This window comes from Asterias rubens, chromosome 1 (assembly GCF_902459465.1).
Source record: "Asterias rubens chromosome 1, eAstRub1.3, whole genome shotgun sequence".
In the NCBI taxonomy this organism is placed as follows: domain Eukaryota; kingdom Metazoa; phylum Echinodermata; class Asteroidea; order Forcipulatida; family Asteriidae; genus Asterias; species Asterias rubens.
In genome coordinates, this window is record NC_047062.1 from 3,638,306 (window position 1) to 3,710,394 (window position 72,089).

The 72,089-nt window shown below is 38.7% G+C and overlaps 3 protein-coding genes across 6 annotated transcripts; 2 read left to right on the plus strand and 1 right to left on the minus strand.

Annotated features, from left to right (window-relative positions):
* Window positions 1-856: 856 nt before the first annotated feature.
* On the plus strand, window positions 857-31,446 carry LOC117289320 (N-acetylated-alpha-linked acidic dipeptidase 2-like). 3 transcript variants are annotated; one of them, XM_033770404.1, is made up of 18 exons: window positions 857-874; window positions 7,660-8,174; window positions 9,895-10,051; window positions 18,377-18,508; window positions 19,077-19,202; window positions 20,048-20,177; window positions 20,290-20,349; window positions 21,025-21,115; window positions 21,745-21,834; window positions 22,957-23,042; window positions 24,488-24,607; window positions 25,924-26,009; window positions 27,173-27,396; window positions 28,117-28,207; window positions 28,982-29,234; window positions 29,502-29,583; window positions 30,275-30,367; window positions 31,088-31,446. In XM_033770404.1, the coding sequence occupies exons 2-18, from the start codon at window positions 7,771-7,773 to the stop codon at window positions 31,296-31,298; spliced, it is 2,436 nt and encodes an 811-aa protein (XP_033626295.1). In that variant the 5' UTR covers window positions 857-874; window positions 7,660-7,770; the 3' UTR covers window positions 31,299-31,446. The 3 variants fall into 3 exon arrangements, with proteins under 3 accessions (XP_033626295.1, XP_033626287.1, XP_033626302.1); XM_033770396.1 differs by lacking the exon at window positions 857-874 and adding an exon at window positions 883-1,079; XM_033770411.1 differs by lacking the exons at window positions 857-874; window positions 20,290-20,349 and adding an exon at window positions 883-1,079 and having other exon boundaries at window positions 20,048-20,237.
* A 1,985-nt stretch (window positions 31,447-33,431) lies between these two features.
* LOC117289339 (tubulin--tyrosine ligase-like) lies at window positions 33,432-44,276 on the minus strand. 2 transcript variants are annotated; one of them, XR_004518933.1, is made up of 9 exons: window positions 43,772-44,276; window positions 41,908-42,234; window positions 41,094-41,226; window positions 39,749-39,881; window positions 38,077-38,144; window positions 37,562-37,655; window positions 36,348-36,466; window positions 34,955-35,192; window positions 33,432-34,612 (listed from the first exon to the last, which is right to left on the minus strand). XR_004518933.1 is itself a non-coding variant. In XM_033770423.1 (8 exons), the coding sequence occupies exons 1-8, from the start codon at window positions 43,986-43,988 to the stop codon at window positions 35,066-35,068; spliced, it is 1,218 nt and encodes a 405-aa protein (XP_033626314.1). In that variant the 5' UTR covers window positions 43,989-44,276; the 3' UTR covers window positions 33,432-35,065. The 2 variants fall into 2 exon arrangements, 1 of the variants encoding a protein (XP_033626314.1); XM_033770423.1 differs by having other exon boundaries at window positions 33,432-35,192.
* Window positions 44,277-51,619: 7,343 nt separating this feature from the next.
* On the plus strand, window positions 51,620-55,757 carry LOC117292117 (mRNA decay activator protein ZFP36L1-like). Its single transcript, XM_033774045.1, has 2 exons — window positions 51,620-51,948; window positions 52,241-55,757. Exons 1-2 carry the CDS (start codon window positions 51,874-51,876, stop codon window positions 53,372-53,374), a joined length of 1,209 nt encoding a protein of 402 aa, XP_033629936.1. The 5' UTR covers window positions 51,620-51,873; the 3' UTR covers window positions 53,375-55,757.
* Window positions 55,758-72,089: the final 16,332 nt, after the last annotated feature.

Consider the following 72,089-nt stretch of genomic DNA (forward strand, 5'->3'; position numbering starts at 1 on the left):
TTTACTCTAGTAGCTTGCATGTGAGCCCGAATTCCATCTGTAATTTTCCGGTGTGCCCTGCCCGCTCTTCGCCTCTTTGCTATACACGTTTTATAAGATAATCTGGACTTTGGGTGAACAAAATGTACGAATTGTCTGCGTGTAGATAGGAAAAATAGCCAAAATGTTGAAGTTTTTTTTTTTTTTTTTTTTTTTTTGGGGGGGGGGCACTTTTACCAGAAGAGCAGGAGCAAGGTGAAAGGTAAATCATTGTTTTGGCGAGCTCATAAATCCCGGTCAGCAATAAGCATTTTACCGAATGGTCTGAGTTTACCTTAGTACAGTCTTTTTGAGGACTAACTTCGTTCACATTAGTTGCTTTTCATTAATCACAGTGACACGATTATAGCCTGTGAAAATATTAAATAAAATTAAATAAATAAAATTTGCACATTTTCGCATGCAGTTTTTAGATTGCCGCAAATGTAACGGTAATTCGAATGTCTTTAAATGATAATTCAATGTATTTAACATGTAGGCCATTTGAGACCGAAATAACCCGTGATTCAAATGGCGTTTTACATTCTGGCATGAATTTAGGATAACCTAAAGTTCTCTGGTTAAAACCTTTCTTTTTTTCTACCGGATGATATTGCAAATACTTAAGGCCTACTTTAGTTTAAATTAAGACAAATTAACTGAACAAATGTAGGACGATTTTGGATGACTAGAAAGACTTATGTCTAATTTACTTGGCGTTGTGTAAACCAAGAATAGTCCTGGCGCTCGCGTGGTATAGCGCCCTCGTTTGAATTTTGTTGCAACCTTTTGTTATTGCAAGCACCCCCTCTCTTGTTGTGTCTGTCATCCTTTTCAGATTGAAGACGTCCGCGCCGTAAGTAAACTTTAAAGTGAAAGAAAGTGATGAAGTTGTATTGTAGGCCCTAATTTGTCATCAATTTTTCCTATTGTGGAAACTACACGTACGTATGTACGTAGGGACGTAGTGCCAGTTAGTTTAAAGTCAGGGTTATACAAGTGGACAATAACAAAAACATACACTTCTCAGTTGTTTGACTACATGCGTATGAAGAAACCAGGTAAGCCGAAATCATGAATAGCCCAGAGTCCTAGACATGAGTCGAGAGGTAGAAATACTGGGGCACTGTACTCCTTTTTCGAAATTTTGACCGATAATGTCAAAATTTCGAAAAAGGAATACCATGCGCCCCAGCTTCTGGGTCTTACTAGAAATAGCTATTAGGCTACTTCTAGAAACTATGGCTCCCCTGTGAGCAGGGGAGCCTTAGGCCTATAGTTTCTAGAAGTAGTATTACTGTTTAGGCCTACTTAGTAATATTGGTTGGGTTCTTTGCCAACTGAACTATCCAAACTATTTTTGATGATTAACAAACAAGCCCATGGAGCTACGTCTAAGTTGCTAGATATGGTGTGAAGTTTTTGTATTTGATGAGGCTCATCAGTTATGTTGTTAACATGTTAACCACATTACAATGATAAATAACAAAAAACGGCATACCCATATCATATGACCGGGGGTACTCCTAGAACTATGAGGTTCGTTCGGCTATCGTATCGTCTCCGTGACGGGAGACTATAGCCGAACGAACCTCAGTGAGTCATGACATAGTTCTAGGAGTAGACCGGGGGGTTACTGGTGTCCGACATGGCCAAAGAAGAAGGGAAATCTGTCCCCCGGAGCATGGGAGGGAATAGTTGCAATATAACGTAACCCTCCTCCCGACGGCAGGAGGAGGGTTACGTTGTCACAACTATTAGCCTAGGGAGGGAAATCATATTTGAAAGCCAATAATTATTTGCACTTTTTATTTAATTTTGTGTGTGTGCAAATTACCATGGTAATTTATAAAATGTCATAAAACATATTTTGAATAAAATGAAGACAGCTGCTGGCTATAGAGTCATACACAAAGTCTCACAGAATACTTGTAGTCACTGCAGATGTTTCTTCCACGTATGGCTTCATCAGTATTGTCAGGAAAAACTATAAACAAATGGGATGTATCAAAGTCGTTGAAGATCGGGGTGTGGTGTGAAAATTTCAATGTCCATCAAGTTTTAATATGTTTGCATACTTCTTGTAAACAAATGAAGGTAATTAGCCCTAGGGCATCAGTTGATATGGCATCATTATTTGTTTTCTCCAAATTCAAAGAAAAAGGCGTAATAAAAATACCTTGAAAACAGGACAGGGGAGGATACCCACTCACTATCAGGGTATTCATTATGGGAAATTAATGTGGGCTGGAGGACACTCAGGAGGATAATTCAAAGAGGGCGCTATCACTCGGAAGTTTTGTACACAGTTCACCCACTGATCTATATCTGACTCTGAGGAGAGAGAGAGAGAGGGGGGGGGAAACGGTTGAAAAATGTATTGTGTCATATTGACCCCTTGCACAAGCGTCACACGCGGCGACTGATCCGCGCTCACCATGTTAGTGGACAAGTTAGGTTTACGTGTATTAATGCCGCGTTGCCTAAAATGCCAGTGAAATTGCCCACCAGTATGGCGCATTCAAGATTTTTTTGATGATAATGTCAGGTGAAATGGGTCAATATTGACATATATACTAAGCTTGGGCGATATCACGGTATTTTCGAATATCGCGATATTATGGATTTGGTTTTAATCGAAATATCGATATATCGCGATAATCGCGATATATCGCGATATCGATTAAATATCGCGATGTATTTGCTAGCTGAGAAATCTTGCACCCCATAGGTTTGGAGTAAAACCAGACAAATAGGTCATTAGAACACCTCTCTTATGCTATGACTGTCTCTTCTCCAACTTTCACTTGGAGTTTGAAGACTGATGATGTCAAATTTAATTAATCGCGACTATATCGAATATCGCGACATATTGTCGGCGAATAAAATAAATCGATATCGCCCAAGCTTAACATATACAGGGTCAGATGGGCATAGTTTGTTGACTACAAAACAAAGATGCTACAATCCTATGGTAGTATGGTCACTTCTCCTAGACACCACTCCACATCTTGCTGTGCTCAGCAGATGGTGGTGTACTTGGGTTAGGTAAAATCACAGCTGTTAAAGACACTGGACACTATTGGTAATTGTCAAAGACCAATTTACTCACTTACGTTTCTCAATGTCTAAAATAACCTGTGAAAATTTGAGCTGGATTGATCGTCGGAGTTGTGAGATAACTATGAAAGAAAAAAACACCCTTGTCACACGAAGTTGTGTGCTTTCAGATGCTTGATTTCGAGACCTCAAATTCTAAATCTGAGGTCTCAAAATCAAATTCGTTAAAAATTACTTCTTTCTCGAAAACTCTGTTACTTCAGAGGGAGCCGTTTCTCACAATGTTTTATACTATCAACCTCTCCCCATTACTTGTTACCAAGTGAGGTTTTATGCTGATAATTATTTTGAGTAATTACCAATAATGTCCACTGCCTTTAAAACTAACAAAAGTTTGTTCTTTAAACTGGAAACATGTAGTGTTAAGACGCTCGCAGGACGTTTGTTGGAGAAGTCCACATCCGTGCTGTTAGCTTACCGTGCTAACACCTTTTACAGAAGACAGTTTTATGATTGGGAATAGAATCAACCAACCCCAGAATTGGCGAAATGGGCGGGTGAAGATACTTTTCTCAAAGCTTAATTCTTCATAAGTTAGTTTTTGTTTTTTGTCAATGGATATTTGGTAAGGTTTATGATGACACATTAAAGGCGGTGGACACTATTGGTTATTACTCAAAACAATTATTAGCATAAAACTTTACTAGGTAACAAGTAATTGGGAGATGTTGATAACATGTACTATGAAATAGACAATATGTTTTTTTTTTTTTTTTTTTTTTTGCAAGTCCAACATGCATTCAACCATTTTGGCATGATTAGTGAAGTCTCATTTACATAGCCTTAAAGGCAGTGGACACTATTGGAAATTACTCAAAATAGTTATTAGCATAAAATCTAACTTGGCAAAGAGCAATGAGGAGCTGCAGATAGTTTAAAACAATGTGAGAAACGGCTCCTGCTGAAGTAGTGTAGTTTTCGAGACAATGGGGGTTGCAACAAGAGGAGGTAACCCTCCTGTGTTTGAATACCCAAACTGCTGTGAAATAAATGCTTCACTGGCAATGACAAAGTAAGTTGAAGTATTCCTAAAACGCACATTTTTAGAGAATAATGCATATTAAATAATAATTAAAATATGAATTTTGAAGTTATTTGCTGTTAAGAGTTGGTCTGTAAGTAGTGATACATTATCAGCGTACACACCAGCACCAAAGGATACAAATTGGCCAGAAATTCACAGTGTGCCCCAATTTAGGTGTTTTCAGCGGTTTTAGGCTGATTTAGCCAATATCCTAGCCAGTGTGATTCTCGTTTGAGTTTCTTCTGAAATCACCTCGAAGTCTGCACTATGTCGTAATTTAATTCTTTTGGGTTGAACAAAGAAAAATTTACTTGAGCAGGATTTGAACTTATGACTTCTGGATTGACACCTGACCAACTGACTGTGGCTAGACTGCTCAGCTGAGCAATCCAGAGGATGCAGGTTTAAATCCTGCTCTAGTCAATTTGTCTTCGTTCAACCCAAAATTATTTAAAATATACCAAGTCGGTTTCCATAATATTCAATTCTTGTAAAAAATAAGATGTTGACTAACGGCTGATTTACGCAGATTGTTTACAGCACACAGCACACATTTAAGTTAACAAAGCAATCATTCCAATGCTGACAAATATCTTATCCTTGGAACAGTGGTACTTGTGGTTGGCCTATTTATTCATGTTTATTGTAAAGTCAGATGGATATATAAAATTAGTCCATTGTATTTACAGTCCATTGTAATTTCTCTGCTCTGGGCACAGAAAAATTGCTTCAAAAGACGATGCCACCTCTGTTTACATTCAAATTGCCCTCTGTTGACAAAACACTGTCCAATCCATGTTTCGCCAGGCAAAACGACCATAACGTAGTCATTGTAAGATTGCGTACACGTACTTTCTTGCTGGCTGCCAAAACACAAAGGTTTTGCACGGCAGCATGCGCGCGAATTATGTTATGGTTTTTGAGTGACGTCAGAGGTCACATCGTCTAAAAGAATATTATATATATGAAAACATTAGCTCTCACAATGAAGAGTGCGATTGCTTTCTTCGTAGGATCAGTTGATGTGTAAACATGCCCAAGGCATCTGAGAAATAGTTAACACTTGGCTGGAAGAAAACAAAGGAAGCTCCAATAGTCTCCACAGATTGGTTGCCTTGGCTTAGGTCTGACTATAAATGCATACCGACATTTACCCCAAAAAACTGTGATTACCCGCAGGCCGTTTCCCACCTGACTGTTACCAAGCAGTGTCTGTCTCTAGGGCAACCCTAATCACGTTATATTATCCAACGCTCATTTTAGCTTTCAAAGGTGCTGATTTTAGGTCACTAAGTACAACATTCCAAGGCATAATCAACACTGTTTTGAAAAGAGGGGATGACATGGTGTCTTGATCTATTGATCCCAATCACACAAAATCTTGAAAGATGGTTTGCCACTCACAGGCTTTTGACTTGTGGCAGGTACCTCGGAGGTCCCCACTGTTGAAAATAGTTTTGATTTGAGTAAATTTTGGTTTTTGACTGCAAAACCTTCTCTTTGTTTTGATTCAATTTGATGGATTTGGTGTTGTATCTCTCAAGCCATTGACATGTTATGACCAGGATCCTATTTCATAAAGTTGTTAATGGCAGTGGACACTATTGGTAATTACTCAAAAAGAATTAAGCATAAAACCTCACTTGGTAATGAGTTATGGGGAGAGGTTGATAGTATAAAACATTGTGAGAAGCAGCTCCCTCTGAAGTTACGTAGTTTTTGAGAATGAAGTAATTTTCCACAAATTTGATTTTGAGACCTCAGATTTAGAATAAGAGGTCTCGGAATCAACCACCTAACTGTCTAAAAGCACACAACTTCGTGTGACAAGGGTGTTTTTTCTTTCATAGTCATCTCCCAAACCCCATGACCAATTGAGCTCAAATTGTCACAGGTTTATTATTTTATGCATATGTTGAGATACACCAAGTGAGAAGACTTGTCTTTGACAATTACCAATAGTCATAATAGTGTCCAGGGTCTAGCAGAAAATACTGCTTACAAAATGTATTTGCTAGCAAAAAAAGAATAAATGAGTAGGGCACCAGTCACAACAAGGTAAACCTTAATGAATGTTTGCTGGTAACTTGTTCCTGCTAAGCAATACTTTTCTGTGCTTAGCAAGTAAGTTTTTACGCTTTATGCCTTATGAAATTGGGACCAGGCATAAGGTCCTACCTATGTGTAGGACTCTAAACATTCGGGTGTTGAATTACTTTTAAAGTAGGGTAATTTGACAGATTTAGGGCAGCTCTTGTACAGAATCACTAAGGGAGAACTAGGGTTGCAGGAAGATTCAGAAGGAAGATTACCTTATTATGTATATGAAGGAGAACTTAATACATTAAACATGGTGCATGATGTGAGTAAACATGGACTTGCCTGCAAATCAATAAACGGACTACAAAGAAGTTAAAATACAAAAAGGAATATCTTCTGGCAAACTTAAATCCTTGATTCTGATTGGTTGATCAACACATCGCAACATGAGCAACGCGTCAAGTTTGCTTGAAGATAAGTCTGTTAGTGTTAACACATGCGCACTCTTGGAATACAGACAAATATAGCGCGTCTCCATTTAATATGCTGCCCTCAGCCTTCTGCCTCGTGATAGAAACAAATGTTATTTACAGTGTGGAGTAATAGTATTAGTATGCAATTAATAATGACAAAAACTGTTCCTTTTTATGCCATACTCATATTTCTTACCACTGAGACTCAAGAGACCCAAGGTGCACACAAGAAGAAAAACCATGGAAGAAGATGCATCAGAAGCAGTCAACAGAAGACGTTTCACTTCTAACAAGATAGATGGGAACAGTTACAACAATGCGTGTTATCCCCATGATAGCCCAACAAAAGATGATAGTATTATTCTTCTGCATTTTCTGGAGGTTTTCTGGCAGCTCCATTGTCAGAAAGGATTAACAAGAAATGGGGGGTTAATTGTGTAATTTCATTGTTGGAAAGAGTCAAAAAAGTGTAGAACTTGTACAGACACTTATTTAAATCTTCCCAAATTCTCAGAAGTACAAGAAAGTGTTATGGTTTACTGTACTTTCTTCAGTTTAAACGAATTTGAAAGCAAAAAAGATTTGTTAACAAGCTCAAGATTGGTGGATTTGGCTGCATGGTTGTCAGTGTTCCTATATATATCTATCCCTACCCACCATTCTCAGCACAGAAGAACATCAGACAAGCTTTTCTTCCCCCTGAAGCTTTGACCAGGTGGTTTTCTCTGCAATTTATTCCCATGACGTATTGAAAGCAGATAAAGTGGTGGGAACTGCTGGGCCGGATTAACACTTTGACTTCCTCAAACAGAAACCTTTCATCACTTTACAATGGGACACAGTGAGCTGAGGGATCCAGATTTACCCCCGAACTACAGGTTTTTGCCTGAACTACTGACTTCTTACTCTGAACTATTTACCTTACAAAGCTCTAGGTCTCTGTTAACAAACTTATCATGGTTTTTCTATTATTTGATCAAACAGGCACTTGGCTTTGTGCTATGCTTATGATGGTATTTAACACTCGATCCTACTACCCTCACCATCCACTCCCAGCCAATCACAGCTCTCCATGCAAATGAGCCTGAGTAAATAATGAATCCATTTAGGGCTGGCGGTAATCACTATGATTACCTGGAGTCAGAGAGTGGTACAGCCATGCCAGGAGAGGAGGGTAATTCATCCATTGCCTACCAGCCTGTGGCCAACGCACCCAGCAACCCACGACCGTCTCGTCTGGAGTTCCACCCGGAGGAGTACAATACAGCCAGAAGGAGCAGTTCCTCTCCAAGTATGCATCTGAGTAACAAGACGATCGTGTTTATTGCCGCAGTGATCGCAGCCTGTGTTGGTATCGCTCTCGGCGTGATCATAGGATGGTTCTCATCGCAAGCTCGAATGCAAGGGATGCAGAGTGATGTTTTGAAAGAAGGTGACGCCAGCGTTGGGAAGCTGCTGATGGATGAGATGAAAGCTGACAACATCAAGGAATATCTTAGGTAGGTTTTAATTAGTTTGATTGAGTGAAAGACCGTATCCGAATTAGCGGCTATGGCTGGATTGCCATGTCATCATGCGTTGAAGTATAGGACCTCCTTGACTACAACCTTAGCAACAGTCGTAGCCAAAGCTGTAGCCGCCTATCTGTTCAGGTATGGCTTAATCATGGCTTGGTCAAGAAATAAAATGATTTGGCTTTGTCGAGGGAATATGCTCTTTCTTTCTGCACTTTTTTGAAGTTTCATGACAAAATGAACGAACAGCTGTTTTCTGTTTCTAACAAACATGTATAATGCATGATCTATGTTTACGCAGGGAGAGAAACATTTAATTTGCAATTCCTTGGTAATAAAACATTGCTTCTGTATTGTCACAAAATATACATTTGTTGTCCTTGTATCAAGATGACCCACAACTATTGCTCTGTAGGAGTTTGCCTCAATGTATATTTCTATCAGTTACTACATGCTGTACACAATGTTTACTGTCATACCCGTCAGGGTCATGTCAATATTTATTATCTCTTCCATATCGCGAACCATCTCCTATAGACGGTCAGTACAATCGGTACTTTGTACTCGCTCAGTTGAAGAAAAAAAATTAAATAAATAACCACATATAAACGATGCCCAATCTGCCGTGATATGTACAAAATATTTGTAGGTCAAGTTAACACATTGGGTACAATTGGATAGCCTTGAGTGGCAGACTTTATTCCCTCTGAGGTTAATTAAGAATTACCCAAAGAACATGTCATCCAGGCCTGTATGCTTCGTTTTTGAAAGGTTAAGGGCACCAAAGCATGTTCTCCTTGATAAAGGGCACCCTATGAGGAATTTGCAAGTTTCTACTTGGGCATTTCAAGGGCACCACCAAGGCAATGATCAGTGGGCATGGAGGCCATCGCCTGTATTGTCTCCATGAAGTATCAGGCCTGGCATGTAATCCAAGATGATGGTGCTTGCATTATGGCCTACAGCTACGGGCAACTCATACATCAAACTGCTCAGTAGTAATTGCACAGGTGTCCTGCAAATGTCAAACTGTTCATGGCAAAAAACCTTTCTCGCCTGTTTTGTGACTTGTTCTCATTGTTAACATTGAGACTGCCAGTTGCATGCCAGTTAGAGTTGGGTTACATAGCAATCATGATTTCCATATAAAATGGCAATTGAATGCCAGTTTGGCACTCGCTTTCAGACGAGCTTATGGGAAATGTAATGTACAGTCGGGGAAAAAAGTTCAAGAAGTCTTGTGGTAATGTAATAGTTTCAAAACCTGAGTTTAATCCAAGCTTTCAATTGATTGTGGTTCATTTCATGTCAGAGTCACGTACCCGATTCTTCAAATAAAGCAAACTGTGATTTGAGCCCTCCCTGCCAAAACCCCCCTGAAAACTTCAACAAGGTTTTAACAAATAGATTGTGCGTTAACCTTTTTGGAGGTAAAAAATAATTGTTGTCAACCCTTGGCCTGATTGAATAAAGCTTTTAAAAAAATTATGCTCCGCAATCTAAGCGCAAATTAGCAGGGAGCTGGTCACCATACGTTGCCTTGTAATCTGGCTGGTAACCTTTTTCTGCTTAGCAGGAATATTTCTTTGCTAAGCAGATGTGTTTGTTTGGTTCTATGAAATTTGAAACAGCTTTATGAAATATGGCCCATTTTTCTGCCAAAGTTCTTAATATTTCTTCCTTTCTGTTTGTGTTTTTTCTCCAGATTATTTACCTCCACCCCCCACTTAGCCGGGACAGCGGCTGACAAAAAGAACGCTGACTACGTTCGAGATGAGTGGATAAAGTATGGCTTGAAACCGGTCCGTCAGAATGCCTACAATGTCCTTCTTTCTTATCCTGATAGCGTGAAACCCAATCGGGTGAGTTGATTCATGTAGGAGAAAAGTGATTAACGTAATTACAATTTTTACAGATGTAACTTTGCTTATGTGTGTGGGGGGTTGGGGGGGGGGGATTTCAACAAAAACAAAAAACCTGTTTTGATGAATGCTATTTATAGAAAGGAATCAAGTGATATCAAAGGTATACCAAAATGTAATCTCTGGGCAATTTCTGCTTTTCAGGGCAATAGGCTGCCTACTTATAGATTGGGGTGGGTGGGGGGGTGTGTTCTGAGCTAAATTGACCATGCTGTTTTGTTTTCAAACTTTGACTTCTTCTTAAACAAAAATAATACCCTGCAACATTATAAAAACTCTCTGTTCGTGTTTTTTTTTTCTTTTTTTTTCTGGAACCCGGTCTGGAACTAGCTGTGAACAGTTGTGATACAGGCATGCAATTACATGCAGGTATTGGCCTTGCCCCCTTCAAAAGTTTCCCATTGACCTTAAAGATTTTCCAATGGAAGTGCCCTTTGAAAAAGGAAAATGGCATTGCCCTTTTATAGAGGAAAATGGCCTTGCCCTTTTATAGAGGAAAATGGCATTGCCCTTTTATAGAGGAAAATGGCATTGCCCTTTTATAGAGGAAAATGGCATTGCCCTTTTATAGAGGGAAATGGCCTTGCCCTTTTATAGAGGAAAATGGCATTGCCCTTTTATAGAGGAAAATGGCATTGCCCTTTTATAGAGGAAAACGGCATTGCCCTTTTATAGAGGAAAATGGCCTTGCCCTTTTATAGAGGAAAATGGCATTGCCCTTTTATAGAGGAAATTCCAGGCCTGTTGATAGATGGTGGGCTGGGTGGTGCCTGAACATTTTTCAGCACAGCTGCTGATATGGGTATGACCTTTCAGCAGATGTTTATATCAGTTTTATTCCCGTAGATCCTACTAAGGCCATTGCTAATGCCGAGGTGACCCCGATCCTTTTTAGGTTTGATCTCTAGATATCCGCGAGCCCGTCATATATTTTGCAGGGAAAAAAAACCTTGTCCATAAAGTAGTGGAAACCAATCTCAGGATTTTTAATTGGGAGATGAATTTGATATAAAGACTTGTGATATAGACCTGTAATACAGCTGCATTACAGGTGTATTACATAAGATTCCATTACATTATTGTATAAGCTGTAATACAGCTAAATTATCTTAGAAAGATGTACAGTTACACAGTAAGATGTGTTTTGTGAGATGTGCTTTCCGACTCTCAAGAATTGAAAATTAATCGTTAACTATGAAGTTACTTCACCAGATTCAAATATAACTTGCAAGTGGTTTATTATTCAGCAGATAAGCTGATTTCCACTTTTTTGTTTGCAGTAAAAAAAAATACTAACATTACTTACACTTATACAATTGTTGTTCAGTCATCTTTTTGGAACTACGAAGTTGCAGGTCCCAGTTTGGTACTTTTCTTTGTTTTTTATTCCCTGCTTGATCTCTGAATTCTTCTCACTCAAAATTTAGATTCCCAATTTATTTTTTAACAAGGAATATAATGCAGGTTCTTATATCACCCCAAGCCGGCCTTGAAATAAGCCATGACACCCACAGCAATTGCCTTGATGCCCTATGCTTCTTACCAGAGACAAATTGATGTGCCCCTTCATGTATGAAATTCAAGGCCTGACTTAAATGATGTTAACCTTGCTAAGAAATCCTAAGTTAAACAAATAATTAATTTAACATTTCAATTTCAATTGTTTCTGCGTGGGTTTGTGTCAAATGTATTCATTTAGTAATCTACTTCAGAACCCTCAAATTTATCAAATCCCAAATTGCTCGTTTGATAGTCATTTGGAAGTAATAGACTGGCCCCTTGCATTAAGATGACATCATAAGCTCACACAGCGCTCTCTCAGAGGTCAAAGTCTGACCTAGCATTACCTAAAGACCATGTCACACACAGGGGCAGGGGCATACAGGCAGTCAATTCCAGGAAATCTCAAGTGAAGAAAAGCCATTCACAGCTCACTGTTCACATATTTTTCTTGGGGACTGGAATACATTATTCAAAGAATAATTCATTTGGTCCTGACCCTGTAGCATGCACTACCTGCCACAAAGTTGCCTGTGGGTGCAGTGGTTGGACGACAGTAACTACCTCAACAAAGCAATAACATTTATCTACATATTTTTTTTACTGGTAGTCTCTGTATTTCTCCATATGTTTGGCTAATTAACATTCAAAAGTAATTTGGGATGCAATTATAAAACGATCACCTATTTATGGTTTATTGGCGAGCTGTAGAGCAGTGCGAGCCTATTGTAATAACAATTTCCGTCCATCCGGCAGTACGCGTTAAATTTTTTGGAAATGTTTTTTGTTTAAGTTTAAATCTTTGAGTTGAGTTGTTTTGGTATGAACGAGCCCAAGTGAGATTGATATAAATACAATTGCCAGTCATTTTGGGGTAATTTTCAAATATATTTCCAAATAATGTTGAAGTTTTTGGAATAAAAAAAATGTTAAAGTTTTTTGGGATGTACACAAAATGTTTAACAATTTTGTTCAGGCTCAAACTTGGACATCTGGATCTAAAAGAAACAAACTCACGTTAAAATCTTAAAGTTTTGAAAACCAAAATCAAACTCTCTGTCATTGGTTCCAGTTGAATCACTGAAACAATGAAACACATAAATGATCATAACTCCTGATTGCAATGATGAACTGACTTCAAACTATTGCTTTTTGCATATTTAGATTCATATGATAAGATAAACCTCTCTTTGCGCATCACTGGTTCCAGTTGAATGAGCTAAAACAATAAAAACCTTGAATGTTCATAACTCCTGATTGCAATGAGATAAAACTCAAAGAATTAATCACTGGTTTCAGTCGAATGAGCTAAAACAATGAACAAATTTAATAGGCATAACTCCTTTCCTCCTGACTTGAAACCTAGATCAAATATTACTTTTTACATAAAGATGCATATGAAACAATAAAACTGAAGAGTGCAAACGTTGCTACTTACATGTATATAATATGAAAAGATGAAACTCAAAGATCACTAGTTCCAGTTGAATGAGCTAAAGCAATGAAAATCTTAAATGTCATAACTTCATACTTGTCAATGTCCCCACCCCTTTGCCCATCAGTTGATCAAATGATTGGTTTTTCTGTCAGTCATTGGTTCTATCTGGTGATCGGCAGCTTGCCATGGCAGCTTTGCTGTTCTAGTTTGTGTATTTTTTTTATTGCAGTTGTGTAAAAGACACTGGACACGTTTGGTACTTGTCAAAGACCACCAGATTTGTTACATGGTGTATCTCAACATAATATGCATAAAATAACAAATCTGTAAAAATTTGGGCTCAATTGGTCAATGAATTTGTAAAGAAAATGAAAGAAAGAAAAAACACTCATATAGCATTACTTTGTGTGCTTTCAGATGCATAATAAAAAGGCTTTAGCTGACTTTTACTATTTGAGTGAGAAATTACCTCTTTCTCCAAAACTATGTTACTTCAGAGAGATCAACAGCTCTCAGTTATTTTTTATGCTAAAAAATATTATTTTCAGTAATTACTGATAGTGTCCAGTGTAATTGTCAAAGACCAGTGTTCTCACTGGGTTTATCCCATCATAAGCATAAAATAACAAGCCTGTGAAAATTTGGGCTCAATCGGTCATCGAAGTTGCGAGAAAATGATGACAGAAAAACACCCTTGTTGGACGAATTTGTGTGCTTTCAGATGGGAATAAAAGACTTAACTAGCTAGAAGTATTTTATTATTTTATTGAGAAAATACCTCTTTCTCAAAAACTATGTTACTTCAGAAGGAGTCGTTTCTCACAATGTTTTATACTACAAACAGCTCTCCAATGCTCGATACCAAGTCAGTTTTTAAGTTAATATTTATTTTGAGTACTTACCAAACTAGTACCTTCCCTTAAAGCCATTGGACACTTTTGGTACAGGAAAAAAAAAAAAGGGTAATGGTGAAAGACTTCTCTTGAAATATTGTTCCATGAAATGCTTTACTTTTTGAGAAAACATTAAAGCAATATCAATTCTCATCGAGAATTACGGATTTATTTTTAAAAACACATGTCATGACACGGCGAAACGTGCAGAAACAAGGGTGGGTTTTCCCATTATTTTCTCCAGACTGATTGAGCCTAAATTTTCACAGGATTGTTATTTTATGTAGAAGTTGTGATACACAAAGTGTGGGCCTTGGACAATACTGTTTTAATACCGAAAGTGTCCAATGGGTTTAAGACACTGTAGCCTTATAATAGCATTTCACCTGCCATCTCGAGGGCCCTATAGGCACACAGTGGATAGTAAAACCATGGTAAAACAAAATTTAAAATAGTAAAATTCAGAACAGCTTAAAAAATCATTGAACCAAAAACAGAAGTCTTTCAGGGTTACAGAAACATAAATTTAAAACAATGAAACACGTCACTAAAGCATGGTGCATGATAGAAGTGAAAATATACCTACATAAAGGATTGATTGGTCGAGGCCCAATCAGGTGTCGTGCAACAAATACGCATGTATCATTGCTAAAGATGCCCGCTACGCCTGCGTGCTGGGTAACATGAACAGTGACATTGATCGTTCCCACCGTTGGTCGATTTCCAGCGCTGCTGGTGAAGGATTGTTGCTTATTTGAACTGTTCGTCTGCTTTATTAAACCATGATTAAACTATGCATTGCTCCGTCTTAACATGACGATGACAACAGAACTTCGAGAAAAGGAATTACAATAATACCAAGGTATAACAAAACAATTGTTGCACGCTGTGACTGGGGTCCATGGGTTTAGTATACCCTCAGTGGCTTCGCCTCGGGTGACATTTTCTGCCTTGGGTGTACAAAACGCCATGGATCCTGTCACAGCGTGCAGCAACAATTGTATAATGTACCATGACCTTTAAAATTAAAAATTAAATGTTTTAAGACACTTGACACTATTGGTTATTGTCAAAGTATCTCAACATATGCATAACATAACAAACCTGTGAAAATTTGAGCTCAGTTGGTCATCGAACTTGCGAGATAATAATGAAAGAAAAAGCACCCTTGTCACCTGAAGTTGTGTGCTTTCAGATAGTTGATTTCGAGACCTCAAAATCTAATTCTGAGGTCTCGAAGTCAAATTTGTGGAAAATTGTTTCTTTCTTGAAAGCTATGTTACTTCAAAGGGAGCCGTTTCTCACAGTGTTTCATACTATCAACCTCCCCCCATTACTTGTTACAAAGTAAGGTTTTATTTATTATAACAATTATTTTGAGTAACTACCAATAGTGTTCACTGCATGCAAGTTAAAATTATAAGGCCATCGAAACCGTTCACAACCAAACAAACACACAAATAATATTGAAACTAAATAATTTGAACAGACAGGCATCCCATTACAGTAACAAGGACAAAACCCAACCATTTAACAGTAACAGAGACTAACTCAATTCATGCCCACCAGCAAAGAAAAGAGGTTTTTATTATAATTTAAAAATAACAATAATAAGGGAATAAAAGGGTAGTGACGAGTTCTTCAACGTACCTTTAAAGCCAGCAGGGTCGGCAGCCGTGTGATAGGCTTGGGCCTTTAAGAACGAGTCACTACTCTTTTATTCCCATTCATTAATGCCCTTTTGTTAAAAAGCGTAAACAAATACAGTAATAATAAAATAATAATAATAATGAGAACTTATAAAGCGCACAAATCCATCAAAGTGCTCATGGCGCTAAATACAAAGAATAATATTTACATGTACAATAACCAAAATTGAAACGTAAGCCTAAGCTAAGAAGAAATCCAGAACATGTTGAAGAGAAATACAGTACAAATGCAATATCAAAGAAAACATCGAAGGGTAGAAGTCAAACCATTTTCTCAAATATTTGGTTGAAAAGATGTGTCTTAAGGTTTTTCTTAAATTGTGTTAAAGAAACAGATGATTTTACTAGTGCTGGCAATTTGTTCCATAGGCGTGGGGCAGCATGTGAGAAAGATCGGTCTCCCCATGAATGATTGGATATGGGCTCAATAAGGAGACTAGAATTGTAAGACCGGAGTTTGCGAGGAGGATTGTATGGTTTGAGTAGATCATCAATATATGCAGGGGCATTGTTGGCGAGTGATTTATACACAAAAAGCAGAAGTTTATACTTAACTCTACTGCTTACGGGTAACCAGTGTAATTCTTTCAAAATCGGAGTTATATGACAGGACTTTTTATTTAAGGTGATAACACGAGCAGCATAGTTCTGAATACGCTGAAGTCGTTCAATTTGAGTATTAGGAAGACCATATAGAAGTGAGTTACACATGTCAAGTCTGGAAACGACGACGGAGTGGACTATTTGCTCAGTTGCTTTTTGTGTTAAATATTTCCTCACTTTGCCTATATTATGAATGTGAAATGTTGTAGAACGTGCAATACTAGAAATATGTGAATTAAGTGTCATGGAAGAGTCGAAGATCACACCAAGATTACGAGCTTTGGTAACAGCGGTAACTTCGGAGTCACCTATATTAATATGGGGAATAGTAACTTTAGAGAGTTGTTGGCGTGAACCAAGTATCATAAATTTAGTCTTGTTATCATTAAGTTTAAGGAAATTGTCTTGCATCCAAACACGAATTTCACCAACACACGTTTCAATACGACTGATGCTCTCATCAGCAAAATGTTTGGATGGTTTAAAAGAGAAATACAACTGAGTGTCATCAGCATATACATGATAGTTCAGTTTGTGTTTCAGGATGATGCTATGAACTGGGTAGGTGTACACCGTGAACCACAGCGGTCCAAGAACCGACCCCTGAGGGGCTGAAAAATCATGAACAACTGGGTCCGATGTGGAATTGCCAATGCGTACATGTTGTGGTCTGTTTTGCAAATAGGATTGGCACCATTTAAGGGCATTGCCCTGTAAACCAATAATATCACGTAGTCTCTTGAGCAAAATAGTGTGATCCACAGTGTCAAAAGCCGCACTTAAATCAAGCAGAATCAGGGCAGTCACATGGCCTTCATCCATAGCACATAAAATGTCATTTTGCACCCTTAATAGTGCCGATTCAGTGCTATGCTTGGACCTGTATGCTGATTGAAATTTATCAGCAAGGCCAGAGTCAGAGATAACAGTATTCAATCTGGAGGCGACTATGCGCTCAATGGTCTTGCCAACAAACTTCAAATTAGCCACCGGTCTGTAGTTAGAAAAAGTCTCAATATCTAAACCTGACTTCTTGATTAGGGGACAAATGTAAGCAGTCTTAAGACTGTCTGGAAAATTACCTTGCTCAAAGGACTTGTTCACAATAGTAGTAATAAGAGGTGCTAGAACATTAATACACCTTTTAAGAAGATGTGTAGGTATGGGGTCCAGTTCACATGATTTAGAAGGAGACACTTTAACAATTGAAATTCGAGGTTGGAAATTTTTTTTTCTCCAAAACTTTGTGAAGAATCTGTTTGACGTGCGTGGGTTGTGTGTACGCGCGCGCGCTTAGATTATGCTCTGGTAGCTATGATTTGCGCGTTCCGCGTGATAATCTTGTGCATAAACAGAGCTCCAGTGTGCATTAACAAAAGGCTTATGCACACCCACGTGACGCGCTCTCCACCAATAGGAGTAGAGAAACTGTCTGGGGTACTTATGAATGAAAAATTATGATGGTGAATAGAAAGGTTAATTTATTTTCACTGAATAAGACATCATAATCATTATATTGTATTGTGTCAAAATTGACATAGTGTCAATTTAAAACCAACAGGCACATTTTGAAAATGCAGAAATTTACTTATATAAGTAAGGTATTCTGTGTCCCTTCCTTGTACATATTATAATAATCTCCTTCCTCTATGGTTCAAAGGATTTTATTTAGTCATCAAGCTTTTGAGTCAAAACAAAATGACATCACAGAGCACTGTTTTCAGGAGAGTCACTTTTGTCAAATTGTTTAACTCATTCCTCAAAAACTACAGCACCCCAGCAATTTTAGGGGAAGCTTTCTACCATCATTGGTTGAGGTAGTGCTTTCTGCTCTTCCGGCTAGGCTTTGAATTAAAGATACCCAAGCCTACATTCGTATGAACTGTATAAGGGATAACCCTGTTTCAGCCCTAGGAGTAGGTGGCAATGGCCTCTGGAAAAAATAATTGTAGCCCACACCTTGAAGTGGCCTTCATTAAAAAAAAAAAAATTGGCTTTGAACCGTGTAAGGTGAATTAAAAAATCTATGGATGTTTGTGTTTTTTGTTGTTCAACAAGTACCCAACCATGTAACTAAACTTTCAAGAAAACATAATCTCTATGGTTTTTTTCTCATTTGTAGGTGACAGTGCTGAACAGCAACGGAACCACTTTCTCTGAGTCTAAAACCGAGGAACCACCCTTGGATGGTGAGACGATTAGAGACGATGTAGTCAAACCATTCAATGCCTACGCTGCTGCTGGTACAATTGAGGTAGGTCATAAAAACAAAACTAGTAGCTCCTTCCTACTGTCTGCCACATTCGCCATTTTGGGGAATCAAATTGTACACAAACATCTTATCATTTTCAACTGTTTTACTTGTTCACCTTTTTTTTCATTTCAAATGTTTACCTTTGCACCTCTTTTCATCGCCAACTGTTTCCTTTTTCACCCTTTTCATTTCAAAATTTTAACTTTCCACGTCTATTCAAGTTCAACTGTATACTTATTCACCTCTTTTCTTTTTCCAAATGTTTACATTTAAACCTTTGTGTATTTCCAACAGTCTTCTTTTCACCTTCAAGTTAAATTTCCATTCCAACTGCTTTGTTTTTCACCTCTTTTCTTTTCAAAATGTTTACTTTTACACCTTTGTTTATTTCTAACAGTTTTCAGTTCACCTCTAAATTTCCAACTGCTTACTTTTTCACCTCTTTTCATTTTCAAACTGTTTACTTTTTTACCACTTTTTTCCCTAACTGTTTACTTTTGAACTACTCTCCATTGCCAACTCAAATTGTATATCATTTTTACTGTAATTTGAACACTGTCCGTTACAGAATGAACTGGTGTATGTCAACTATGGAAGAGTGGAAGATTTCCAGCGTCTTGAGAGAACGCTTGGGGTGAATGTGACGGGAAAGATCGCCATCGCTAGATATGGGAAGATTTTCAGAGGAGACAAGGTGACTTGTGTAATAATAACAATAATTAATAACTTAAGAATAATAATAATAACTTAAGAAAAATAATAATAATAATAACAACAATAATAGCAGGCATTTATGGAGCACTCTTACACAAGGTACCACGGCACTTAACAAGAAACAGTACAATAAGCAAATGAATAATGGTACTAATAATGGGAAAACCGTATGTCTTTAGCAATCAACCATTGAACAGGGAAAAAAATGAGATGTTTCTTGAAAACTTCAAGTGACTCGATCAGCTGAACAAATTTGATGAGTTAGAAATCTAGATTGAGGTCATATGGAAGTGGGTCAATTAATAGGGGTCATCATGGTCCTGCAGGAGGTCAGAGGCTCCGTGAGGTCAGATAGATTTTAATAATTGTGATACCATCTTGAAGGGCTTTACTGTGACTGCTGTTAGTCACTCATAAATTAGCCCAAGGTTTGTAGTGAACTGCACTTTGACTGTTGGTCGAGTGGATATGTTATGACAATTTGTGTGCTTATGAGATAGTCTAACTGATATGTCTAGTCATTTTAAGAATATAGGTCTGTTCCTGATGGTGCTAGAAAAACAGGTTTTGGTAGAGACAAGTTTCGGAAGTCTTCATTACCATGTTGGACCCACGCTTGTTGGAGCTACACCTTGCATACCATACCAGGTTTCAATCCCATACAATATGTATGTCATTGGTATCCAAATTGTCCCTGCTCAGACCATCTCTCTGGTGGTGTTATTTTCAAGTACCACATTCAGCTCCTTTAAATTTTCATTAGCATAATTTGCATATCATTAACATAAATTATAATAACCTCACTGTGTCTACGTATATTTACAGGTGAAGCAAGCTCAAATCTTTGGTGCTATTGGTTTAATCCTGTACTCTGATCCTGCGGATTATGCAGTGGGTGGTATCAGCAGCGTGTACCCAGATTCCTGGTGGCTCCCTGGGTATGGGGTACAGCGGGGTTCCTTGTATATCACAGGGGTAGGAGGAGACCCCCTCACCCCAGGGTATCCATCTTTAGGTAAGGTTGTACCCAGATTCCTGGTGGCTCCCTGGGTATGGGGTACAACGGGGTTCCTTGTATATCACAGGGGTAGGAGGAGACCCCCTCACCCCAGGGTATCCATCTTTAGGTAAGGTTGTACCCAGATTCCTGGTGGCTCCCTGGGTATGGGGTACAACGGGGTTCCTTGTATATCACAGGGGTAGGAGGAGACCCCCTAACCCCAGGGTATCCATCTTTAGGTAAGGTTGTACCTGGATTCCTTGTGGCTCCCTGGGTATGCTATAAAACGGGGTTCCTTGTATATCACAGGGGTAGGAGGTGACCCCCTCACCCCAGGGTACCCATCATTAGGTAAGGTTGTACCCAGATTCCTGGTGGCTCCCTGGGTATGGGGTACAGCGGGGTTCCTTGTATATACCTTTGCATTTAAGAGCTCATCTGTAGATGACAGAGGGCCCAATCAGTAGACGACAGACGGCACTGTTGAGATCACTGTTATTTGTCCACACTGTCAATTATGGACCCTTTCTAAACCTTGGTCTTGGCTCCGTGAGTTACATGGACTTTGACCTTTCTATGCTACACCTGGTGAGGGTTGCAAGGGGCTGGGACCATACCAGAAACACCCAGGCAACCTCCTTCTCTAAGCGTTAAGTGCACTAGGTTCTTTTTGTGCATTACACAACACACTGGACCTACCACTTCCAATCTAAAATGATGAGGTTTGACCATCATATTAGGAGAGACAACATTTTGTGATTGGTATTTTGAATTCTTTGATTGATTATTTCTCTCATTGTAGATGGTGCGTTCAGAGAGGAAGAATCCTCAGTTGGTCTTCCTGAGATTCCTGTACAGCCCATCGGATATGACGATGCTAAGATCATTCTTGGGTAAGATTAGGAAGGGTTTGACATTTGGTTGTTGATATGAGGTGTGGTGTCTTCTCCGGTGGCGACACCCAGTGAATTAAAAGGCAGTGCATTCTCCTCTACCAGCCAGGCTCCTAGTGGATGATACCCATGCCTACATCCTTGCAGACTGTGAAGAGGGTAACCCTGTTTCAGCCCTAGGAGTAGGTGGCAACATGACAGTTGAGCTGGTTTGACAGCCAAAATTAGCTAAGTCTAGCCCTCACTTTGAAGTTGGTGTCCAGCCTTATGGGCTGTGCGATGTATCATAAAAAGAATGTGTTTGAATAGGGGCCGATTTCACAAAGAGTTGAGATTGATCTTATAGATGGATTGCACATGACGACATACGCCACCAAAAGAGCTGTAGCTGTTTTACAGAACACTCTCCAAAAAGAGATTTTAATATGTTTGCCCAATAGGTATTTTCTGAGAGCAAAACTCAAAATTCTTGAATGTGTAATAGCAAACCAATCCCATCAGACCGACAGGTTCTGCAGTTGATGCATGCCCTTCAAGTTTGCCGGATAACTGTTTCCTAAGAAGGAGCAAGCCCTCGACAAAAAGGAAAACAACTAAAACATTTCACTCTTTGATTAATTTGTCTACAGTGAGCTTGAGGGCGACACTGCACCGAGTGAATGGCAGGGAGGGCTGAGTGGACTGACCTACAAGCTGGGCCCAACATTGCGAGACAATAAGTATGTTTACAATTAAAATAATCATCAGTTAAAGGCAGTGGACACTATTGGTAATTACTCAAAATAATTATTAGCATAAAACCTCACTTGGTAACAAGTAATGGGGAGAGGTTGATGGTATAAAACATTGTGAGAAACGGCTCCCTCTGAAGTGAGGAAAGCAGTAATTTTCGAGACCTCATAATTAGAATTTGAGGTCTCGAAATCAAGCATCTGAAAGCACACAACTTCGTGTGACAATGGTGTTTTTTCTTTCATAGTTATCTCGCAACTTCGACGACCAATTGAGCTCAAATTTTCACAGGTTTGTTATTTTATGCATATGTTGAGATACACTAAGTGAGAAGACTGGTCAGTGACAATTACCAATAGTGTCTAGTGTCTTTAAAGGGAAGCATCAGGAGGCATGGTTCATACTTCACGCTAAGGCTTGTGATGCGAATTATGTGATGCAAACCAATCTTGTTCGCGCTGTTTTCTATTTTTTTTATGCAGGGAAGTTCGCTTAGTTTATTTGATGAGCGATTCCCAGGATTATAAAGCAGTGTAACACTAATGAGCCAAACTTAGAAAGTGCAATAACTGAAGGAAATCTAGGTGTACTGTGCAAAAATGAAGACGGAAAAAACACCTAAAACACACTTTTTATAACAAACGTAGAACAAAACTGTGGAAAGGTGGAGCATATAGATGCATAGTTTAGTCATTAGCGAGTTGAAATAAGTAAGATTTGAGTGTGAGATTAAAGGCAAGTTATACCTTCGTTTTTTGGTTTGTTTTTTTGAACGGTTTACTTGGTTTAATAAATGTTGAAATGCTCAATAGCTAACATAGGAAAATTGCATTTCGAAAGGCAGTTTTGTTTTGAAATGACGCCAAAAAACTGTAGCGTTTATGTCCACACGGAAAGAGAAAAAAATAGTCCATAGTTTGAATAAACAACCTGAGAAATGCTCTGAGAATTGTGTCATGCATGAAACATTTCTCAGATTGACAGTCTTTTGAAATAAAATACTTTAGAAGGGAATCGTAGAGACCTGAAAATACCTGGTGGAGACCTGTCCTTACACTGCTGCTAATCTGTCACTGATATTCCTGTTTTTTCCCCTCTTTTCTTCCAAGGAAAGTGAAACTGGAGGTGTTTAATAAAAATGTGCGACGGTCGACGTATAACGTCATTGGCATGATACCAGGAAGTGTTGAACCAGGTAATCACTGATCAAAAAATATGAACACTGGACAAAAAATATTAAGTAGGAATTGAAACTTTGCATGGTGGAAGTAGAGAAGTTTGGGGTAAGCCCATGTGAATTTTCATTCATTCATTAATTTTATTTAAAAACAAAAACTGGCAGCACGGAGCTGAATAATGTGGCATTACAAGGTAACAATATTGATAAAAATTGCAGAGATAAAATACATAAAAATTGCACCACCACGGGGTACATAGGAACATTTTAAAATAAGATGACAATGAATAAATCAGCTAAAAAAGAGTAACCCTAGCATTTAAAAACTAAACAAATGTCAAAAACAATGATGGCAAAAATGGGAAAGCAAATTTGATAAAACAAAATAAGATAAACAAACAAATACAGGATGTGGGAGACCCACTATGAGGATATCTTAGAGTTGTTAACCACCGTTTTCCAGAACCAACACTACTCACAAGAGACATTCACATGGTGCAACCATAAACCTTTCTAAGTTAAATAATATTAACTCAGAATGAAATAAATAAGGGGGGAAACAGAAATTGGAAATTAAATAAAAATCAACTTTAGAAAGCATTGTGCTTTGGAATGACACACATTTATTTTTCAATTTCATTCTGCTGTTTGGGTCGAGTGTGGAGATATTTACAAACCTGGCTTACAAGGGAAAACTCATCAAGGACTCGAATTTATTGCAAATCGGCCTGCTTAAAAAATAAATTGGAAAAGTTTCTTGCCACCACTTTTCACTTATTTTTACAAAAGGAATATGTAATTTTGGTAAATTAGACTTTTTTTATTTTATAAAGAAGGAAAAAGTGGTGGCAGGATACGGTAACTTTTCCAATTTATTTCATAAGCAGAAAGAATTAATAATAATAATAATAATAATAATAATAATAATAATAATAATAATAATAATAATAATAATAATAATAATAATAATAATAATAATAATAATAATAATAATAATAATAATAATAATAATAATAATAATAATAATAATAATAATAATAATAATAATAATAATAATAATAATAATAATAATAATAATAATAATAATAATAATAATAATAATAATAATAATAATAATATTCGGTTTTTATATAGCGCTTTGTACACCACGTCTCAAGCACTTCCAAAATTATTACCCTGATCACCGGGCCATTTCATTCCTTAAACCATCTCGGCTCCTTGGGGTAGCGCACTAAGCTAAACCAATCACAAGAACCATCTCTGCCCTCACAAGTACCCATTTACCCCTGGGTTGAGAGATGCAATTATAGTAAAGTGTCTTCCTCAGTGACACAAGTGTCACGACCGGGATTCGAACCCACACTCTGCTGAAGAGAAACAGCAGAGCTTGAGTTCGGTGCTCTTATTCGCTCGGCCACGATACGCAACGACTTTCATTAAATAGTGTTTTATTTTCTTTGCAGATCGTTATGTGATCGTTGGGAACCATCGTGATGGTTGGGTGTTTGGTGCAGTAGATCCATCCAGTGGTACGGCTGTTCTTATGGAGCTGGCTAGATCCATGGGCAAACTTTATAAAGAAGGTAGGCTCTTACGACCTGGAAAAACCAGGGCCCAATGTCATAGAGCTGATTAAAGGATTTGGGTACTTTTTCAAAATGTCCATATATTTACATTAAACTTACAGGGTTTGAAGATAATGATAGTGGAAAGCTTCCCTTCAAATATTACTGAGGTGCTGTAGTTTGAGAAATGAGTAAAACAATGTAATGAAAATATGTTTGTAACGCTTAAAATAATTTTGGTCTCATGAGGCGAAAATTATTTTTTAATTTAATATTTAATATTTGAGTTTATATAGCGCTTTTTCATTCCCGAATGGGTGTCTCAAAGCGCTTCAAATTATTACCCCTGGTCACTGGGCCTTAATTCACTCCTTATAAACCATCTCGGCTCCCTGGGAGACATTGTGGACATTGTGGTTTTTTTTCCTACAAAATGTACAAACACCCTTTTTCAGGCACTGGACACTATTGGTTATTACTCAAAATAATTGATAGCATAAAAACTTACTTGGTAACAAGCACAAGGGAGCTGTTGATAGTATAAAACATTGTGGGAGACGGCTCCCTCTGGAGTAACAAAGCTTTTGAGAAAGAGGTAGTTTCACACTCAAAGACTTCAAGTCTAAAGCCTTTTTATTAGGTATCTGAAAGGATGCACTTTTGTGCAAAAAGGGTGTTTTGTCTGTCATTATTCTCCTGCAACTTCAATGACCAATTTATCCCAAATTTTCACAGGTTTGTTATTTTATGCATGTTGGGATACACCAAGTGAGAATACTGGTCTTTGACGACAGCAAAGGTGTCCAGTGCCTTTAAGCAACTCTATGAAATTTGGCCCTGGAATATATAAACTTGTAATGAAGTTGACTACTCAACCACATCCAACGATAGTCTGCGCAACGCGCATTACAGAAATCATGGAGCATTAAAGTGGGCCCTCTAGTGCCGCTTCTGTACGACTGCTTCCCAAAAATGTTTTGACTTTTTGATAGCGGTTGGTGAGCAGAACTAACATGGGTGGGGGGGGGGGGGGGGTAAGTGGTTGCGTTGCTGAGACTTGAAAGCCTGTTGGATTTAGACTGATCAAAAAGTCAAGTCTAGCAGTAAAGTAGATGTTGCTATAAACGTGTGTGATGATGGCGGTTAAAAATATGCAACACCTACACAAATTTATACATAGAATCTACTCAAGATTTTTCATGGACTTTAAATGCTCAACTTTTAGGTCACAGTTTTTTGTAGACCGACTCAAAACATAAGCAGGTGAGAATTTGCTTTGATAGTATTTAAAGGATCAAATTCTCCAGGAGTGATTACGGTTGATTTTTTATCAGGCAGATTTCGACCTCGTCGTTCCATTGTGTTCTGCAGCTGGGGAGCCGAAGAGTACAGTCTGATCGGGTCTACAGAATGGGTTGAGGTAGGCAATTGTTTATTTCTCATGGGCTAGAAAAGAAAGTGTAGAGTTATACAATGAATTTTTTAGTGGTTGATTATTCTTTAAAGGCACTGGACACTATTGGTCATTACTCAAAATAATTGTTAGCATAAAAACTTACTGGGTAACGAGCAATGGTGAGCTGTTGATAGTACAATACATTGTGAGAAACGGCTCCCTCTGAAGTGACGTAGTTTTGAGAAAGAAGTAATTTCTCACTCAAATATTTGAACTGATTTGAGACCTCAGCTGAGCTCTCGAAATCAAGCATCTGAAACCACACAACTTGTGCAAGCAAGGGTGTTTTTTCTTCCATTATTCTCTTGCAACTTGGAGCTCATAATTTCACAGGTTTGTTATTCTAATGTATTTGTTGAGATACACCAATTGAGAAGACTGGTCTTTGACAATTACCAAAGGTGTCCTGGGGTGGATTTCACAAAGGTAGTCCTAACTTAGGACTAGGCAATGCTAAGAGATAGGACCAGTCCTAAGTTAGGATGAGTTACTGGTCCTAACTTAGGACTGGTCCTATCTATTAGCATTGCCTAGGACTAGTCCTAAGTTAGGACTACCTTTGTGAAATCCACCCCAGTGCCTTTAAGTGTAACCATAGGAGTTACACAAATGCAGTAAGGTTCCACGAGGGCATCCCAGTAAGCCAAAAAGACAAAGATAAAACCTGAGACAAATAATCTGATCAGAAAGAAATTAAGAGACTGCTAAGGAACCAGAAATCTGCAGGAAAGGAGGCAACTCTTTAAAATAAACCAAAATGATATAACTTTTTGCTTGGGACTATAAAGTGCAGTAAAATTGGATTTGCATATTTTGGAGATTCTGGTGAATGGAGTTTATTGATCATTGACCAAAGGAAATTGTTTGGCAAAAAGAAAGACTTAATTTCTTTGCAAACATGTGGATTTTGACTTAATTTTTCAAATTGATACTCATTTTCATTCTATGACCTTCTGATCATGATGAATATGAATGACAGAGCAACAACTGACTTCACAGCACGAAAGCTTACAAAACTATTCCACATCTTGGGAGACATTAATGTCTGGCAGTTTTTCTTCTCTTTGTCATGAGATGTAATTCTCAATTTGATCGTTAATTTTCAAATCAACAACCTTTTTCAACAGGAGTTTGCCAAAACCCTCGGCAAGAGAGCAGTAGCGTATCTCAATGTGGATATCTCAGTACAGGGTAACTACACATTTAGAGCTAAGTCCACGCCGAATCTCTTCAGTGCAATCTATGAGGCTACTAAGCAAGTCCCTGACGTTCCTTTACCCGGCCACATGGACACCGTGTACGATACTTGGGCAAAAAGGAAACCCTGGTCTAGTGAGAATCCTTTGCCATAGTAAGTACATTGCATATAAGTATAAGGCAGTGGACACTAATGGTAATTACTCAAAATAATTATAGGCAAAAAGCCTTATTTGATAACAAGTAATAAGGAGCTGTTGATAGTAAGACATTGTGCGAAACGGCTCCCTCTGAAGTAATGTAGTTTTCGGGGAAAGAAGTATTTTTCCACGAATTTGATTTTGAGATGTCAGAATTACATTTTGAGGTCTTGAAATCAAGCCCCTGAAACCAGACAACTACGTGTGACAAGGGTGTTTTTTCTTCCATTATTATCTCGCAACTTGGACAACCAATTGAGCTCAAATTTTCACAGGTTTGTTATTATATGCATATGTTGAGATACACCAAGTGAGGAGAACTAATGGTCTATGACAATTACCAATAGTGTCCAGTGTTTTTTGAATCTCATCACCTTTATTCAAGGCTCTTCATGGGTCATTTCAAGACTTGCATCTGATCTTCTGCATAAATATATTCCCATTTGTCAAATTCGTTCTGCTGGCCAATCCTTACTGATGCAAACTACTGTTTCCACAACTCTGTTCTGATTTTCAAGGGACTTTTAAAGACTCCCTCGTTTGAATCTACATTTTTGTAACAAATTGCGTCATATATTTCAATGGGTGTTTGTTTTTTGTTGTGCATAGATCCTTATTATACTCACACCAAGCAAAGTTTCAAATCCTATTTCTTTTCTTGTGTTTGGTGGTAGTGTTTCTAATGTTGGATCGGGGAGTGACTATGCAGCGTTTCTAGGTGAACTTGGAATATCGTCAGTAGATCTACGCTATGACTACAACACAGTAAGTGCCACTCCTTGGAGTTCTCATTATAGTTCTCATTTAATGTCCGAGCGGATACCCAAGCCTACATCCGTATGGACTGTAAAAGGGGTAACACTGTTTCAGCCCTAGCAGTAGGTGGCAACAGCCTCTGGAATAAAATAATTGTAGCCCACACCTTGAAGTTGCCATCCGTCCTTGTGTGTATGGCGACTTGCATTAAGATTAAAATAAAACGGACTCGAGCTCAGGTGTTTCTGATCAGCAGAGTGTGGGTTCGAGTCCCGCTCAAGACACTTAACCATTACTGCTGCAATTTCAGATGGGACATAAAGCCTGTGTGTTATGTAATGCATGTAAAACTCTGTGCACTTATCCTAAAGAGAAAGGGCTCGCCCAGGTGTTCCTGGTTTGATTGGCTGCATATTGCGCCACAGCTTTGTGCTTTGTTGTGAAAACAAATTTAAGTTTCCCTCGTCCTTTACACAAACCCTTCCACCTAGACAATTTTGATCTCTTAATATTTCATGTATTTCAAATAAATATTTTGCCGTTATTTCAAACATTTCAGTACTCCTTTTAAATTTGTTATTGCTATGTATTTTGCTTATCCTATATTGTAAGATTTTATGGAGCTTTCTCAGTGTATTTTTATATGTAGCTGATTTTTATATTTGTGTAAAGCGCTTTGTATTGAGGCCATGCATAAGACGCTTTATAAATGTTCCTTTATTATTATTTATTATTATTATTATGCATTTTTAATAAAATTCTGCCTTTGTCTTTTTTTTCTAGGATTTGAATATTTCCAGCTATCCCTTGTATCATTCAATGTACGAGACCTTCCGCCTGGTATCGGAGATCATGGACCCTGACTTCCACTACCACCTTGCAGTGAGTAAGGTGTGGGGCGAGCTGGCTAGATCCCTAGCAGACTCAGTCATGTTGCCGTTCGACTGTCGCACGTATGTTGCTCACCTTCAAGGCTCGATTACAACATTGAAAACCACTTATGCCGCTAAGATGTTGACCAAAGGAATCACTTTCGGTAAGAAGGGGGTTTGTAGTTTTTTTTTTATGTTGTACTTATTTTACAAGATTATCCCAGGCATTTTTAATATAAAAGAGTTTTTTTCATAGCATAACTTTTTTTGCAAAAAACAAAATACTAGAAAAGGTTTGCCAAACAAGTTATTTGTGATCAAAAAATTTCCACAGGAATCAGAGCAAAATGTCATTAGCTTTTGACGCATCCATGGTTTTTTATTCAGCCGACAGTGAATGATAATAAAGTTATCTTTTGGTTGCTTTTCAGACTCGATTGACGCAGGTATGGCCAGCCTGACCAAGGCTGCTGAGGAACTACACAAGTACATTGAGGGCCTCGACAGTAAAAAGTAATAAAACCAGCGGCATAGCTAGGATGTCTTCACTAGGGAGGGAGAGGCACATAGGGGGCATTGCTTTCCAGTGGGGGCAGGGGACCATGTTTTTACCTTTTTGGGCACTACATTCATCTGGACTTTGTCATGAGTGGGGGGGGGGGGCTCTGAAAAATTGGAGGTGGGGTGCACATATCACTCTAATATCCCTGATCTATAGACGATGTGACCTCTGACGTCACTCGAAAACCATAACATGATTCGCGCGCATACCGCCGGGCAAAACCTTTGTGTTTTGGCAGCCATCTAGAAAGTGTATGCAAATCTTACCATGACTACGCGTCTCTTTGCCCGGCGAAACATGACGTATACAGTGTTTTGTCAACAGAGGGCGGTTTGAATGTAAACATAGGTCACACTCACATAATCTATTGAGAACACAATTATATGACATACTTATATTTCACCAAAGATGAAGCTAATTGTAGAACCAAGCTTGGGAAGTAGTTGATCTTCAATAAGGACAACAAAACTGACCTCTATAAGGTGTTACTGCATACCATTACAGTAACAGGCATTTTTAAACCAAGTATCACAGCACCTACATCCCCACTACCCCAGTGCACTAGGCATTCCTCGGACCATCTCATCTCCTTAGGATATTCCTTGGTATTCTAATTGCTATGTATGTTTGTTGTTGCTGCAGTCCCTTTGAGGTGCGTAAGATCAATGATCAACTGATGTACATGGACAGGGCGTTCACAGATCCCGCAGGTCTACCAGGGAGACCATTACAAAGGTATGATTCAAGACAAAGCACAGAATTGGTTTATGGGATTTGAGGTATTGAACGGTGAGGTATCGATATATATTTGGTTTGCGGTTAAACCATGTGTGTATCTACTTGCTGGGTAGACTATGTTCTTTTGATAACTCGTCTTGCTTTATATTCTACTACCACTGAGTAGATTTTTCGAATTCGGGAGACTTCTCTGCTGCCGCAGAGTAGATTTTAGGAATTCAGGAGATTTCCCGGTTTAAAAAGAACTGTCCTGTCTTTTAAAATCGGCAGGGTTTACTACTTTTGCTTTTGTGGATTGAAGAATTAGTAGTTATAATTTGTTGAGTGCTGTGAGAGCTCACTCATTATCCTGTACGAAAGTGTGACGTAACTCCAGTCGCTGCAAACTGCCGCAAGGTTTGAGGTTAAGGTGAAGTTCTTGTCTGGATATGCAATTATCCAATGTACTATGTTAACATAGTGTTCCAATATCTTAACACAAAACTAATTGTTCAGTTTCCCTCGTGGTGTATAAAGCCCAGTTCATTTTTCCTGGGAATGCAAATGTGATACAAATTTTGATGCCTCAAATCTGCAACAATTGAACTTCAACTCCTGCAAAACATTTTCAGCAAAAACAGCCCTGTGACGTCAATAGTTGCATTCGCATTTGTTGAAGTATGAGCGGGGCTTTACTTGAGAATGGATCGGTATTTATTTTGTTTTTTCTCCGTACAGGCACATTGCGTTTGCACCAAGCAGCAAAGACAGTTACTATGGCGATGCTTTCCCAGGGATCATGGATCTGATGTTTGACATTGAGAATTCTGCAGATCCCGAGGCCCAGTGGGAGGCAGTCCGTAAACACATGTCAGTTGTGGCATACACTCTACACTCTGTGGCTACGACACTAACAGATGTCAACGTGTTGGGGATACAACCAAGCTAGATTACTTTAACATTTTAAATATAATATGAGTCATAAATGCACCTTGAGATATGAAGCTAAAGCACTTGGGTTGTGATTTAAAGGCAGTGGACACTATTGGTAGGTACTCAAAATAAATATCAGCATAAAACCTCACTTGGTAACGAGTAATGGGGAGAGGTTGGTAGTATAAAATATTGTGAGAAACGGCTCCCTCTGAAGTGATGTAGTTTTCAAGAAAGAAGTAATTTTCCACGAATTTGATTTCGAGACCTCAGATTTAGAATTTGAGGTCTCGAAATCAAGAATCTGAAAGCACACAACTTCGCATGACAAGGGTGTTTTTTTTCTTTCATAGTTATCTCGCAACTTCGACAACCAGTCCCGCTGAAATTTTCACAGACTAGGACTATGTTCAACATGTGCTTAATACTGAAGCACCAACTGATTGCAATTAGTCTTTTATTATATCATGAATTGTTTCTGCTTGTGATGTTAATGCTGAACTCGATTGAGTTTGTTGTTCTAACATTTTGTAAAACTAAATATTCTTTCGACAAAGTGAATGAACTAGTGTGACGTGTGTGTGTGTGTTCCACAGGTGCCTTAGGTGGGAATTGAACCCATGACGTTTCACACTGTAGACCCAAATGCAATGCAAGACTACAAACTAGACTGCAAACTATAGAAGCACATTGAGGAGAGATTGGTTTTACTTGGCAAACTTTTACCATCCCTTAATCATGAAGCAACAAATTTATGTACTAGTGTGACAAATGAACCCTGACAAAATATTTGCAAGACACTGACATACAAATTTTGTAAATTTATGTGCATTAAATGTCACATTGATTTGAGTTATTCAAAGTTTGTAATGATTTGTGTATTTCAATTATTTCTTTATGTATTATTTACAAGAGTTAAGCATTGCAGTTTTCTTCAAAATCACAAGGGGTAAGCCTTGCAGTTTTCATCAAAATCACAAGGGGTAAGCCTTGCAGTTTTCTTCAAAATCACAAGGGGTAAGCCTTGCAGTTTTCTTCAAAACCACAAGGGGTAAGCCTTGCAGTTTTCTTCAAAATCACAAGGGGTAAGCCTTGCAGTTTTCTTCAAAATCACAAGGGGTAAGCCTTGCAGTTTTCTTCAAAATCACAAGGGGTAAACCTTGCAGTTTTCATCAAACTGACATGGGGTAAGCCTTGCAGTTTTAACTAAAATCTCTAGGGAAAAACCTTGCAGTTTTCATCAAAATCACAAGGGGTAAACCTTGCAGTTTTCATCAAACTGACATGGGGTAAGCCTTGCAGTTTTAACTAAAATCTCTAGGGAAAAACCTTGCAGTTTTCATCAAAATCACAAGGGGGTAAGCCTTGCAGTTTTCTTCAAAATCACAAGGGGTAGTAAGCCTTGCAGTTTTCATCAAAATCACAAGGGGGAAGTAAGCCTTGCAGTTTCATCAAAATAACAAGGGGTAAACCTTGCAGTTTTCATCAAAATCACAAGGGGTAAACCTAGCAGTTTGTATCAAAATCACAAGGAGTAAGCATTGCTGTTTTCATCAAAATCACAAGAGCTTCCGCTTGCAGTTTGCATCAAAATTACAAGTTTTTGTCAAAATGACAAGGGGTAAGCCTTGCAGTTTGCATCATAATCCATGAGTTAAACAGTGTGGTTTTCATTAAAATGACAAGAGGTAAGCCTTAAACCCCATCGAAATCACGAGAGAAAAGCCTTGCAGTTTTCATCCAAATCGCAAGGGGGTAATTAGAAAATCAGGAAACAAGGGAAATCAACACCATGCAAAGATGTACCATCTTCTCCAGCAAACTTTATTTAGGTAAAAAAAACACACACACAAAACAACCTTACAAATCATGAATTGAGTGAAATACAGTTCAGTTTGACTATTGATGGGTTTTACATATAGACCATGTGACTCTGACGTCACTCGAAAAACATAACATGATACGTGCGCATACCGCGGGGCAAAACCTTTGTGTTTTGGCAGCCAGCTAGAAAGTGTATGCAATCTTACCATGACTACGCGTCTTTTTGCCTGGCGAAACATGACGTATACAGTGTTTTGTCAACAGAGGGCGGTTTGAATGTAAACATAGGTCACATCGTCTATATTACACAAATATTGGATGCATATGAGTAAGTGCCTTGCTCAAGGGCACAGGTGTCATGACTTGGATTCGAACCTACACTCTGCTGCTGACAACACCACAGCTTGGGTCCAATGAACTAGACCCACTCAGCCACGAAACGCCTAAGATCATATCATCATTATTAACAATAAGTAAGTATATAAATCTGTCATATATCTTGAGATAATTCCTGAATAGTTAGTATCCATTTGAATAAAAATAGTTCCTTCCACTGAAGTACAAAAATGAATTATTCCTTTCAGCTGGAGTAGTCAAGAAACAGAAGGTGTTCGAATCAAAACTGTTGTGTCAAGGTGCACAACATAACTACATCTTTGGTAAATTGCGTTAAAATACTGCAGAATGTTTCCATTTATACTTAAGCTCAGCATCCAAAGGCAGAACTAGGGTTAAGGCACAAGGGGGTGCACCATTTGTCTGGGGGGGGGGGCATTTCTGGCTAATTCAAACTGAAGTTAACAATTAAATTTTCCTTACACATGCCCTTTTCAGCATTCTTGTTGGACATCATCTTTTGTAAAAAAATCTGACGTGAATGTAAAAATATACATGGATTGTGTGCAAAGAGAATTTGTTTTAAAACATGGAATTTACCACAGGTATAAATGGGAATGGGGGCACCCTGTGCCCCCCTACCTACTTAAAGAAACACGTTGCCTTGGATCGGTCCTAACACAAGGAGGGCCTGGTTCATTGCTCTGCTCAGCTCACCTGTAAGAGTCTCTCACCCGTTGCGTTTATGCCAGTTTTTGGTTTCTGCAACGTATGATACAGATACAGAGTCCAATCTACCACTGCAAGACGCTCTCATTACTGACATCAAAGTCTCTCAAATGTAGAAATCTCCGTCAAGTCTTGAACAATCTTGGGAAGAATCGCCAGGTGGTGGAAAAGAGACTTCTGGATCCATACTCTTCTCATTCATGAACCTGTAATTATGTAAACATCTTGGAGTGGTAAAGTGTCCCTCCTAACACAAGGAGGGCCTGGAACATTGCTCAGCTCGGCTCGCCTGTAACAGTTAAATTACCACCACAAGACAATTATTTCTGACATCAAAGTGTCTCAAATGTAGAAGTCTCCGTCAGTCTTGAGCAATCTTGAGATGAATCTCCAGGCTTTGGAAAAGAGGTTACTTGATCCATACTCGTCTCATTCATGAACCTGTAAACATGAAAACATCTTACATGGTGTCCCTATACGAGGAGGGCCTGGATCATTGCTCAGCTTGGCTCGCCCGTAACAGTCTGATCTACCACTGCAAGACGCTCTTATTGCTGCCATCAAAGTATCTCAAATGTAGAAATCTCTCGTGGTCTTGAGCAATTGGATCATTGCTCAGCACGGCTCGCCTGTAACAGTTAAATTACCACCTCAAGACGCTCTTATTTCTGACATCAAAGTCTCTCAAATGTAGAAATCTCCGTCAGTCTTGAGCAATCTTGAGATGAATCTCCAGGCTTTGGAAAAGAGGTTACTTGATCCATACTCGTCTCATTCATGAACCAGCAAACATTTTACATGGTATCCCTACACGAGGAGGGCCTGGATCATTGCTCAGCTTGGCTCGCCCGTAACAGTCTGATCTACCACTGCAAGACGCTCTTATTACTGCCATCAAAGTCTCTCAAATGTAGGAATCTCCCTCGGTCTTGAGCAATCTTGAGATGAATCGCCAGGTGGTGGAAACACCGGGTCTATAGCAAGAGTGACGATACCATCCACAAGCTGTGACAATAAACGCCTGGAAAAATGGAATTCAAGGAACAGATGTTATTTTCATCATTGAGCCGTGGGAAAATGTTTAAGTTTCTTGAGCATAATTTTATTAGATGTTATAATCTGCATAGGGATAAAGAAACCAACTGCTTATTGACCCCTTGCGTGTGCGACTGATGCCACGCTCACCATGTTGGTGGTCGATAGGTTTACGCATGCTCTAAATAACACACGTTGACATTGACCACCAAAATGGCGTATCCAAGATTATTCTGATGATGACGTCAGGTGAATTGGGTCAATACAGGATTCATTACTGGGCATGCTCAGTGGTCTAATTATTAAGATATCTGCTGCAGAATGGGGGAGTCGTAAGTTTAAATCCCACACAGGAAGTATGCCTGTGGATTTATTTGTGCTGGACTCGCAGAATATAGGGTGCTTATTGGGTCGGTAAACTCATGCACAACCCTCAACTTCAATAGTCAAGGGGAAAATTGATAATTTGTATTAAAAAAAATGTTTCCCCAGTGTATTAAAGGCAGTGGACACTATTGGTAATTACTCAAAATAATTATTAGCACAAAACCTTTCTTGGTAACAAGTAATGGGGAGAGGTTGATAGTATAAAACATTGTGAGAAACGGCTCCACCTAAAGTGACGTACTTTTCGAGAAAGAAGTAAGTTTCATCAAATTTGATTTCGAGACCTCAGATTTAGAATTTGAGGTCTTGATATCAAGCATCTGAAAGCGCTGACAAGGGTGTTGTTTCTTTCATTATTATTTCCCAATTTTGATGACCGATTGAGCTCAAATTTTCGCAGGTTTATTTTATGCATATATGTTAAGATACAGCAAGTGAGAAGACTGGTCTTTGACAATTACCAATAGTGTCCAGTGTCTTTAAGAGATACTCACAATTTAGCCTTGCTTTGTACTCTAAAATCAGGCTCAAATGAAAATAATGGTACTAAAATATCTCATATGTCTTATGGTAAATTTCAATACTGAACACAGTAATAAAGCTCAAAGTCAACATTTGAACCTCATATTCCACAGTAACAGAATTTAAGTCAAAAAAAACCAAAAAAAAAACAGTCAGAGTTTACTGGCCTGAGGTTAAATCACTACTTTGGTCCTGCAGTCTAATGAGTGTTAACTTTAAGCGCTATACTTACGATGCACAGGCCGGTGCTCTGTTCACCTCCAGCAGCCAAACTTTGAAATCTCTGCTTAGCATGAAGTCAAAACCAAACAACTGAAAACTATCATACTCAAGTCCATCTGTGTTAATCTCCTGTAAATATATAGCAAAAAGAATTGGATGTTAGGTTGTATGGGAATCATGAACCAGGCAAGGAAAGGATTTGGAAGAACTCTGCCAGCATGTATTATACTGAGGTGAGGTTTTTGCACCATGTTTAAATCTCGTTTGAGTAGTGGTTGGTTCTGAAAAATGGTTCTCTCTCAAATAACTACCTTAAAGAGACTTACACATTGTGCTACCACAAACCTCACCTTACCGCAAACCTACCGCAAACCTCACATTGTGCTACCGTAAACCTCACCTAACTGTACTCCCACCATGTAGAGTTTTGTGTAGTATACTATAAAACTGTATTTTGACAATGGGACATTCCTGAGGCAAATTTAGCTTCTCCCAGGCAAGACCAAGTTACAGAAAGAACGAAACTGGCCACCCTGCAACAATCCCCTAGAACTCAGGACTAGGGTTACCCAACAGTTTACCCCTTCACTTCGGCGAACACATTAATGCACAAAACTCTAACGCATCACACAGCGACAGTCCTGGTATTTGGTTGCCATCCCCGAGGTCAAACATGCACGCAAATACGCGTCGCCCACGCACAGCTTGCTTCCAATGATAGGTATTCATTGACCTCAGGAAGGGCGCTTTTTGGGGGCTTGTGACATCATGTTAGTGGCTTTTTACACAACGATCTTATCCGTCTCTCAGTGACGCTCAAGGTCACTTCCACATGCAGTCTTTTCCAGCAAGGTATTGTGGAGCTGTTTTTGAGGCATGAGACCAATCACTTGACATAGCACCATGTAATGGTTTACAATGTGCTGTAGAGCTGAATATGCAGCCAATCAAACCAGGAACACTGGGGCGAACCCCTTCTCTTTTGGATAAGTGCACTGTCTTCTTACATCACATTTACACAAACCAACACGGGAGCAACAGCTTTAAGTCCCATCCAAAGGATACAGCAATAATGGTTAAGTGTCTTGCTTAATTCTTCATTAGTGTCATGACTGGGAATCAAACCAACATTCCTCTGAATAGAAAAACACTAGAGCTTGAGTTTGGTACTCTTATCCACTCCTTGACGACACCCCGCACAGAGGGGGTCTATTGTCCTCTTACCTCTTTAATGGCTGTTAAACATTCCCGGATTATTCTATGGATCTGCGGCAGTATGGAATCTTCCATACAGATGTCAAATGTTTCTTGCAAAAATCTGTAAAAATTCAATCCAGAAATACATTTAAAGGAACATTACAGAATTGTTTATTTTGGTGGTCTAGTTGATAAGACATCTGCTCTAGAAAAGCAAAGGTTGTGGGTTCAAATCCCTCCCAAGTAATATGCAAGTGGATTTTTGTCACTGGACTCAGGAAAGTACTGAATATACAGTGCTTTACACACATCAGTGAAGTGGTAAAACCAAATTGTAGAAACCGTTAGCCAAATTTTATGCTCTTTGAAATGTGACCCTAATGAAGAACAGTATTGGCTGATGGGTGAATGCAGAACATGCCATATAAGATCAATCAAATGGAGAAAAGATCTTCACAGCCTCATGTCCAAATGAAAAAAAGAGACTCTAGCAAACAAAGTAAAATAGTGAACATTGAAATAATTTTAAGTTTGGCTCTTACCTGTTGAACTCAGCGAAGAACATTTCATTTCCTTCCTCATATTTGCCATAATTCTGAGACTGAGCTTCCTAAAGAGGAGATTTTAAAAAATGTATCAATTTATGTGATCAACATGCAAATAAGGTGTATTAGGTCTACTATTGACCATGTACCCAGAGACTGGACTTCTCACAGGCCTGATTTGTACACAGCTCAATAAAAGAAGACTCTCATATTGAAATATCATCAAGATTGCACCGTTTGATTTTTATCAACTTGTGATTTGGAGAAAGGGGTCATATCTAACATCTGGTTCAGCTGTTATTTTTATAAATCTATGAATTGATATGGAAATAATGATACAAAATGTAAACATTTATATATGACCTGGGGCCAATTTCACAAAGAGCTAAGATTGATCTTATCTGCTAATCCATCGTAGTTGCTAGGTTAAGTGTGATGTCACAACACAAATCACTATGGTGATACTGACAATTTGTCTTAAGATGGATTTTATTGCTTCTTTAAACCGAGCCCTGGGCCGATTTCACAAAGAGCTAAGATTGATCTTAACTGCACATCAATCGTAGTTGCTTAGTAAAGTGTGATGTCACAATACCAATCACTAACAGTATGGTGATACTGAAAATTTGTCTTACGATGGATTTTATTGCTTTGTGAAATCGAGCCCATTATAGTATCTTGCCTGCCAGAAAGTTCTTGGAATGTACAAGGTCACTCTATTAATCTTTAAACAAAGGTTACAAGATGTGCTCCATTCTAATTTCTTTTCAATATAGGCCAAGTTCATGCAAGAACTATCGTTGACTTTAGTTTGGTTTTGTTAACGTGAACTCTGTCTAGTCAACGACAGTTAGATTACGCAAGTTGACTATTTGGAACCAGCCTACAGGGCATGGTTGCATCGCTGGTTACCAACAGCCGTTTTCACAGCACAGTGCAGAGAGTGGACCAGTTATTAGAAAATGATAACGTACATGGGCCAACGGTCGCGCTGACATGACATGACTAGAGTCGTTCGCACTTTGACCTCTGTGCGTACGATCACGATAAGGCTTTGGCTCTGGCTACGACCGGATTGCTGAAGAGTCCTATCCTCCAACATTCTCACTGAAGCCAACATCCACAGCTGTTGTGTAGACGAGCAGTTAGGCACTTTAGTAAGTTTGACACAGAGAAGAGCAGTAATCTTTTATCGGAACAACGGTGTGACTTTATTAGGGAGTGAAGATGGGTGGAGGTGTCGTGGCCGAGTGGTTAAGAGCACCGCCACCCGAACTCAAGCTCTGACCTGTTCAACAGAGTGTGGGTCCGGGAATCGTGACACTTGTGTCCCTAAGCAAGACACTTAACCACTGCTTCGTCCTTCGGATGGGACGTAAAGCTGTAGGTCCTGTGTGATGTTTCAACAACTATCAACGCAGGTAAAAGACCCCAGTACACACTTATCACAAAGAGAAGGGGTTCGCCCCAGTGTGTCTGGCAGTGCGACTATCTTCAATTATGAAGGCTGCACTAGACAGGAAGAATATCTATCTCTGTACCATTCACTAGAGAATCACATAGCTCGGAGTAAAAGTATGTAAACCAAACATGGTCACCAGAGGGCGCCATTCTACTCAATAATAGCTGTAGCTGCAGTCGCTTGATTTAGGTGAGGCTTTTCTTTTACCTGAATGCAATGGTTGGTCAGATGACTAGTGGTGTTTGTGAGATCATCGGCATCATACGGCTCTGACGACGTCCTTAGAACACCCTCTTTCATCAAGAAAATGTTGTACTCATGATCCAATAACACCCAACACCTAAAAGTGAATAACATAGACATAACTAGACTACAAACGGGACAATACAAACGAGACTGAGTTATCATTATCAGTTACTCTGAACGACATGACACACAATGCAACTTCAAGGCAACCAGTTCTAGGCAATGTCAAATAAGAACATTCATTCACACTTCAGTTTTCTCAATATTTTCTTGGGGATAGTAAAGTCTATTCAGTTTTGGTTTTACCCATCTGTGTGTAAGCACTGTTTACTCAGTACTTTCCCCAAATTCTATGAAGGAGAAAAAAAATTCACAGCGTATTATTCGGGTGGGACTCGAGCTCATAAACTTTGAAATTCCAGAGCAGAACTTCTTTCACAGAACTGGGGAAAGTAATGAGTATACTGGGATGAGTATACTGTGTATATGGGTAAAACCAAAAATGAACATTCTTTGTCCCCGATGCAAAATCAACATATATTATGGTACAGTTATAACTAGAAGAATGTCTCTGGTGCTGCAAAAGTGTTCCTCCTGCATGAAATGCGGTTGGTTGCCAACAAGTTGGCAGAAAAAATTTCCCTGTGTGACATGGCCTTAATAACAAATTACTCTGCGTTAAACTCAAGCTCAAAGAATATGTGTGGATAAGTCAAAAGTAGAAGAACTTGCTTGGTCATTGACTGGAAAATGAGAAAAATCACTGTTGCATAACTGCCTTGACATAGCAACCGCAAAGCAGGAAACAAGTTGGAACAGTTTACTCAACAGAATAACCAGGTTAGTTTTCAATATAAAAGGAAAACCACACAACTTCGAGGGATAATTGTGTGAATCGTTATGTTCTACTTTTGAAACATCTTTTCAATTCGTAACAAACGTTTTTTTAACAGCCAAGAGCGCCCATTCTGAAAGCAGTGTGTCCCTTTACGCAAATGGCAAAAAAAAAGAAAGAAAAAAAGGGATTGTCTTGTAATAGAGTTAGATAACTAAGGGAAATGCTAATTTTTGCATCGGGGATAGGCCTAAAGAATATAATTTGGTTTTTCCCTTGACAGTGATGTGTATTAAACAATGTGCATTGTAAACTCTGTATTTTCCTGAGTTCTGCCAGTGGATTTTTCTTCACAGAACTCTGGAAAGTATTGATCATACATTGTACAGCACTTAAATAAAAATTTGTGTTGGGCTAAAAACCAAATTATGTATAAGTATTGAATATAATGTAGACTTGGTGTAAACTCACCTTATATCAAACTTCCTACTATCTGTAAGCAGTAATGGATCCTCAATGTATTTCTGTATAACGTGGGACTGCCTCTGGTTATCAACAAACTCAATCAGTTCCTCTGGGCTTGTTGCTATCAAAATCCCCTCTCCTGTCAAATCAGATATTAGTAAGCTTCATCAAACAATTTACTTTAATTATCATTTTTAACCAAAAAAAAACCCAGTAATGTCTCACAGTCTGAGATGCCAACTGCAGTTATTTTTCAACAAATCAAGTCAAAAAATAATTTTTATCTGTTTTGGGGTCGATTTCACAAAGAGTTAGGACTCGTCCTAACTTAGGACTATTCCTAAGAGATATCGAAAACGCAGAGCTAGTCTTAGGTTAAGACAGTTAGGACAAGTAACTTGTCCTAAGTCGAGATAAGACTAGTCTTAACTCTTTGTGAAGTCCACCCCTGTTGTCATGAGTTTTTGAATAAGTTTTCGTATGTTTTGTAACAGCATTACCTGTCAGAATTCATTCAGAGATATTTGAAGGATGCAACAGAGTGGAAGTGCCGTGGCCGAGCGGTTAAGAGCACGGAACTCAAGCTCTGCTGTATCTGTTCGTGACACTTGTATCCTTAAGCAAGACCCTTAACCATTGCTTTGTCCTTCGGATGGGACGTAAAGCTGTAGGTCCTAGTGTGTTGTTATAAAAACGCATGTAAAAGACCCAGTAAACACTGATCACAAAAAGGTGTTCACCCGGTGTTTCTGCAGTGCGACTATCTTCATGCATGAAGGCTGCACGAGAAAGGAAGAAGAAGAAATGGAAACCAAGTTACCTTTAGCTCCTGCAGATGACTTTGCAATCCAGACACTTCCTTCTCCCAATGTGTTCATCCTATCCCATACCTTAAGGTACTCATCCCTATCATCAGTGCGTTGCTTGGTCTGTCGTAGTTTCTGAAGCCAATCACGAGATGTCTTAGCCTCATCACCATCTCCATTACTCGAACGCGGAAGAATCACAAAAGAGACCGGCAGCCAGTCTATTGAATCATAATTGATTGCTGATGATGTCTTAAGGGCTGTAACGAGATGAGTTTTCCGGCAGATCTTCTGAGATCCTCTGTAGTAATTCACCAACTGTTTCAGACCTGGCTCATGACCTGATTAAAGAGAAGAGTCAGAGGAAAAGAGTTATCTCAAGTGTTGATGAGTATGATTAATGTGCAAACCTGTTTCTTATATCACAACAGTACAGCGCCCCCCCCAGTTAATACATTTAAATTACATTTAACTACTAACAAATACTTCTCGCAATTTATGATATAAAGCAGATTTTCAAAATTCAAAACAGCCAACCAAATGCACCCTATCCGCTAGAAACAAATAACTGTAATGCTCCGGCGAGGGTGGTGAGGGTCCCCTCGCCAGAGTGTTTATAATTATTGCAACTACCTACCTGCAAACTAGGCACTACTGCAAACATTGTTCATAATTGTTTAAATAGCAGAAGTTTAAATGCAAGTTCACTTCTTTCGAGAGTTTTACACACACACGTTTCTTGTGCGATAACGATAACATACCCCTCCTCCTACGGTGGCCCTCGGAAGGGGGGTACTGTATCGCAACTGAACTAGTAAAGTTATAAGTTGTGGAGGTGTCGTGGCTGAGCGGTTAAGAGCACCACCACCAAACTCAAGCTCTGACCTCTTCAAGGGAGTAGTCGTGACACTTGTGTCCTTAAAGCCATTTTACACTTTCGGTGCAGAAAAAAAGTTCACAGATGTACAAATAATTTACAGGAATTACAGAAGGTAATGGTGAAAGACTTCTCTTAAAATATTGTTCCATGAAATGCTTTACTATTTGAGAAAACATTAATACAATACGGATTTATTTTAAACACATATCATGACACGGCGAAACGCGCGGAAACAAGAATGGGTTTTCCCGTTATTTTCTCCCGACTCCGATGATCGATTGAACCTATTTAAAATTATCACAGGTTCGTTATTTTATATATAAGTTGTGATACAAGAAGTGTGGGACTTGGACAATACTGTTTACCGAAAGTGTATAATGGCTTTAAGCAAGACACTTTAACCACCGCTTCGTCCTTCGGATGGGACGTTAAGCTGTAGGTCCCGTGTGTTAAAAACTATCAACGTAGGTAAAAGACCCCAGTAGGGCCTTCACACTTATTGCAACTTAGAGAAGGGGTTCGCCCCGGTGTGTCTGGCAGTGTGACTATCTTCAATTATGTAGGCTGCACTAAAAAAGGAAGAAGTACACATCCCCGATAAGCATAACAACATTATGTTAAGTAGTTGTGATAACGTAACCCTCCTCGGCTTCGCTGTCGGGAGGAGGGTTACATTATCACAGCTATAATGGTATTAAGTGCATTTATATAAACAACAATGGCCTACTTTATCATGCCACATAAACTATTAATTGTCTATGGCCGGGGTTTGTTCCATTATCGCTGCTCGTGCAGACAATAGCTAAACAAACATACATAGAAAAGTTCTAGTAAAACTAATAATATTAAATAAATGAACATGGACTGGAGGCAAAACGCCAGCAAAAAGGGCACATTTAATTTCCAAGAAACCATTATTATTGTGTTTTTGTCATAATAAACTTTGGTTAGCCTCTTACTTAAACATCACACACGATTTATTCCTCGTGAATACACACCAAACTTTCCAAATGGCAGTTTGTTACGCTCCCCTAATACGAGGTTTACACGCAATGTTTCAGCTCCGAGATAGGCGAGTTCGTCACCGTTATTGCCGGACGTGCATTGGCCTGTTCTCACGGCGGTACGTTCCCTCCAGTGCCGCTTGGTGCGCAACACTTCGGCAACAGCAGCGTATACGCTGCTTTCTGTATCTCTCACACCAAATGTGTACATCTTTCTGAGCCCTTCCTACTTTACTTCTTCAGATCGAAACCAATGGAAGGAGAGGCTCCCTAACTGAAATCTGCCCGTGGTTTACTTCTTTTTTTTAGCTTCATTTATGTCTGATGTCTCACAAAATGTAAACACCACAAAAATTCAATATGGACGCCAAACTACGTCATTATAAAAGAGCCCTTCTGATTGGTTCAACAATAGAAGGAAGATAATTAGGGATATCACTTATAAGTTATTGTCTTCTTCTTCTTCTTCTTCATTCGTCATGAATAAGTACCGACCACCAATGGCGTATTACTCCAGTCCCAGAAACAGGCTCGTGTTGTAGGTATAGTTGTGGATCTACCTCCTCCCCATTACCACGCCCACACTGCTAAAACAGTTGGATTTCAGAACTTGTCCACTGAACAAGAAGAGCGCCCTCAACCATCCATGCATAATGCAGGCATCTATGAACGGGTTCAATTATTGACAATTACACGGAATAAGCAAAATACTAGCGATTGCAACAAAAATGATTTTGTTTTCTATTAGCAAATTCTTCACAATTAATATGTACTGATAAGATTAGACAAAGCACATCTGAGTTAGTGTTTAACGACCCACAATATTGTTTTGAAAAAATGAAAGAAAGGCCTTTCTACCAATGTCTACACTGAATTAAATGTATGGACACTATTATATCTATGAGTAACTACTCAAAAATAATTTGCATTAAAAACCTACTTGACGAGCAATGGACAGCTGCTGATAGTATAAATTTTTGTGAGAAACGGCTCCATCTGAAGTAACGTAGTTTTTGAGAAAGAAGTAATTTCTCTCTAAAATATTTGAATTGAATTCGAGACATCAGGTAAGGTCTCGAATTCAAGCATTTAAAAGCATACAACCTGTGCGAACAGGGTGTTTTTTCTTCCATAGTTCTCTTGCAACTTCGGCGACCAATTGAGTTTGACAACTACCAACTAATGTCAAGTGTCTTTAGTCAATAGTTTGACAAAATGAAAGACAGGCTTAAATGTGCCAATATCATACAAATTAATTTCAACGATAACAGCATGGCATGTTGCCCCAAACTGAGGTTTCCATTGCATTGTAACAACATGGCCTAGTTTAGTAAAACATTTTACTTGCACCTTATCTGCATTTATGGTAGTCAAGTTTTCAAGATATAGGCTTTTTTCCTGCGACAATTCAGCAAAATTGCATCAAATTAAAACACTAAAACACACTGGAGACTACTGTATTAAATTTCGTGCTCACATGATTTTGGTTTCGTTTTTGTTAGCAAGGCCTGCATTTGTTTTCCAATACCACTTCTCTTACAATGAAAGGTTTATAATTATTAGCCTGTTGCTGTCACCATGCGCAATCTACGAGACTGTTGGAATTGACTTCTCCTTTTGACCATAGGGAGAGAACCCCGAATGCTGACGATACATCCAATGGTCGGAAAAACTTCCAACATAAACTGAAAACGACACTGGACACTTTTGGTAATATTATTGTCAAAGACCAGTCTTTTCACTTGGTGTATCTCAACATTTATGCATAAAATAACAAACCTGTGAAAATTTGAACTCAACAGTTGGTCGTCGAAGTTTTGAGATAATTCAAACATGGAGAAGAAAGAAAAAACGTTTGTCACACGAAGTTGTGTGCTTTAGATGCTTGATTTCCCCTCAAAATCTAATGTTGAGGTCTCAAAATCAAATTCGTCGGAAATTACTTCTTTCTCGAAAACTACGTTACGTCAGAGGGAGCCGTTTGTTGTCACAATGTATTATACTATCAACCTAGCTTTTATGCTAATAATAATTTTGAGTAATTACCAAGTGTCCACTGCCTTTAGTGTGTAATTTAACACTTTGTTTTTAGAGCTATTTAGAGTGTATTGTTCCTCCGTGAGAGTTCATGCTCACATTAGATAATTATAGTTTCAGTTATCTGAAGAAGAAACCACAACAAGAAATATAATGTGTTTTGTCTATCTAAAAAAACCCAGCCTATACTGTACTTTTGCCACAGAACTTCCACCCGCAAAAAAACAAAATGTTTTTAGGAAGTCTAATGAATTTGAGTTTATGCCAGTTTAAGCGTACTTTCAAATTATAAAGCCATTGCATGCAGCACTACAATGCGAATACTTCAGACTAATATGAAGAAAATAGAAACTATTTAAATTGAAATTAATAGTCCACCACATAGTTAAAAACACTCGTTGCATGGATTATACGTATTCTAAAAAACAACCAAAAAGCCAATGGGCATTTTACTCTAGCACCAGCCGGATTTGAAGACCAATTTTTGTATTCAATTTTGAAATCTCATTAACATCGAACGGTGACTCATTAACATTTTGCGCTTTAGTAATTATGCAACCTTTCTTCGGGTGAAATTACGCGTGAAGAACAAAGAGGCGGAAGAAAAAGAGCGGGAATGAAAGAGATTGGCTGATGAAACTACCGCTTCCAAAAGCAGTCAATGAATTAAGAGCTCTCTTGTTTTCCCCACAACTAAACCCGTATTGATGCATGCACTCCGTTGACGGGCAACAATAGTGCCTGATTTATGCCGGCAGGTTTTCGAGATGAATGTAAAGTCCCGTCGAGTACACTTCTCGGACTGTGCTATTGTGAAGGAGTGATGGCATGTGCAGCGCCCGGAGCCCGCCACGTGCAAGTACCGCGCTATCGCACCCTGCCTTCTGCTCTGTCGCTCGTGCGGGTGTAGCCCTAATTATAGTCAGATTAAACCAAAAGTCTGCGTTTCTAAATACCCGTTGTTCTCCTTATCATAGCAAAACGGCGGGAAAAATAGCATTGTACTCAGAAAGTAAATAATCCTACACTGGAGGAGCAGTATACAATGGTGCCGTATACTTAGGAAACACACGAATCGCGGTGATTAGGCTAGCTGTAGGTCTGTAATTTTCGCGCCATTTCTGTTAATACGGGTCGGGTGCGGAGAGCAAGTAATCTATCTTGACAGCTGCCGCAACTGTGTTGTAATGTTACTCAATCTGCTTCTAAATGAGTTCAGTAAAGATTAGGACTTTATAAGGATTAAAAGCAGGCTTTCGACAATACGTGCTTCTTGTAAATCGCCATCAACACCTTGGCGACTGGGAGAACACAGAGTCCCATAACAGGGGTTGTCCGTCTTCCTTTAAACACACTGGACACTATTGGTAATTGTCAAAGACCAGTCTTCTCACTTGGTGTATCTCAAAATATGCATAAATAACAAACCTGTGAAAATTTGAGCTCAATCGGTCATCGAAGTTGCGAGATAATAATGAAAGAAAAAACACCCTGGTTACACGAAGTTGTATGCTTTTAGATGCTTGATTTCGAGACCTCAAATTCTAAAAAGGAGGTCTCGAAATCAAATTCGTGGAAAATTACTTCTTTCTCGAAAACTACGTCGACTTCAGAGGGAGCCGTTTCTCACAATGTTTTATACTATCAACCTCTTCCCATTACTTGTTACCATGTAAGGTTGTATGCTTATAATTATTTTGAGTAATTACCAATAGTGTCCACTGCCTTTAAATGTGAACTCTCAAAGGGAGATGGAGGAATGTTGAGCTAGCCTTTGGCCTACACCATCGTCGTCAATTCCTTTGTTTCATCTTCGTCCCTGCACATTACCAAGAGGGACAATAAGTAAATAAACAAATCCAAATGGTGCAGGGAAGATGAAAACCATTAAAAGAGTATTTGCTACTGTTCCTTGCTCTATGCTTCGTTCTATAGCAAATTCCTTTCGATGAATGTGTGGAGAACTATTGGGGGAGGGGGGGGGGTGTTAACAGAGTGGGGCCAGTATGCTATACTGACACATGTATAGACCCCCCCCCCCCCCCTCCCTACCGACCAAGTGACACCACACCACACCACAGCACCACCCCTCCATTTCATGAAGAATGACAACAACTTAGGTTCTTTCCGTCATTTTCGAGAAGCGCTCAATTCGGATTTTGCCCCCAAATCTGAAAGCGTCCCTTTAGCGACTTCTCGACCTTTTTTAAAAGGTTACAGTTGGGTTGTTGGCCTAGGCCTATGGTATGATGGTGTAGTTAAAGGCAGTGTACACTATTGGTAATTACTCAAAATAATTATTGGCATAAAACCTTACTTGGTATTCATGAGTAATGGGGAGAGGTTGATGGTATAAAACATTGTGAGAAACGGCTCCCTCTGAAGTGCCATAGTTTTCGAGAAAGAAGTAATTTTCCACGAATTTGATTTCGAGACCTCAGATTTAGAACTTGAGGTCTCGAAATCAACCATCTAAACGCACACAACTTCGTGTGACAAGGGTGTTTTTTTTTTAACTCTGATGACCGATTGAGCTCAAATTTTCACAGGTTAGTTATTTTATGCATATGTTGAGATACACCAACTGTGAAGGCTAGTCTTGGACAATTACCAATTGTGTCCACTGCCTTTAATAAAGGAAATAAAATGTTAACACTGGCATGAGGAACGGGCCATTATTGATCGAGCCATTATTTGATCCTCTTGCCTGAGCTCCGCAATTTTGGAGAACAAAAATAAAGTTTTAAATTATTATCCAACATTTTAGCTTATAATATTATCATAATACATAAATGACTCCTAAAGCAATTAACACACGTCATGTCAAGAGGCTTTACCTAATCACGTAAACAAATACTTTTGTTTTAAAAACCCACTACTGTGAGCATCCAATATTATAATGACTACTAACGAATGTATTATTTTCCTTCTCATTGAATATACCGTATATATACATGTGTATATGACAATATTTGTATGGAGTTAAAGCTAATGATCATTGTTATACCATAGAGCAAGGCATGGTTATATATATCCTGCTAAGCCAATAAGTTAGAAATAATAGACACGGATAAATATGAATGTTTCCTAACAAAAAATGTAAACACACCGACGGGTATACAGCGTAGTATTATTCATTATATCCTGCACGCGAGGTCAGAGCGCCACGCGTTTGTTTAGATTCAGTTATTAAATTAATAATAGTTTTATTAATATCCGGTGAAATGTTATACAATCTTTTTCTAATGTTTAACTTGCCGTCATGTAGGTCGTTTCCCGCCATAGAGCTACACCAACACACACGACACCACATGTCGCGTGTCACACACGTCGTCAACACGAGATAGTGCTGGGATTTGGCGCGGTGCCAACACACAGGGAACCACCACGCGGCGTATCCTCTACACACACGTTTTGGTGGTGGTGCTAGTAGTGTGCGATGCGGGTCGAGCGCTCTACATTCCAGGAATTAAAATTATACAATTTAATTTCTAGGTCTGAAAAAAAAAAATGCTGCTAGGAGGAGCGCGGAAACTACTACTGTTTGTCTGTCTGCTGATATTTTGAGTGAATCGATGCCCCTGATAAGTGCGATTTAGACTACGCGGCTGTTTTGAGTCTGTTTTGTTTTAGAGCTACACAATTGTTTATATTATAGGTAGGACAATTCAGACCAAGTAGGCCTGTGCCCTATTTTTGTTAAGGATAAGAAATAAACGGACAAATTCTTTCCTGGCAATCACATCTACTTCGCAAATAATACCTTAAATAGGTTGTAGCTCCTCCTGACGATTTTCTTCCATCACTTTGGCCATGTAGCACACGGGTAATTCTCAAACAATGTGTTACGCACGACCCCCAAAACGATATTATGGCAACATTCGTAATGAGACTGTCTTTTCTTCGTGGAGATTGCCTGGAACTGGTTGCCTGTAAATTGCTTAGTGTGATATGCAATGGCCATTAGAAATAGAACAACGAGAGTTTCAGAGTTTTAGCACCACACCGAGCATGGAAATCCCATGTATAAACCATTTAAACGGGTCATCACTCTCCACCCTGTTTTCATTTATTTTGACACAGGCCCCTACTCTCACATTCAGGATATCTTCTAGATTGATGATGTTTTAGCTAGCTAGCTACGGCTAGCTAGCTAGTGTTGATAGCGCCCTCATGCGTAGGCTACTCGTCAACCCTTGCCAACCTTCGTCAACCACGCGTTGTAGTGTTGTTGTGTCTTGCAACATGCTAGCTGCGGCGAATAATACGGGTACGAAGCGCAAACAGTATGTTAAATCACAAGTGCGCCCTCTTATAAGGTATTTGCGGCATGAACAAACTGTTTGATGGGGCCCATACACGGTTAAATAATGTATTATTGATCTAAATAAATGCATTTCAAAATGAATAGTTCTTGTCATCCTATACATTTGGATATATCTGCTTATAATATTTGGGCTTCTTCAATAAGTCTTCAGTAAAATAGCATTACGGTCAAAAAAATGTGTTTATCATTCCCCAAAAATATGCTGCTCGTCGCCAACCAGGACACGGTGAATGCTTTTGCTAGTACAATGAATTTATACAAGAATTTATAACTAAGAAAGTCCGGAATATTACACTGCTTGGGCCCGCATAAGTAATTTTAAAGTTTTACTATAACCAATTAACAAATAATTAATATCGTTGTTCTTATAAAATGCAGCAGTATCTTTTGTTTTTTAGACCAAACTTCTAGTTTCCAAAGAAACGTATCTATCATACCAGAGATAGTTTAATTACTAGATGCTCTATGCCCTAACACCATTTTGAAAACAGCGTAGTGGCTGCTAAGTTTTGTTTCCGGAGATTATAGTTTATAATATAGGAATATAAGATTTGAGGCATTGCATGGTGAGGTATCCATAGTTGTTTATGTTTCCGGTAAGTAAATTTCTCCTTCCCGACAACAAGAAAAATAAGATTAGATTCACAAGCACTATTGGGTGATATTTTATACAGGCAAATTCTCAGACGACGAGTTGGTGGGATCGTTTTAATGCCAATTTATAAACAATCAGCGATTGATAATTCTGATCAACCCCTAACTATAGTCATAGAGTATGTTCAAACAACAAGTCATGTCTTTCTGCGCAACTTCACACTTTGTCATCTTTTTAAAGTTTTAAAAACTCGATAATAGAATTCAAGCATTTTACTACCACCAACAAAATCGACTCAATTGCGACTGATTGAGAGAGAAAAAAACAACACGTGGAATTGATGCAACAGTTGCTGGACCCTGGGCTTATGTGGTTAGAAAGCTTGGGTACTGCCGTGTTCCGATCCCAGGGGGCGCCCCGGGTTACGAAGGTCGTGGACCCGCAGGTCGTATTTCATACATTTTGTTATCAACATGCCACCACACAACCCCCCTCTGGAAAAAAATTCTATTTTTATGGACCAGGAAAATAGTGGAGAAGCCCATCCCATATATACAAAAACCGAGTGTATGGTTCACACACACCATGCCACCACACACACAAATGGTCGTTTATTGTTGTCGATGACGTATGTCATAAGTGGGACTACGATCGCTGATTGGTCTGTTTCCCACCATACACACCACGGACCCGGACTCATGTAGGTTATAAAAGCTACATAGTAATACTTTTTCGCGCGAACTTGTGGGCCAGAGGTACATGTGACTGTGAGTCGGAAATACGCTGGTCTAGCGTGCAATCATAACCAAACTATCTACACACTTACCCGGTGTGCTACATACACAGTACAGAAACCACTAGACTATCTAGTATTTTATAGTAACTTACTACTGAAATATAATTATCGTAACTGCTGTCCAGGATTGTTGAGTTCCTGCATTGTCTAAATTCAGTGTGTTCTGCAGATCTGCTTGATTGACATTTAAAAGCCACTCCTCCCATTGCTTGCCATTCAACAGACCTTCAGCAAACATTGCTTTTTAACGCGGTACAGCCAAGCAGGCAAGGCAAATTTGATCACAACATTTCCCGGCACGAGGAGTCGAGAAAAGGAACATCATCGTACTCTGACTTAGGATGCGTGACAACATGTCGACAGCCCTGGTATCGGCATTCTATGAAGTTAGTGATGCTCTCTACAATAACTATAAGGTAAGATTGTCTAAATGTCGACGTTTAAAAACTTGCTTGGGTTCGTTCATTAAATTCCACGCGCTATGCCATGTGTGCAGTCGGTGCGGGTATAGGAATTCTACAACCTGTTGCTGTGGATGTATCGGTATGTGGGCCATTGCGATCAACAGATGAAGTGCATTGCAGGTTTAAATACACGCAATCCAAATTTGATTTTGTGTATAATTTCTGCTGTATCTTGAGGGACTGAAGTCTTGTATATTTTGTGTGTGTGTGTGTACTCAATAGTGTTTCTTCTTTTCTCCCACAGTTGCAGAACCCACCTCCAACAACGCAAAGGCATCTAAAACTTGAAAGCAGAGCAGTGGGAACCCCGATCAATGGGGTTCTTCGGAGGCATTCCACAAGTTCGGCAAACATCACGAACGGAAACATCGTGAACACACCAAACACCAATGTTAACGTCAACGATGTGGGGAAACTACGGGACCGCGCCATGAGCGAGAGCGACCGTAACCAGCGGACCCAAACAAGTCGCTATAAAACAGAACTTTGTCGCCCATTCGAGGAGAACGGCACGTGTAAGTATGGAGACAAGTGTCAATTCGCCCACGGAATGCACGAACTAAGAAATCTCTCACGTCACCCTAAATACAAATCAGAGCTCTGTCGCACATTCCACACAGTCGGATTCTGCCCGTACGGACCACGCTGTCATTTTATTCACAACCCAGAAGAGCGTAAGCTCGGGGTTGCTTTCGCGGCAGCCGAGCAGGCCAAACTAGCCCGCGAACGTAACGGAGACCACCACCATGTTGAGAGGCCCAAGCTATTGCACTTCCCTAGTGCTCCAGTGGGCTCGACATGTGGTGGCGACTTGACTCCACCATCAAGCGACAGTCCAACATCGATGACACCTCCACCTTCCATGTACGGCGACGACATGGCCCAACACATCAACATGCCCCTGAGTGTCAGCATGATGCAGAGCGTTTTCAACTTCACCCAGGGACAGAGAAACCATCAAGAACAACCCGAGCTTCCCAATATGATGTCGCCGATCATGTCACCCACCATCAGCGGTGTCAACAGCCCATTCGGGCCCGGCCCGATGTCCCCCTTTACTCCCCTTCAGCAGCTGAGCCCGGAAATCGAGCAGCAATCACTACCCAGTTTCCCCCCACCCTCCGTGAGCCGTCAGGACAGTAGCGTTTTCTTCCCCGAATCCAACAATCTTAATGACTATTCACGGAACACTTTCCGCCCCCCATCTCCCCCAGACTCTCTCTCAGACCCAGAGTCCTCCGTCGATTCCATGGGACCGGCTTCCCCTACCCCTCAATCAAACATCCCAATCACCAACCCCAGCTCAAGTTCCTCGGCAAACTTACGGCTCGGCCGTCTTCCCATCTTCCGCGGGATGTCCCACGAAGAAAGATTCTAAACAAGCTTGCAAGGATATCCACCTTGATTAAAAAAATGGATGCCAAAAACAGCTCACTTCTTATTCCTGACGACATGAGTTGAGATGTCTTCCCGTTTTTTGTATGGTCCTGATTCCATTGTAATAATTAAGGATTTGTATAAAATAATTTGATTGTATTTTATTAATATTAAAATATTTGAAATTGTTATCTGAATTAACATAACATTTGTTGATATTATCCATGCTCCAGGAGTTATACTATTTATGAAAAAAACATTTCTGCACTTAAAACAGACTTAGCCTTTTATTATTAAACGGACCATGCAAGTCATTTATCATTTTTCTCTTACTAGATTATTTAATTGTTATTTCTTTGTATTGTCGAAATTTGTACTATTCAATGCCGAGCATAGTAATGTTCGCAGTAAGTTTTAAACCTGCTTAAGTGCACCCCTTTCTTAGTATTTAAGTTATCCTTCTTATTTATTTGAAAACATTATTATATGCATTTGGTGAATTTATAATGCCCATATTTATCAGGTTTTACGATGATTAGATATATTATTATATATTATTATTATTGTGATGTGACGCTTGTGTTTTAAATTATATAAACTGTTCTCAAATTTTGTTGTCTTTGACGCCGTTAGATGAGTACTCAAGTCGCGTTCAGTATTTTTTACCTTTTTATTGTTTGCCCGAAGATTTCAGAATAGAAATCTAAACTTTGGGTTTTTATTCTGTCAAAAGAGATTTGAATTATTCTTTTTTTTTCCGGAATGTCTTTTTGGATACGTGAGATGTGTATGAAAGAAACCATTCCGCGGTTTATATTACCATAAGGTTACATAATTTAACTTTGTTAATCACTTTTTTTAACTCGAAAGCTTTTTACATAAAATGTGATTGATCATGTGTCTGGGAACTCTATCTGAGAGAATCAATAGGTTTTGTAAATATTTCACTCTCTGGTAGATTTCTAAAACACACTTTCGTTGAACATTTAACTGTAATGCAAACCTTATTCATACCCACTTTGTGCAAAAAGAGAAAAGAAAGAAAAACAACTTTTACAACTGTAAAAACAAATTGTGCCACTATAGGGTTTATGCAACTCGTGCAACATAACGGTATATATCATCGACGCAAAGATTTCAGCTTGTGATTGTACTAAAATTATTAACAATTTATAACTTAAACGACCTTGTAGCCAGAGTAATTTAAAAAAAGAATTGCATTATGTTTTGATGAAACTAAGTTTGACAATTAATTTATTTGACACAGGTAAATTCTACCAACCCTTTACGAACTTTTCACACGTAATTCTTATAATGGTCCCCACGTGTTAATTTCTTTCTGATTTCTTTCCACTGGTGATGAAACGACAAGACTCGAGTTGCAATATTATGTGGAACTATATAAGGACGAAATTAAACAAATCCCAAGAAAAACAAATGGGTCTTCCGTCGAAATTTTAAACCAAGAAATTTGAAAGATTTGCATTGCATTAATTAAGATGGTGCCAGAAGTTTGTTTCTGTTGATATATGTTGAGATTTTGATACACAATGTTTAAGCAAACACGTTTCAGTTTTGTGTTCAGTGCTTCCAAAGTAAAACATTCCATTTGTCAGTTTTACAGTTCTCTCTATTAAAAAAACCCGATCCAACCACGATTGCTCTTATAAACTTCCATTCCGATTTTATCGTGTTGTTGTATTTAACTTTGATTTTAAGAAAAGACAAAACACCAAGCTATGCAAATTTGACTAACATTATTCCTATAATACACTGCCGCTTGGCGAGGGCCTTGCAATAACGTGTTAATGTTATTATTGTACTTAGTTATAAATTATTTAAGACGAATTTTTAAGTTGACAGTTTTTCATGTCGATATTTTTTGAAGTGTGTCTCGGCTAATAAATAACACAAAAAGTGCCTTTTTTAGAGTTTGAATTTGAAAAGCCCAATGTTGCCTTTTTCTTGACACAACTTTTTTTCTGACGTGGCTTTATCTCTGTATTTAAAAAGGTTTTATTGCAAAAAAACAACTACAGGATCCGAAGTGCCTGCTAATTAAAAAAAACATTTAACAGAAAAACTGTTTTATCCAGTGCAACATAGTTTCTTAAGACTACGAGTAGTTGATATTTTTAAGATTGTCAGCCTTTTTCAGAAGTTCTTAACGCAAATTTTAGCTTTATAAATCTTTGAATATTCCCTACATTTTTGCGCATGGGCAATATTTGCTCATGCGCAGAGGATGGATTTTTTCGACTGTTAAAATGAAATTCAGTCGTTGGTTTGTATTGTAATGTATGTATCTGTGTGTTAAAAGCATATTGTGTTGAATATGAGATATTAATGTTAAATTAAAAATGCGCAAAATATTTGAGAAATGATATACTGTGTGTCTTTTCAATTTATTTGTATGTGCTTTATTTATTTGTTACATGAGGCGGGTATATAGTAGCTTGTTGGTGATTCTAATCTATACTGCCCTTTAAAATTTAAACTATTGTGTAATTCCGTCTTCGGAATTCGATTCGTGGAATACAATAGACGGAAATCGATTTGAAATCGATAGCTTGCGTCCATACTATAGTCAAGCAGTCAATTGGTCATGGATTATAAGGGTAGACGTACATTGTTGTGCATTGGTGGGTTTTTTTTGTGCTCCAAATACTTTTTCTCCACTGAGGCCAGACCATGACTTATCGTGCATAACATATTGGCATTGGGAAAGCATTAAAGTAAACCTATCCTTCGGCACTGGTGTATTTTTTGTCGCTCTGAATACTTTTTTTCCCCACATTATGGCCAGACAATGACGTTAAGTTGACACTAGAGTTTTATCGTGCATAAACATTGTACAATATTGGGTTCCATAAAAGGGAATGCATTAAAGTAAAGCTATAACTGGGCAGTGTCTACAAGCCCATACAACACAGATTCCATGCTACAATAATGTATTACAAAATTCCAGTGAAATAACTATGGCTTTACTAAAAGATTAAAATTAATCATCAGAAACCCAACAGAATAAAAACCACTTATCAACAAGTGGTGATTAACTCCGCTGTGTACTTCAGCGTTTAGAAAAGATAATGTGTTGAGATATAAAAACCAGGACTAATGAGTCAAAGTGCGAATTGTTATCTTTCCCCATCAGCTTTGGTGATAACACCAGTTATTGCAAAAGTTTCCGTATAAGGCCTAGTGCGAAACAGAAAATGGTCGTTGAATGTTGACACTGCGAGGTGAAGATCAACATGTAAACTAGCACTATGCAAATAATATGGCATGCTAGTTTGTCGCTGAAACTATTCGTTTAAAGCCCACAAAACCGAGCCTTGTTAAACTCAGTCGCTTACAGCAAACCAGATGTATGGTTTGAAGATGAATGGTTAAAGCCCCCCCCCCCCCCCCCTGTGACACCACATTATAATAAGGCTTATTTTGGTAAACCATGCTTAAAAAAAAAGGCGGATGTTTTAAAAATGCAATTGTTGATACGGTCCCCAGTTCAAACTAATGGAGTCGTTTACTTAAGAGGGAAATGCTATGCCTGTTATGAGTTTGTACGCTGTGCAAGCATGTATTCATCCATACCGTATACCTGGTCATAGTTACCATAATGCGATTTCGGTCGTACTCCATGCCTTGTTGTTCGGTAAAACTAACATTGTTGTGGGAAACCTTCGGGTGTATGTGTGCCTATTAAGTATTATATGCAGAGAGCTTTTTGGTCAGCCAAAAAGAAACCTTATAAAATGGTGTTGCTTTAGAAAACACTGAGCACGCGGACTGCAACGATTTGAAACCATGTACTTCCGCATTGTTATGTGCCTATGTTTTTCAGCTTCAGCATTTTTTTTTTAAGGATAGGGATCATGTTGGATTTAGTAGGGTATTTAGAGCGAGTGAACTTGTTGCATGTAGTGAATTTATATAGATTTCGTAAAATGCGCACTGTCGAGTAATGCACATAGGCTATAACGCAGGTAACGCAGTCATGGGGCCTATTTTATTTAAATCTTCTAATTGTTGGCAACATGACGTAACTACTAAAATGGTCCAACCAGTGTCCAACCATGGAGGTAGGATGGCTTCCTCCATGGATGGTCCAACTCATGTTATCATCCGTTCGTGCATTTCGGACGAGGGGGGGGGGGGGGTGTCTCCTGGTTTTATTATTCAGCTTAAACCTTCCCAATGCATTCATGCAAAACCGATCGAAACACGTCCAAATTGAGGATGCATTGTTGACATTTCCAAGTTACGAGGCATTGTGTGGCAGAGATAGGCTGATGAGCTGATCGACATTTCAAAGATTAGCAGTCACAAGATAGCACCTCGTAAGCCTAATTGTTATTTAGCGTCAAGTCTGTTTCCCCCTTTTTAAAGGAATTAAAAGCCCCAGTGAATATACCCCCCCCCCCCCCCCACTCTAGTCTGATAACTGATTATCAATCAGCATGATACCGAATAATGTGAGATCCTCTTGCAAAAATTGTATACAACAATCTGATTTTGTACGCCCGTCATAGGCCCCAATGATTAAGTGCCAATCAACGTAGCCCCAGCTACGGTTGTTTTATATAATTTTAAAGAAAACTGTTCATAATAATTCATTTTGCATTTGAACTAGCCATGATATCGGTATTTTTTTCACATTTCGAACGTGCAAAATTATATTGGCCTGTACTCATTTCACACTTAAGACATCAAATATCACATTTTTTAGTCACCTAAATGAGCTGGAGCGCTTTATTTTTCTTTCGTTGTTTTTCACCGGCAAAAAGCAAATTATCTAAATAATAATTGATGTATATTGTCTGATGGACAGTCTCACCACTAAACAGGTGGTATGCCTTTATTCATTCACATACTGAGGTTATTTATTAATTAATACAAATTTAATAGCTCATTAAAAATGATGGCGCAAACTGCTTACTGATGTAGAAAACAAAATAGTTTATCCACCTTTTTATTCAGTTTTTACAAGTAGGGGGGCCTATGTTCGATTATTGGACAGAATTGATAATGATATAGCTGAAAGTCACTGACAGTGTTCATGTTTGGTGTGTCCACCATTACATGAAATAACAAACCTGTGAATGTTGTATGAGTCAAAAAAATAATATAATAGTGAAAAAACATGCACAGTTTTCAATTTCAGTGTGCCAAAAGATTGCCCTTATTTTATGTGGCAACCAAAATCAGCTGTTGCGCCTAATAGGATTTCAGTTACAGTTCTCTGGAATACCCTACAACTTCATTTCAGAGGGAAATATTTCATAGATTTTTTTTTTAATAAAACTAAATTCGTAATCAGTAAGTTTCAGACTAATTAATAAAAAAATGATTACCAGCGATTTCTTGCAGCCTCAAGGAACACAGAGAAAGAAAGCGTCCCGGAATGTTATTCCAAGACAACTTTTGCGTCAAGGCGGTCAACCTGGTGTATGTTAACCAATTTAAGACCATCTGGTCCAGGCTGCTCTGATTTTTAAAAACATTTTAGCTAAACGATAACATCATCTTGAAATCAAATTTCGAGAAAGAAATGGGGAAAAAATCTGCACATCACCGCGCCTGGGATAAAAAACCTCTTCTTGAAAATGACTCTCTTGTCAAAATTAATAGTAATATTATAATTGGCGAAGGTGGTTGATATGTTGGGGATTTCTGATTTTAAGTATAAACAACAATCGGACGTTTGTTCCCGGCGTCTGGCAAATTTTGTTCACAGATCGAGTGGATTCCTTACACCCACGAGACGACTGGTATGCAAGGAGTCAAGTAGGTCGAAGGTCAAGGGGTAGTTCTCTCCCGCTCCCGCTCTGGGTGTTTTCCCATAGAGTGTACTGTAAGCTCTGGTTGAAGACTTATCACATTTTAAAGTTACTTGTGTATTGCATTATATTATAGCTGCATATTACGAGCATTGGAACAGCTGATGGTGTTTGATAAAATTATTTGGATTGGTTACTGGTGGTTGTGATGGTGTTCATGATTGTGTGTGGGGAGGAACTGCTCAACTCTTCGTAAACAAGTCATAAAATGTTTCTCTCGTCGCCATTTCGCAGATTTACTCCGATTTCACTATGGAGGTAGAAACTACCTCCATGATTTCACTGAACACTACGCGGTTGACATTTTGTGTGAGAACTGTAAAGAAAATCGACGTGTTTTTGTACATAATACTATAGAAATGACATAAATATGATTATAAAAGCCATTTCAAAATTCTGAATTTTCATTGGTTAAAAAAAATAGTAATACACACGAGTCAAACAATGTACTATCCTACCCTTATAGCAACCAATGTGCTATACCCCATAGCAACAACACCTTCTTTGTAAATTTGACGTCTATGCCAATATCCATGTTATAAAAAATATCGACTGCTTTAGTTTTACAAGTGCCAATGATCACCTCGGAAAAATGTAGTTTTATTTTAGCACTCGAAGCATGCATTTGCAAATTAAAACATTAATTTATTATAATGTGAGCTTTGTTCAGGCGCATTGATGTACATGTAGCCTATGTACTCTCTCATTTCATGTTGACATGACAGACCTTAACCCATTGTGACAGTTGCTTGATTCAATCTACCCAGACGGATTAATTTCATCAGAGATTTGTAATTTCTTGTAATACCGGTCATAATGTGTACTCGGAACAGCATAAAAATAAAGTGTGATCATATACAGCTCCATGGTGTTTCCCACTGCCAAGTTCATGTAGTCAGACTTGAAATCAAGTCTAAAAGCTAAACCCACAGCCCCGGTTCAACAATCCCTCCAACGGGAGGAAGCGTGTGTATTCCGCTGCCACTGCATGTACACCATCCCCCTAGCTTCCTAAGCGTCATTTCCACATGGAAACTTAGCTTTGGGAAAGGAGATGCTGAAAGAGAAAGTTTAAAGCTATACAGGGCTTTCAGACCAGATGTCATCAGTGACGGCATGCGTTGATGTGCCACAGGGACAATCAAAACATGCAGTTTTGTGGAAAAAAATTGCTAAAAAAGTATGACGAGTGTGGGTCCACATAATGTAATTTCAGCATCATTTTGTAGTTTTTAGGGTCGTTTTTGTTCACATTAACCCTGCATCTTAAAAAGCCAAACTTTTCAATTGGCTGGTGCAATAAGGGATCGACAGACATGAGTGTGCAGTGCATGATGCAGGTTAACGAAGAGGGGTGAACAAGTGCAGTGGATATGCTGGGTGAAGTGGTAACATTTTGTGGGTTCGCCTTTGTATAATTATATGCAACGATAACAAGCTCATTGTTTAAATTAAATACTGGGCTTCTGAATGACAACGACTATTGATTCATTGAGACTTGAGTTTGAATGATGTCATATATTTATTTGCCAAAATTAGTTCTCAACGAATGAATTGAGTGACTTTCTTTATCGATTGACGATGAATTCAGAACCTATAATATTTAAGACCCCTCCCCACTAATACTCGGGCTTCATCAACACATTTAAGTTATATTTACTATATAAGACTTGCCTGTTTCATCTTGCGGTGTGACGGGTTTAACTTTTCAACCACAGTCTAAGATCTTGTGCTAAAATTCGCACACATAACAAACCATCTCAATACAATTTGAAAATATTTTCAAAGTTGACGCAAACTATAGCTTTACATTTCAGTAGGCGTGCCATTGTGTTTAATCTTTCAATGTTTGACTATTTTGCCCTATTTAGACCTTGTTTTTCCTGTGAGCAAATTTTCAACACGGCCCCTCACTGATGTCACAAACCACGTGACATGTGCCAAGAAACTACGGGAACTTACTCACAGATTAACTTTGCTCCTTTTTTGACATCGAACTTTCTGTGGTTAAGCTTTGGCTAAAGGGGACATCGAGTCACGTACATTGTTTCAGGGCAGGCTACACTTCAAACCTCTGCAAATACTTTCAATTGTCAACTAATAAACTTATAAAGTGCTGTTCCAGGGGAGATATTATATTTACTTTGTAACGTTGGCAATATGATTTAACTTAATATGTAGGCAAATTATGTCAAAACCACGATACTTTACTTATCTATGTATATGTAATAATATGTTCTGACTGACGATTTTCAACCGTGGGAAAAGACGTTCAATAACATACCCATTGTGTTTAACAATAATCATGCAGAGAAGTACAACACGTTTCTTTATTTTGTACTTAATGTGCAGAACATTTGTCTTTATTTTTTATTTAATGTGCAGAACACTTATCTTTAAACTTTGAGCAGAGGAAACACCTCGAATTCGATCTTTCTTATTCTATAGTATTTTAGAAGGACTACAAATCATGGCAATTTCTAACAGCACAATCTGTGCGTGGGCTTTAGTTTTCCAAAAAACACTTGTCAAATAATAATTACTTCATTTTGTGACAGATTATGAAGAGCCTGTCTTTAAAAAAAACCGAAACCACAATACCACGCACGACCGTGCAAGCAGCAAGCTGGTAGAAGAAAAAGCAAAACAGAAAACAGCCACTGTGAACTTGACTCCATCGGTCACGTGACTTCTAAACAGGTGTTTCCTTGTCATCTGTCATACCCATTTATGGTTTGGATTGTTTTATATTGGGGGATGATGTGCCTTAACTGGATGTCATGGGTCGGCGACATGGAACCCCATGGAGTTGTTTTCAGTTGTGGGTCTCGTGAAAATGGGGGTTTTCTCATGGAAACGCTCTCGTATCCAATCAAATATAATATTTGGTCACATTTTTTTTTACATCATGTTTGGAACAGAACTTGTGTTGGTTTTTGTATCATTTTGGGGGAATAAAATTGGGCATTAGTAAATTTTACTAAAAGAAATAAGAGTTGTACCGAACGTTTTGCGATGTTTTTATATTTTTTTGTATATTATAACCATTTTGTATATTACAATTATTTGAAATCTGCTCGATCAAGTCTAATGTCCATGATGCAAATTTGTGACTATAGCTGGCATCATTATGCTAAAGTTTTAGAGCCCCTTAAAGGAACACGTTGCCTTGGATCGGACGAGTTGGTCTATAAAAAGCGTTTGTAACCAATTTTTATAAAATGCATATGGCTGGAAAGATGTTTTAAAAGTAGAATACAATGATCCACACAAGTAAGCCTCGAAATTGCGTGGTTTTCCTTTTACTGTGCGAACTAACACGGTCGGCCATTTATGAGTCGTTTTGTTTAAGGATTCCCTTGTTTGAATCGAATAATTGAAAAGCACTAGAAATTGTGTAGTGCAGAAAGACAAATAAATTGCGTACCGCAACTTATCACAGGAATCCGCCTTTTATCACGTGGATCAAGGACGCGGTTGTTTTTCATGTGACGACCATGGAAATCTCCCCGTGTAAACAAGCTACACTCCAGTGAGGTGAAGTGGCAAATGCACGGATGCTTACTACCAATTAACACATTTTTATTCACGAGCCCATCGCCACATTAGTTTACTGATCACTTCATTGTCCATGGTGTATACAATTCGGATTATAGCAGCTTTCGTTTCGTGCTTTAGGAAGTTTAGGAAGTGAAGAGTCCGCTGTCTTGACATCTTCGCATCGTGACCAGACTATTGTTAAGGGGAGACAGGGAACACTTCAGAACAAACTTTTTTTAAAGCACCATCTTGCTGTTCAAGTATACGAGGTAGTATACTGGTGACCAAGCAGGCCGAAAAGTAAATTTACAAATAAAAACAGTTCATATTATATGCAATAAAAAATATATATAAAAATGTAATTGTTTTAAAACTAATTGCAAGACAAGAAGGGAAAAAAATGAAAAAAAAACAAGAAAAAAAGAAAAGGCAAAGGCAAAATTTACAGGCAACCAGTTCCAAGCAGTTGAACGTTCTCTTATTTTTCGTGGGGATAGTATATTGTTACGCATGAGCTAACAAAGTTGCTTCCACTCAGGGTATCCCAACATGCTAAAAAAAAAAAAAAAAGAATCTATAACAATTTGGGCTCAATATTGGTCAACGAAGATGCAAGAGATTAATGAAAAAAAACACACTAGTTGAACAAATTGTTCCGCTTGTAGATGACTATTATAAATATCTCTGTCTAAGGTATTTTATTATTTTGTAGTGAGAAATTACCGCTTTCTCTAAAACTACGTCAGAGGGAGCCGTTGCGCACAATGTGTTATCCTATCAATAGCTCTCCATTGCTGATACCAAGTAGTAAGTTTTTTTGAGTAATTACCAAGTGTTCAGTGCCTTCAACATCAATTATTTTCTTTCTAACACGATCATGATGACACCCTTATTACTTAGATACCCATGGCATGCAGCACAGTCACACGGGTGTACGGTTTGACAGATACTGAACAATGAATCATGGCTTGGACATGTTTATTGTTTTAAACCCAAAATGGCGGCAACGACATATACAAAAAATGAGCTGTATATGTTCATTAACGACCGTAAATCAAAAACACAGGCCATCTTGTTTGGCGACTTGGCCCATGCCCTGTTCTAGATAACAACAGCGATCCAACTAGATATATGGGGTGGTTTGGCGGTAAACCACAGTGGTGAGGCAAAGTAGAACTTAAGTTTCTGGAAACGTTCAATTGATTTAAATCTGAATAATCAGATAGATCTACAAATAAACTCACATGTGAAAACTTCATTTTAAAATCGTTTTTGAGATATCGTAGAACATCAGGAGCGAATAAGTTATTCGCCCCGGATGTTCTACGATGTTTCTCGATAAGATTATTGTTCCTGTAATGGGTTATTCGGAATAATTCGGAATAACCCATTACAGGAATAATAATCTTATACACAACCCGAGAAACGTTGCTGACAACAATGTCAGTACTGAATGTGAGAAGGCTAATGAGAGTGACACCCGTCAGTATTTTGTATGATAATACATTTCTGATTTTTCTGTGCCACGATCATTATCCGAAAAAACACAGTCATGCATCCAAAACAATTGTGAAGACAACGAGAGCCCAATTTTATAAAGCCTGCCAAGCACAAAAACCTGCTAATTGTGAGGACCTTCTTTAAAAAAGTAGGTCTACCAATATTGTGGGTAACGGCAAGCTCGTAACGAGAACCATTCACAGATGCCAACAACTTAAGCAACTCAACTTACACCGCGTATGAAGAAAATTAAATCAAAATCTTGCAATGAATTCCTCTGGGACTTCAGCTGCGGGTCTCAACTTTTTCATCGTGGCAACAAACAATCAGAGCCCAATTTCATAAAGCCTGCAAAAGCACAAAAAACCTGCTAAGCACAGAAAACTCTTGCTTAGTAAAAAGTATGTTACCAGCCAAAATATCGTACATTTACCATTGATGTGACAGGTACCCTAATCATTTCTTGCTTAGCAAAGTAATTTGCAAAGCAACATTTTCTGCTGAACAGCTTTATGAAATTGGGCCCTGATGAGTCCATGACCCGTTGCATCATTTCCCTTCTTATCACTGCGTCAAGCCACCAGATGTTGAAGTCGTCCAGCAGAAGGCCCATAAACAGAGACTGGAGGGCCATGTTTGTATCATCCAAAAACACCGGCAGGTTGCTATCTCGTTGGACACTTGGGCTTGTGTATCACATCGTTAAATATCAGCGTCAGTTTTATTAAAGGGAATACACTGTTTGTACTGATAGAGAACAGACATATTGTACCATGAGGTTATCATAATTATTTGAAAATGATAAAGAGAGCAATAAAAACGGGTCCCTGAACGAAGTTATGTATTCTACTCTTCAACCTTTTTCTACCATGCATTTTATAACAAACGGTTTCAAACGCCTTTCATAGACCAACTTGCCCCTTTAATTATTGTAACGAACACGATGACGTCATCAACAATGACAGCGAATATTCACGTTATTTCGAAATAGGACGACATTGTGACCAACAATTGTGTCTGTTGATCAATGATGCTGACATTGATGGTTATAAATCAAGCTGTGGGCTATAAAATTTATTTATTTAATTTGCACTTCAATCCAACAGGTGTTCTATCTCTATTGCTATTATCAGAATTATAGATTGCTCCGAGACCATCGGTGTTGGTTCTGGTGCCACAAATAGTGGGCCTTCACTGCAAAAACTGGGGTTAAATTTGACACCATTGGTGTTGTCACATTACCGAAGAGGGAATCAAAATTAACATCATAGGGTGTTAAAATAACACCACTGTATTTGCTTTAGCAGAAATTAGTGTTATTTTAACACCACGTGGTGTATATTTTGATTCTCCTTTCGTTATATAATAGGCCTATATTATGTGACGAAACCCCATGGGTGTCAAATTTAACACCCAGTTTTGCAGTGCACGGGGACTGTTTAAATCCGCTTGAATTAACTACAGCACCAGTATCATACATGTAACCATATTTGTTCCATGATGTAACTTGTAATTGGTGGCACAACACTTCTTAAAGTTAATCCGAATGATCGAATAATTAGTAAAAAATAGTAAACTCACCTCAATATAAGAATGTTTTATGAAAAGGGAACTCTAAACCCGAATTAAGCTTGTCTTAGTATATAGAGAAAGGACTGTGGTGAGTGGTCATTCTCTATGTTCTAATCATGGTTTAATAATAATTGAATACCATCACTCAAGTACAACATTTAGGAAAGGCAAGCGAGTACACATAAAACTCTCACGGGGATAAAGACCCCAAACCCATTAATGATAACCCCTATAATGTCTTTGCCATCAATCGATCAACACACAGGCAGACGGTTTGCCGAGTTGCTGACCATTCAGATACGGAGATACCGAAAGTCTGGGAGACGGGGACCCAGAGCAAATGGACACAGGACATGAGGATCGGTCAGACCATGGAGTAAACAGTGCACAATCGATCTGCGGTTCTTGCGGTCACTGAGAAAAAGGTTTCCCCTAAATCTCTGCTGAATACCTCCACTCTACCAACCCTCAAGCTCAATCCTTGTTCTACAGTGAAGCAAATGGAAAGATTGCCCATGATCGTTTCAAGAGCCTGGACCTAGTGTTTGCCCACAGATCTCCAGTGAGTTTGCTTATGGTTTTACGCCAGCCCACATCACACACATAACACATCAAACCCACCAAACTTTTTATATTATCAGCAAATTGCATATGGCTCGTAGTGTCAATACGTACTTTGTGCCCGAATTCAGGGACTTGTTATACGCACATACCAACACAGGGGCTGCATTTATCAAGAGTAAACATGCCACATGTGCTGAAATGATTACGGATACAGGCAATTGTGATCAAGTCTAATGTATTCTTCTGTAAAGACAGATGCTAAAATACTGACATATTGAGCGTCGTGAAACGCATTAGATTTGGGCATGGTCAGAATCGCAAAAGTCAGAACGTTTGATTTGTTTTATTACCTGGGAGCATCTCGGAGCATGGAGGAAGGCTCGGACTCGGCGCGACTTTATATTCCAAGCTGTATATCTTATTTTTGTTGTCATCAAACTAAATTGATAAAAACAATGACAGTTATGCCCAATACTCAAAACTCAGTGCAAATTATGCAATGACTTAGGGCTCAGGGGCCTTCAATTCTCAAAGCAATTAAGGTGATCGACTGAATCGCAAGGCATCATAAATATTCAGTAAGGATGGCGGCATTTCTGCAAACTCTAGTTAGGCTTGATATTATGATCTTGACTTCTTGCGGTAGAAACCCTTCCCTCTTTTGTTTAGGCTTATAACTAAATACAACTTAACAATTCGAGATTTTATTAGGAGAGTGTAGCGCCACTGGCAACGAAGAGATAGGTAATTGCGCACCAAATACGTTATATGCATAATGTGAATGTCATTAAGGCCCCCTTTTAACTCCTTCAGCCAATAAGGCCTCTGAAAATACCTCCCCCGTTCTGTACCAAGCCGTGTAACCCTGAAAATAAGGCACCATTGACTGAACACTTGCAATACAACCAGTCAACCACACACAGGGCAACCTGTTAGGGTTTTTAAATCCCCCCTATTCAAAAACCCAATGCAAAACGTGCACAATGAAAGATCGGATTCCTACAGTAGGCAGCATCCCAGTGACGTCACCTAATCGATTGCCCGATCAACCGGAAACCTTATCAATACAATTTACCCAAAGAGGTGAAACGCTGAAGGTAATAGTTTATAATTCAGAGTGAATGCTTGTGAAGAACTTATCCTAACCAACTTGTTTAGCAAACTATACGATAGTTGGCTACACAAACACCATCTTCGTATTGTCCGACGACAATGTCCTTCTGACAAACAAGCCCATCTTGGTTCTATTTCAAAATATACTAAAGAATGGCGAGCGAGAAAAAAAACCTCCGTTAATGCCGCAATACTTTGAGTTGGCATTTAGCCAAATAAAATAATAAAGTCTGTACATTACACAATCTGTTTATCGCACCACGATCATACCCCTATGCAGTGGTGCGATCCGATGCTGCAAACAAGTGACCCAAAAGACCGCTCCGTGTGTAGAAATGACTGACGAGGCAAATTTCATGTTTTCAGATGGAATTTAATTTCTGACGAACCGGATTTTGATGTTTCCCGAAGGACTGACAAAAACATAAATTGAGACCAGATGCAAGTTGGTGGTTGAACGTGGTGCGCATCTACTAACCACTGAACACTCTTAATTCATAGAGAAAGGACAACATGTTTCTCTAGGCTTAATTGCAGTGGTGGAATTTCTTAACAGGTGTTTGTACAAAACACTGTTTTTATTATTATTATGCTCAATTCTTTCTCTAAACCTAAACACTGGCTTTATTAATCCGAATTTGAGAATTCTGTTCCTGAAAACTGGCTTTATTAATCCGAATTTGAGAATTCTGTTCCTTAACTGACGGTAAAAGTAGGACTAAGAGTAACAAGAAAAGTAGTGTTTGTAAATAACACAAACACAATAAGTGTTCGGTTTGTCAAGGAAAATTATAAGTTAGGCTTGTGACCAAGATGATGCTACGAAGAAATGTTTTATACTCCCATTTCGTAGTGTATGGATAATGGAACTGATGGCAGAAAAACTTCAAAATGTTTTCAGCAAAATAGTACAGTTCCCATTTCATAAATAATGAAAAGGGTCGAGGAAGAAGTTTTAAACTGTTTTGAAATTGTAACAGGTTTTTAGCGAAGTGTTAGCCTATCTCACAGGATACAGCCACACACACCTGTAACAGTTGCAAGCAACTCGGGGGTTCTGGTAATAATATGCGCACTCTAGCGTGGCATGCTTGGGCCATAAATAATATTAACCTTGAAATGCTACAACTCCTGTTCATTTATTGATAGTGAACAGCCATTTAGCAAAGGGCTGATGAATAACAATCCAAAGAGATAAAAGTCACCAACTAGTTTTCAGTAAAGACTTAGTTTTCATTGCTCCATGATGTTAATTGTTCTTAAGACCTTGGATTATGTAATACTTGATGTTCTCAAGGACCTTGTGGATTGGATTATCATGGAGGTTAGATAATACTTGAAGTTCTCAAGACTTTTAATTACTTTAGGAGAGTATTCAACCCTTGCACAATGATTCAACGAAGACTGTTCAAGAATTTCCAGCGTCACCCACAACCTCGTACCATTCTGAAACACAACGTCGATAACATATTAGAGTGGATTTATAACCTACCAAAATAAATACGACAACTCAAACCTCAAACCAAACAGTCGAACAGCAACCATGCTTCAAAATCACAACAAAGACCCTGGTTATGGGTCGTTGGGTTTCCACATTCCCGTAAAAGAGTTCTTTTTCTTGCCCCGCAAAACCGAAGCCTGCCTTGAATACAACAAATGAATTGTCATGATTGCGTAAGGACACCAGAAACCCCCATAAACAACTTACCACGCGGCGTGGATTCCCGCCTAACGCACCACGTGGTCTTCAAAAGCAAACAGCAGTCGAGTTTTTCTCTATGGTGTGACATTCAATGGCAACTTCGGGCTCTTTTTTGTAGTGAAGGAAAACAGTCGTGTGTTAAAAAGAGTTCAGCTGTTTCACGTTGAGGCATTTAACCGAATCGCTGAAGCAGGTGTACGGAGACAAGAATTTAAAGGGCTTTCGCCAGGGGTGTCATATCACACGGTGTTCCACATTCCCCAGTCGAGAAATTCCTTTGCTCTCTTTATTAATGGTCGAGTAATTAAAACCTGTTCCGAATTGACATTATTGCAGGCAATCAGCATGAATGCGAGTGGTTTTACCATGCATGGATTGTAAAATTAAGTTTGTGGAGTGTGTAGTAAAACTTTAAGTTGCGCTCCTCGTTGTCGAAATGCGGCTGATGGATATCTCATTCTCTCATTAGTATAAACGACGTTATTTTAGGAGTATGTTTTAGCCCTCTGAACTTATGGAGTAGGGCCTATATTTAGCTGTCTGGACCTCGATTTGAGCTACCTCCATGATTTGAGGGTGTTAAACCATAGATCATGTGGACAGATATGCAGTGGGAAAACAGGGTTGAAAAGTGAACTGTCCAAATGTGTTGCCCTCTTCGTCTGCAAAAATGGACAGTGATGAGTGTCACAAAGTTGCTTAACCAGACCCGAGTTAGGACTAGTCCTAGAAAATATTAAAAAACGTATGGCTAGTCCTATATGATGAGGACCGTCCTAACCATAGAGAAAGGAGTTTTGTTCTTTCTCTATGTCTTGAAGATAAGACTAGTCTTAATGCCAGTGGACACTATTGGTAAATGTCAAACACCGGTTTTCTCACTTTGTGTACCTCAACATATGCATGAAATAACAAACCTGTGAAAATTTGAGCTCGAGTGGTCATCGGAGTTGCGAGATAATAATGAAAGAAAAAACACCCTTGTCACACGAAGTTGTGTGCGTTTAGATGGTTGATTTCGAGACCTCAAATTCTAAACTTGAGGTCTCGAAATCAATTTCGTAGAAAATTACTTCTTTCTCGAAAACTACTCCACTTCAGAGGGAGCCGTTTCTCAAAATGTTTTATACTACCAACCTCTCCCCATTACTCGCTACCAAGTAAGGTTTTATGCTAATAATTATTTTGAGTAATTACAATAGTGTCCACTGCCTTTAACTCTATGTCCTGAAGATAAGACTAGTCTTAACTCTTTGTGAAATCCCCCCAGTGCTGTTTATAGAGAGAGTTTTTTAACAATGGGGGACCAGATTTCTTTGGTCACGTGGTTCGTTGATGCCATTTCGTTCCAAAATGAAGTACAACCTGGCGGCACTACCCCCCCCCCCCCCTCACACACTAGAATTACCAACCTAGAAAAAGTCCAGATTAGTTTTTTTTAAGGATTCCATTTTTTTAAAATCGATTTAGAAGAACACAAAAATCCCCATTGAAAAGCGCTACGACGGTGGCAAATCTTGTGCGGAAAAATGGCAACCCGACGTGATGATATAGTTTCGTATACTTAAAGTCACCTGGAAGTGGTATTTTTTCAAAATAAAGCTTTTGTCACTAATATATGTGTTTTGATGAGTGGAATGTGAATAAACAGTTAACTAAGGTTTTACAAAATCAGTTCTTATGTTATTTACAAATTTAAGAGTAGACCCAGACCCGAGAGGGCGCTGTTCGTGACGTCAATCGAGGCAGACTTTGCCTGTAATGCGTAGAGTAAACACAATTGCAAAGTACATGTACGGACCAAGTCGTGAGTTTGTACGTTTCAACTGAATACAGAAAAACACTTTTTGAAATGTACCAACTCACGACTTGGACGTACATGTACTTTGCACGTGTGTTTACTATACGCATTGCAGGCAAAGTCTGTCTCGATTGACGTCACAAAAGGGGTAGGCGGAGTTAGCCCCCAAACAACTTTATATATTTTTTAAACATATAAATCGTGACAAACAATTACTAAACAAATTGTTTTATTGTTCGTAAGCATATACTCTTATGTTTGAAAGAGAAAAACATCTATTTCCAGGTGACTTTAAGCTTGAAATACATGCATATGTTTTTTGACCGTAAATTTGCTTCTAATCACAAGTTGTATACTGTAACTCCCTCAATAATACACTAGCATAATACATCACTCATCTAAACTTTTATTAAGAGACACTGTACACTATTGGTAATACTGTCAAAGACCAGTCTTGTCACTTGGTGTATCTCAACAAAGGCACAAAATAACAAACCTGTGAAAATGTGAGCTCAATCGGTCGACGAAGTTGCGAGATACAATAATGAAAGAGAAAAAAAACCTTTGTCACACGAAGTTGTGTGCTTTCAGATGCTTGATTTCGAGACCTCCAAATCCATTCTGAGGTCTCAAAATCAAATTCATTGAAAAATACTTCTGTCTTCAGAGGGAGCCGTTTCTCACATTGTCTTATACTATCAACAGCTCCCCATTACTCTTTACCAAGTAAGGTTTCATGCCAAAAATCATTTTGAGTAATTATCAATAGTGTCCACTGCTTTTAATAAGTCAAAGCAATATGACGAGGCGATCCCTGATCATCAATCTATAGCCCACACTGTGGGGGATCGAATTCAGGATGTAGAATATGGTAGAATCAAACAGTATAACAGAGCAGGAACGAAGCCTGAGAGCGTTGTTGTCCTTGCTCAAAACAAATATTACATAACTGGCAGAACTTTAAATAGAACTTATTTCTTTGAGAGGGGCAAGTATGTACAATTGGTTCAATACGCTTAGCTTAATCATACCACAAGGTTGGATCATGGTTGCAGAGTTTGGGATGACTGAAAAAGGGTGGTGT

Bases quoted from the DNA above. Each gene is read 5' to 3' on its own strand.
- LOC117289320 (XM_033770404.1), top strand. From the start codon at position 7,771: ATGAATCCATTTAGGGCTGGCGGTAATCACTATGATTACCTGGAGTCA. The intron at 8,175-9,894 runs GTAGGTTTTAAT...TTTTTTCTCCAG, and splicing joins AACATCAAGGAATATCTTAG to ATTATTTACCTCCACCCCCC. The intron at 29,235-29,501 runs GTAAGAAGGGGG...GTTGCTTTTCAG, and splicing joins GACCAAAGGAATCACTTTCG to ACTCGATTGACGCAGGTATG.
- LOC117292117 (XM_033774045.1), top strand. From the start codon at position 51,874: ATGCGTGACAACATGTCGACAGCCCTGGTATCGGCATTCTATGAAGTT. The intron at 51,949-52,240 runs GTAAGATTGTCT...TTTCTCCCACAG, and splicing joins CTCTCTACAATAACTATAAG to TTGCAGAACCCACCTCCAAC.
- LOC117289339 (XM_033770423.1), bottom strand. From the start codon at position 43,988: ATGTACACATTTGGTGTGAGAGATACAGAAAGCAGCGTATACGCTGCT. The intron at 42,235-43,771 runs GTGTGTATTCAC...CTCTTTAATCAG, and splicing joins ACTGCCATTTGGAAAGTTTG to GTCATGAGCCAGGTCTGAAA. The intron at 41,227-41,907 runs GTAACTTGGTTT...CTGATTTGACAG, and splicing joins GTCATCTGCAGGAGCTAAAG to GAGAGGGGATTTTGATAGCA.